This window comes from Mya arenaria, chromosome 9 (assembly GCF_026914265.1).
Source record: "Mya arenaria isolate MELC-2E11 chromosome 9, ASM2691426v1".
NCBI lineage: Eukaryota > Metazoa > Mollusca > Bivalvia > Myida > Myidae > Mya > Mya arenaria.
Genome location: NC_069130.1, coordinates 52,501,396 through 52,573,484, shown reverse-complemented (window position 1 = coordinate 52,573,484; position 72,089 = coordinate 52,501,396). Strand labels below are relative to the sequence as shown.

Genomic DNA, 72,089 nt, shown 5'->3' with positions numbered 1-72,089 from the left:
TACAAAAACAGGTGAGCAACATCCGGACAACAATAAAATGGGGATTATTTGACAGTGATAAATTATAATCAGTATCACTGATGTAAAACTCAACTCATGGCGGAGCATGAACAATGCATATCTATAAGATGCAATATATACCAAGTACCTTAATGTATTGTATTAGTACAATAACACTCTGGCAGGAGCAGAAGGCGACCACACAAACTAAGAACTTGAGTAAACTTCATTAAACCTGATCACACTTATGCTTATGCCAAAATCAGTAAAAGTGTATCAACACAACACTCTACATGGAAAGAACCCCTAGTTGAACCATTTTAATAGCCATATTGAAGACTTTTCAACCCCTATTATTTGATTTTTTTATCATTGTTTTTTTACGCTTTTAGAGCACACTTCAATTATAGCAATTAACACATTGTTATTGAAATACAATTAAAGATGTGTTTGACCAAACTTTTGTTGTCTAGATAACACAATAATTGTATACTTGCAAAAACAAATAAGTGCATAGAAGGTGTTATTTTAATATATTTTAATAATAATTTTTCGTAGTGTAATAAGTTAATATTAATTTAATTCCCTGGGTTATGAGACTCAGAAAACCATACACATATTTTTTCGTAGTGCAATACGTTAAGAATAATAGTCTTGGTTGGGTTATGAAACTCAGAAAACCATACACATAATTTATGGTAGTGTAATAGGTAATGATTAATTTCCTGGGTTTGGTTATGAAACTCCCGTAAAAACCGTACACATTATTTATCTTAGTGTAATAAGTTAAAGTAAAGTCAGATTTTGATGCCTGGTTAACCCGAATTTTTTTTGTATTATTCTGAAGTGTATTACATATTTGAACAAATTAACATATATAATCGACATAGTTAGGACCATACTTTTGTTCTTTAAGTAACAAAATTAAATAATTGCAAAAGAAAATGAACACATAGAAGGATTTACAGAACAAACTCCTTATTTTGCTTGTAGAACACCGATAAAAACTTCCACTTTAACAATTATCAAACTTTCATTGCTTTTGAAAACGGTCAGCAGTCAAAACATTCTGTTTTAGTATTATATTGCTATTTCAGTACAGTTGGATTTTTATGTTGATAATGTAATAAATTATGTTTTATCTAAAAATTAAAATCGGTAGTTCATAACCAATCCCATCTGTTCAGTTATTTTACCGATAGTCCTACATTTGGAAGGTTATGTAAATCAGGGCGCTGTTGGGCGAACGCCAACGCACGTATTTTGTATTTGTCAATGAGTAGAACTAATTTTATTTCAAAACATTTGGGGTTTTTAATTATGGCCATGGTTAAAGTTTTCGCACTTCGACGGCACCGATAAAGCCACCGACGACACTAACATCACAAAGGTTATAACAATAACTGGAATTATCTGAAAACCAGAACACCTAAAAACTGTTTTCTATTTATGACTGTTTCAAGGAGTCAGTTCTCATATGTGTCTGCTACTGAAATATGATGCAGGAAAAGTCATATTCTAAATATTACCACTTATTTAAATATAAGGGCACATATATACTTAGTCTTATACTATATAGATGCCCAAACACACATGTTTCTAATCCATGGTAACACGTGTCGTTTAAGGTGTCATTCTTTTTTTCGATGTACAATACACTTTTATTCATGGATGTGTTATGACAGAGTATTTGCGGTTAATCCCTATACATTTGGTTTACTAGTAGTCAATTATAAATGAATATAACAAGTACTGAACGAAAACATTTTAATATGTCACTGAAAAAACAACTTAAGCAAGCATCGTTACATTGCACAACGCTACAATTACATTTTAACTACGTACTATCATCATTGATGTACATTGTATAAAACGTAAATGGGATAAATCATAATCCTGCCAGTCTTCAGAGATCTATAAGGGACTTTACTGTTTATTTCTTCTATTATATGCAATAATTTTAATGCCTTTTAATGTAATTCTATAGTATTCTTGACAACCTTTTGTACAGGAATGTTATCAATAAGGTTTGTACATTGTGGAGTTTCTCTTCAGTTATCAATAAGGTTTGTACATTGTGGAGTTTCACTTCAGTTAATAATAAGGTTTGTACATTGTGGAGTTTCACTTCAGTTATCAATAAGGTTTGTACATTGTGGAGTTTCACTTCAGTTATCAATAAGGTTTGTACATTGTGGAGTTTCACTTCAGTTATCAATAAGGTTTGTACATTGTGGAGTTTCACTTCAGTTAATAAGCCTTATATTTCAAGAAGGCCACGATGACTACCAATGCAATTATACGCAAATGAAACAAGATTTCGAAATTGCGTTGTAAACGATATTCCATTTTGATCAGTATTGATGTATTTCTTACAACCTTATTATCACCTAAAGTTAATTGTAGGTGTTGACAAATTTTGATACAGTATATAATAATAAGAAATGAACCCATGCTTTTCTGCATATGTTTTAGAATTTAATAGGGGGACTACCCCGGTAGCAAAATAACCTATGTGATATTTCAAGTGGCACTTGATAGACATATAGACATATTTCCTCCTGCATTGAATTACACCTGCGATGTGTATTCATGAAATTAATTGAAATACGTAAACAAGATTTAAACTCATCTGATATAACTCAAATGAAAATAAAATAAATAAGAAATCTTATTCAGATGTCTAATATTGTATTACGTATGCAACATTTTACTTGTATTGAAAATGTTGCCATGCTTTTTGATTTAATGATGAAAATTGGATACGCTTCTACATTAACTATTGTCTTGCTTTGTATAGGTATACCAGCTTTATAAGAGAAACGTACGGATGGGTAACGTATGCATTTACTAATAAATAACATGGATAACAACTATTCAACAACCCGGTATACATGACATACATCAGACAGTTATGTTGGACTAAATTATCCAAATTCGGATTTCACAAGGCGCTTTACCTGTCCTGTGAAATCGAAATCTGCGAAAACATCCACAAGCGTCGAAGTAAAACTTCTTGATCAAAATGTTACACTAATATTATTTTAATTAGTTACAATAATTCGGAAGATTATGACATAGATGTTATAAACCCACTTCGTTTATGAAAACATAGAAACATTGCTAAATAATAATTGAATATAACCTATTGCACTAAGGTGACTACAGACAAATGTATTTTGCGATTTTCATTGATAACTGATGCGTATGCAATCAAATAGCTTTCAAAATTTAATCTACATAATTTTACTAAGAAAATGATTTCTATTCTAAATAAGGTATTTAAGAACGGACAGAGCCAGTTATATTTGAAAAGGTCTCGCAAAACGGATTGGTCACTTTGTCCATTCCAAGCTGTTAAGAATATTTGAAGCAATTAGAGACAGAATGTTCACCGACTTACACAAGGTGGAACGAGACTGGTAACATGACTTACGCCAGACGGATACAGACTGGAACGTTTTCTCTTGCTTCTTTTCGCTCGATGCTTGTATATTGACCGGTAAATCAGGCCATATAGGACGAATACTACGGCAAAAGAAACCAGGTATGTCCCAGCGTACACACGTTGATAGATATTCAGAAACTGAGGGCCAGTCAGAATATAACTTGGAGCGCATAGACCTGTATAGAATAGGTCGTATCCAGCGTGCGCTTCTGTTTTGTTGTTGTATACATGAAGCTTCCCTAATAATTCCTTTGAGCAATTTGCATACACACGGTGCCCACCGGCAATCAAAGTTGCTTTTTGGCCATAGTTTTCACTTTCCGTAAACATCATAGTTTCACTTGGACTGGCAATGGTTTTATTAGTAGGCACTATCAGTTCGTATGAGTAAACACCATATGACAGAGATGTGATAACTTCAAATGTAGATGCAAAGAGCAGTAAGCACAGCACGATAACTTTTGCCCGAAATATATTGAGAACATGTAGAAATGGATGGCAGATACAAAAGTACCTGTCAATTGCAATTGCCACCATTATGTATATTAACTGTCCTTTTTAAAGGACTCTTATGCGGACAGCTCATTATAGAGGAAATAACCTTTTTATTGTATTTTTCGTGTATGCTTTTCGGTAGTTTATAGATATTTACCAGTGAAATAAAACAAATGATATTCATCTGTTTCAAATTGTGGAATAGCAATTTTATATTTTGTATATTTTTCTTCAATTAAGCCCGCCTTCAATTTTAAATCAAACGTCAGCGAGCACAGTGCTTGGACACAAACAAAACGTTGTCATTTCCTAAATACCGATACATTCGCATACAATTGGGTGTTTTTGAAAAAATACGATAAACTGTCATTTATTTAAACTCGTTTTAACAAATATAATAAAAGACAAAACGATACACAAACGATAACGATTGTGAACTTAACGAATGTAATTGTAATTACGAATCTAAACCAGTTTGTCTTTTCCTCATAAAGCAATCATTAAACTGCCAATATTTCATATCAAAATAAGTATTTTCAACTTTAAAGATATTACATTTAAAACCGCTATTTTTTATTTACCTGGGTATATTTTCTGGAATTATACCCTTTTAAAGAGTATATACAGTTTTCAAAACAGTTTACAATAGCGCCATGAAATTCATGACCTTGACTTCGTGGTTTACAGGTTTGAAGCTAGTTAAACGCATCCAGCTGACGATAATGTCAAATCGAAAACAACGAAATGCATGTCTCGGACTGTACTTTATCTGACATAATTCACAGCTATCAGCATTACAGTCTTGCTTAGGTCCCTTTATAACATTAAATACTCTGTCACCAGGTATCTATAATTTACGTAAAAAGTACAAAGGATACCTTAATATATGGCAGTTAATTTTTAAGCAAAAAAGTACACTGATTTTTCTACAAACTTTTTCAAACATGACAAATCCATATATAAATGTGTTCTTAGCATTTAACGCGTTCAATCAAAACCAAACAATCAGTGGTAAACTGAACGTATGAGCTGCCTTAAAACTAACAAAGAGTTTCAGGACAAAAATGTGCGTTATTCCCAACTTGATGATCAATCTTAATGAGTTAAATGCAATGTGTATACCTTTAGTCTGCATCTGAAATCCCTTAAGCTATTCCTATTTGACTTTAAACAAGACCGTTGAGAAGCATTGTCGATATTCTTTCAATTAAATATTAACTTTACTGCGACGCCTGCTATATTTTGCCGTTAGACGACTTAAAAATTATAGGGTTAGCGATACGTATATCCGTCTTTCATACTGCCAAAAACTGTTGTAAAGCTGCCATTATTGAGTCTCCGTTTTCGACGGCAAATGCTTTTTCAAACGTTAGAACGACGTCATTATGTTCACTGTCAGTATATCAAATGTATTTCCAACATAGCTTATTATTCCGCTAATAACAGAGAACTTGTAAGTGTATTAAATACGTTTAGAGTACATTTTTACCCCTTTTCTGCAACTCAAACTACACGAGGATTTGAAATGAAGCGAAATGGCATTTCATTTCGAGAAGAGCTACATTTTAAAACTAAATCGCCCAGTGGTATGAACCGTTGTTGTGGTTGTAACAAACCCATACAATAAATATAATTGCATTTTATTTTACATAGCTTATAAGTACCTGTTGTTCGAACACGTTTTTAAAAGTTAAATTTGCTGCATGAAACCTTAAAAAAACTGGAATTTAACATTTACATGTCACGTGAGGTATACTAACATTATATTTCAAGTTTTCCTTCCTTCCTTTCGCCGCAGTTGGCATAAACATTCTCGGTTTAACACTATATGCCATCACCCTCAATGGCATCTAGTATTTGAACACGATGACAAGATTTGTCCACACTTCACTCTGTGTCGACAAAAATACTGTTGATATCGCAAAGTAAAATGTGCCACTATATCAAGAAATGAATGCAATCAGACACCGAAATTTCATGAGTTTTCATGAAAGAATGATAATGTAACATTATATTTTAATGAACACTGTATGTAATGCGGCGCAATAAAAAAACGAAACTAAATAAAACAAATATAGCTATACAAAGTGACTGAATTGTCGAGCTCCAGTGTTTGATCATATCTAAACCGTATTGTCTAAGAATAATCATGTGATATCATGTGATATTCAAGCTGTTAATACTTCATTTTCCAGAATAATTCTTTACACAAGTTTCTTATATCCTTTTCCTTTTTGGGACATGTCCTTATAGTGTTTACTATGTTTGCCGTCGATTTTTAATGCAGTTTTTGTTCGCTTCGGAATCCGAATTTCAATGTAATCAAGACACGAGCTTTAACACATGTTATTTTTTTTTTTACAAAAGGCAATTTATTTCTCAACGTGAGTATGTTAATAACGTATCGCAGGTGTAGAGGTGCAATATTTTAGGTGCACGGCTATTTCGGGACAGCAAGTACAGTTCGATTTATGAACCAAAACTGTAAATTAACATGCAATCTTTAAAAACAATAATGATTTTGTTTATTGTATCACAGTATGGTATACCTAATTACGTAAAAAGTCCAGTTTCTTTTCAGTAGTTGTCTTAATTCAGTAATTATGGAAGCCGCTTCGTCCTGACTTTGGTAAAGTGATCGATAAAAGATATAAATATATTTATATATACGAGAACGGGTAGGTAATTTGGCAATACAAATGCATATCACGACCATGTTCGGACGAGCCATTTTCGGGCAAAATTTATAACAAGAACACTTATTTACAAGAGATAGACATGACCGTCATTTATACATTTTACAGCATTGTAAAAGGAACCTCTATTGAGGTATCCATTATGGTACAATCAGTTGAAGCGTGTTTTAATTTAGTTTGTCTTCCAAACATCCCTGTTTTTTAGTTTCAATTTATTATTTTGTAACTATTGCGAAACAAGTTATTAAGACATTATAATAATCACTCTCATTGGCACGATGTAACGCGAGAGTGTTGTCTTGTGTTGTGGGGGGAAACTGGAGTACGCGACGGAAACCCACTTGTCTGACTTGATGACTACACCCTCAAATCACATAGTTTTAAATAAATTCATAGATCAATATTAGACTGCTGATATTTTCCCTGTTGTTTCCGCTGAATCAGAAAATAATGCAACTTTTGTAATGAGAATCAGGTTCTTGGCTGGTATTAACAATTTTACATGAGTAGACACCTGTTGTGCTGACCTTTCATACGAGGTAATACCCACCAACATGTATTTTAAATATATGTTGAGCAGCTAGTTTCTATATGTATTGTTTTTACGCTATGTTTATCTCATTCATTGACTCTTATGTCTAAGTTTTGTGCCTCTAAACAATCTTTTTGCTAAAGTTGTGGCTTAAACGCGAGTCTCTTGTAGTTTCCATGGTGTTATTCACATTTTAACAAATCCTCTGAGCATACTATGAAAATGTGAATATGTCAGATATTCCACCTACTTCAATTTAATAATTTTCAAAACGAATTTATCTGGAGTTCATCGTTGGTTCATGTATTCTGGAATTCCGTCAAGTATTCACTTGTTAACATATGGATATTGTTGTAAAAGAACTGCTTGTAGGCTAAGTCATTATTTACAGCAGTTAAAAGGAAGGACGAATCGTTATACGCCGTGGGAACTACCAGATGCGTATGGTATAAAATATATATTTTAAGAATGTAAAGAACTATTTCGAAAAAGTTACGCCCTATAATGTTTGAAACTGACAGGATTTGCCAATACGACTTTCTTTGCATCCGGTTGCCATTTAGTAGCGCAGTTTGGCCCGAAATTCAAATATTTTTTTACGCTGCCATTTATATTTGGTAAAGAATTGTTATGTTTGAAAATATATATTTGTTTTGTGATATATGTTCCTCTACTTTAAATTGAATACAGCAATCGTTATAAGATACAACTTACTTAACACAGCTTTGCTAATACCGCAATAAGAATGCACATATATCAACATATCAAGCGAAAATATATGTGTGTTTGTATTAGGAAGTACATTGTAATTATTTAAAGCAATTAAAATCATCTTATGGACCTAGTTTTCCCACAATGAATTAAACTGTTATTCATAGTTGCTACCTTAATAAAGCAATGATCACGCGAAAACACGTTCAAACACCATATCAGTTCATTGTTAACTGTTTTCTTCGAAAGGGTTTCTTCGAAATATGCTAAGATTGAGGTCGAGAGTACCAATTATTTATTTCGTACAAGCTTATCGTTTCCCAGACAGGGGCTCTTAACCTGGTTGACAGCGGTGATTATTACGGTCATGTCTTTTTACCTTTCTCCAACTTGCGACCACCTACATTTTTTTTATCCATCTGGGAATAAAAGAAGCAATATCAGAATGTCACGAACATTTTTTTGCAGAAACTGGGAATGCAACTATGTGGCTACAAATGGAGAGTATGACTCTAATCTAGGTCGTCTTTAATTGGAATCAGATGACTAAACAAAACGTACTGAATTTACGTGCATATCAAAGTACGACTTTAAACCGGGTCGTTATTCTATGCTACTTGTACTGTCCATATGTTCAAAGTATTTTTAATTGTACAACCTTTCTGTTTCAATAAGGGCCCTATGGTATTTTTATCACATATTCATGAACGGGCTCACTGACCTACCTTCACAAATATAATGTCAATATATTACTATCTATGAAAGAGCATATTCGAGAAATCCATCGTATCCATAAGCTTTTCGCTTCATATAAACATTAAATGTAAACAAAATTTGTTAAATCATGATGCCTTGTGACCTTTTTTATCATTGCTATCAATCAAAAGGTCATTATTACTGAATTGTACCACTTATATTTAAATACACAATCGAAAAGATCATTTTTACTGATTCATTATTGGTGTTTTTGTGTTCCTTATTTTAATTAAAAAAGGACAAGAAATGATCAATATGCTATAATCCAAGGCCTAAAATGCGCGTTTGTTAATATTTGTTCTTTATTGTTGTTAGTTATTCTTCCCTACCTGAGACACCTCTTAAAATGAATCAAATTAATATTTGGTCATCAGGCATCCATAAATGAAATAAGTGTGTTTCGGATACTTCATCATAAATCAGTGTTTCGTAAAGCAATACAATTTCTGGTCAAGTTCAGACCACACGACGTCGTTAACCGATATAATACAAAAAAGATTTACTCTCTAAATGCATTGCGTGTTGAGTGATAAAAGAATGCCTGTTGTCCAGTGTATGTTTAATTAAATAACTATTCTGGTAGACCCCGGTGTAAAGTATTGCTCTTACAGTATTAAATCTCATCGGTCACTCTACGGGACATATCAATTTTGTCAGGAAATGGAAAATTCCGTCTTGTTGTATAAAATTATCGCTATTCTTCTCAACGCGTGTATCACTGTTGCTAACATTGTAATAGAACCTCCGTAATTATATTAATATACATATCAATGCAATATATTGAACCGTCGCCATGCGAGTCTGTAATGAACATGTTAGTTTCCAGTATTCCGTTGTTTTCGGAAGATTATAGAAAATGGTATTGCTTTTATATGTATAGAGATGGATACATACAAAAAATATCACAGGCATGAAATACATTGTTATTTTATGATTTAGTTGTAGTCCCAAATTGGTTAAAAAGGTATGTAAAGATACTTACTGGCGTGGTTTTCATGATATAATATTATATTGCCTTCAACAGTTTGTTGTACAATAATGTGAAATGAAGCCTTATATTATTATATTTTCACGGACAATTTTCAATGACGAACACTTTAACGAAAAACCTACACATTATAAACTGCATCTTAACAAAACCGATTTAAACAATAGAAATCACTACCGCTAAAAGTATAAATACAAATCTAATATTTGTAAATGGGCAGTTGTTTGTCAGTAATTTAATACACGTATGTGAAGACATTGCGTAACCAAACAACAGAATGATAACATTTGTTCATGAAAATCCGGATTGGAACAATGCCAAGTAATCAAAGATCATGACGATCAGATTTTGAGTATCGTTTATAACCTTTATGTTTGAGCATGTTAAACGCATTGCAAAACGTTGTGGCTGCAATGACCCCGCCGTTTACCTATACCAAACAACTTTTTCACCATTAATTAATTTACTACAGAATGCATTGCCATATTTACAAGATCGCCATCAAGTCTCGAAATCCTTATCATTACTCATAGCTCGGTATTTGAAATTTAAAAATACATTAGTCCAACAATTACATTTGACTGCTGACTTAGCAATTGAATAGACCCCTTCTAATTTTTCTTATTTACTGCAGTACACATAGTTCGTACTTATTTGATGGTATTTTTCTAGTACTTGTAACTTCGAGTACAACTATTACATTTAAACCTGGCATCAAATATATAATTATCTCCGCGATAATTATTTATGCATCGTATTTTATTAGATTAATCGGTAGCTCAGCCTTAAAAGGGCACACACCTAGTGTACAATATATGTCAAGGAATTTATAGTCAGTAATGTCATATTAATCGTGGAACTAGCCAGAGCTAATACAACTTTATAAAGACCAATAGAACCAAAGCTCATCTTTCACCACGCAAAGTCGGGTAATACAAAATTCTAAAAAATGATTTGCTAGCTAGCTCAAAAAATACGAATTTTTGTATTGGACAGTTTCAACTTGCTGAGGAAACTGGTTATCATACCATAATACAGAAAGAAGGTAGCAATTTTGAACTATCTTGTGTGTAATAAGTAAATAATATAACATTTACAATTTGATGAGATATTTGACTGTTTGAGGGTATTATCCGCATTTTGTAATATCCCTATTTCGTTGACTATTTATAGCAATGATAACAACAATTAAGATCAAAACCCTTTTTTTTAAATGTAGGAATTGTGATTATATAATATGTGTGTAGGTTAAGGTATTTCTGCATTTTCATTTTTATCTCCGAAGACAAACAATGTATCGCTTCTTTTCTTAACAATAATGTTCTCTTTTATTGATCTATATGATAATAAGGGCTGAATTGGATCATGGCATTAAGCTGGCTATACGTCGGCCATATGCCAATATGCCGACATCGGCCCGATGTTAAGCCGTGTTGCACATCCGATATCGGTCCGATGAAAATGCCGATGTCGGGCTGATATAATGTTCCATATTTGCCCGACATCGGCCCAACATAAAATATCTGCAGGAAATAGGAATCATTAATTCTTATATGTATATTGTTAAGAAAATGTTGATGATGATATTGTATTAACTAAAAAAGGAATTCATTATGACGTTTTTTACAACATACACCTCTATTTTTCCGGCGAACGTTGTTAAAAAATCGGTAGCACCAATACACTGAAAGCAGTCGAAAGTTGTACTACTTCACAGCAACTGTGAAACATTAGTTTTATAAAAAAGAGGTTATGTACGAATTTGAATTAATTTTAAGGTTTTTTACAATAATTGTGGGAAGGGTAAGTAATGGAAAGTTTTCCTTTTATAAGAAAAACAATAATCGTATGTCGCCATAGCAATCCCCGTTTTAGCGATACGTTCGTGTGCCCAAAGGCTAACACTTGTTGTTAACATAATATTATTGTATCTCTAATAATTATCATCATGAAAACACTTGTCCATCATATAGTTTCTCCCATTCTCATGGCATCACTTATTATACGCTCTTGTATCTCTGACATTTTCTAGTGAGCGCAGTGGTTAGCGCACCCGCTTTTTACCTAGGCCAACCGGGTTCGATTCCTGAGCGCATGTGAGCTTTGTTTATGGTTACCAAGCAAGACAAATGGGTTAGCTCCGAGTATTCCGGTTTACTCCACAACACAATGCCACACTCTCGTGTAACTTCGTGCCAACGAGAGAGATTAAAATAATGTTGTAATACCTTATTTCACAATCGCTATAGAATAAAAAAATTTAAATTAAACTATACGCTCTTTTACCTTTTCGGATAAATACTTTGCTGTGAAAGGCTAGGATTGTTTTGTTATGCGAAAAAACTTGCCATTTATTCATTGATGCGTTTTAAATTTCTAAAACAGCTGTTAACAATGTTAACCAAGATAGCACCTTTTAAAAGCCTAAGTCGTGCATGTTCATGCATTCACGTTAAGAATAGTTTACTCCCTAAAAGTGAAATGTGTACATAACGGTACGCGGGCCCTTAAGTTCAAAAACAATTTTCAAAAAAAATAATTAAAACATAAACAGCTTTACTGTTACCACGAAATAACCATCAAAGGAATAACTTTGCAAACACGGCATGCTCCAGCTTTCTTTGAACATTCTGAAAGGAATTGTCTGCAAAAACATGTCAATGTTGGACGACTCTACAAATTTAGATTACGATCTGGGAGATTTGTTTCCTTATCAGAGACTTACCAACACGCTTTTATCTTCAAAGTGTAGCCGACGTGATATTCTGGATGATAAACGCAGATGTATCTGTATCACAATGACTAAAGAAATGCATTTTTTAATACAGGTGTTCATTATAATAAATTCTGTATTGTTTAACATTCGTTATGACAATTTTGGCAATTCTGAACATTTTGTTTTGGAATGCGGCGCAAATGAATCAATGTCTAGAATCGGACAATTAAGCTGAATTGGCGTTGTTTCGCAAAATGATAACCGTATTTTGTTCCATCGTTTAAACGTATGCCTCCAAATAGTGGTTTGTGTACTGTAACTATTTCTATGTTGACGTACACTTTCTGAATTGTTCTGCCACTTATGCTCATTTACTGTCAACAGATGACGTTTAGTGATAATTAGTGACATTTTGACTTATTTTATACCCAATTGGCTCCGTGTTCATCAATATTTGTAAGCATAATTAGGCGTATTGTGTTAATGATTGGTTATAATACTGTTCCTTGTTTAACTATGACATCATACTCTTTTTCTTTGCTAGTAATACACTTCAAAGAATCATTCGAAGGCGACCATACAAGAATATATCCTCGTTTATCGTAAAAAAACCATTAAAATAACTCAATTTTTAATTTTAAAAAAGTACTTCATTTTGTGTAAGCCTAGTAATTTAATAATACAATAAAAGTACAGGGACAAGCCCAGGAGTTGGAAATTCAAAACCAAACCCTGTTTAAGCGCACAAAGCAAGAGCCCAAACGACAAATTAACTTAATAATTAACTAATATTCGATCACGTGTTATTTATTTGAAACAAATTTAATTGTCTTTTAAGGCAAATCAAGATCATTTGTAGTGCTCTCAAACTGACAAAGATATAAAAGATCAATAGTTGACGTGGGGCAAGGTTATGGACTTTTGACTTTCAATCTTACGAGTTAAATTCAATGTTAACTATGTTATTTTTTCTAATTCCCTTTTTTATAACCGTTTGACTTCTATAATGTAAAATAACGTGGTAAATACCTTGTCTACTCGGATCGATGCTGTACATTAAAATAAACTATAACTACACGTAAACTATATTTTGCCGTTGTGTATTTTGAACATAGTTCAAAACAAAACATTGTCATTTATGCTCTTGGGGACATTATTGTTGTTGCTTAAAAAAGTGCGCGAAGGCTGAGACACTTGCAGAGGCCTATTGTTAGAAAGAAAACAAATCATTGGACAGCATAGAAATTACAGGGTGTTCAATATTTCATACTGCTAACAACTGTTGCGACCCTATCTTTATTTTCTTCGTGTATTCGACAGCAAATATCGTGGTCATTTGTAGGACGACGATATTTATGGACACTTATAGGTTATAATTTATCTTAAAGTGCTTATGCACAATGTCTTATTATTAAAAAACTTGAACAATAAGCTAATACGCTTTGAATTCGACTTGGGAAAAAGGTTATAGTATATAAAAGTTATACTGCATTAACTAAATATAGATCCCTATACATTGCATCTCTGACGATGTTAAGAAATAAGTGAAAGCACATTTTGAGAAGCAGTACAATTTATAGTGGAATTGGTCACAGCGTATGAACCGTAGTTGTAGTGATGAAATATAGTTACAATATAACATTTTTTTTTATTTCAGTTTAACATCGCTGAGTAGTAACTGCTTTTTCACTCATGTTTGGGGAAAATTTAGTTGAATAAATGCAACCCTTAAAAACTTCCTAGTACCAATGAGTGTACAGTATACTAAACAGCTTTAATGTTTATAATAGCGAAAAAATGTTCAACTCAGTGTAGTAATATGTACTACTGCTTGGCAATGGATATACGCCTCAAACGGTTTAATTATTACTTGTAACCCTAACAACCATTAAGACTGTTCTATTTTCCGAATACGTAAGCCAAATAGAATCGGCATATAAAAGGTTTTTTAAAATGTGCACGATCTTCCGTGCTCTATTGCGAATCATCTGGAATTCCAAACTTACAATACCAACTTTTATATCTTACCCGACCTAAAACGGCCTTATAAAAAACTTATGTTCTGTCATGTTTATTTAGAGTTCACTATATGTACATTTAAAGAAGTAAATAGGAGGCTCCGCATTACACAGTTGGTTAACACAACAAAACAACTGTGCTATTATTGACTCGGAACACTGCTTTGCCATGACATTTGTGATAAAATACTTTGATTTGAACTGTACATACAACTTTGTAAAATCTGAAAGTTTGAATTGTCCCCATCGATATGTCGATTTAGATGAATGATGGAGTTTTATCGATGTCAAAAGATTATTTTGAGATTGCTGTAAAGCAAATGACATTAAACAGAGACATAACATAAAAGTCATAAATATATCAAATCGCAACAAATCATATTTCATACGACCAAACTTTACATCAGGTAATACACTGACTAAATGGTTTGTTGGGAATGAAATATCGACATGTGGTGCCATTTATCAAATATAACTGGATATAAAGATATGACGATAAGAAATAAACTCATCAACAAATTGTGTTCATTGGAATATTGAATGTTTGTGTATACCAAAGGGATATGCTGCTCAGCACTTGTTTTATTTTGCCGGAATGAAATAAGGTAGACGTATTATAGTGCTCAATATGTCTTAAACAATTTTATGTAGACTAGAAATTACATATCATTATGTAATACTTATATGAACATATATTAATCACTTTTGTTAGAACGCTGTCAATAAAGGGATGGTCTTTTTACTGGGAACAGCAGAGTACTAAGAGTTATCCTATTACTCAAGTTTAACGACTACAATCACGATAGTCGTCGTAACAACCAAATAACGGTATAAAATGAATAATGTGAATTAAGTTGAAGTATGTGTAGTTATTTATGTAGCGCCATTGTGAAGAAACTTTTGTGGACGCTGATTTGAAACACCTTTGAGCTCGTCTTCTGAGGAGAAACCAGTGTATTGAAGAACAATTGAATATACCACGAGAGATACTAGCGTTGGATATCATACCAGCAATTGTTTTCAGTCCTTGTCGTATGTGAGTTAAGTTTGTGGTCAACAACCGGACAAGTGGATTTCCTCCGACTACTCTGTTTTCCCCAACAACGCATGACAACATTATACCAGTTAATATAATGTTGAAATTTTTGTTTCGCAATATTTGTAAAGTAGATCCCTTTGAGCTTAACTGTTTTAGTGAATGGCTGACACAAAACTACATTAAATTTGATTATGCAAAACAGAAACAACAATTGTACCTCTGAGTCTTCCGGGATTTTTCATTTAACATTGTGTGGTTTACACCATTTGCCAGATTGTATTAAAAGTGCAATACTTGATTGATGAAAACCGTATATTCGTGACATACCATGATTTAATTTAATTTAATATGTATTTAATTTGTCTTCAGAGTCTAACAAGTGAGATGTCTGAAAGCATTCACAGCGTTCGCTGATGCAAACAAACGTCTCAAGGATGTTTATATAACAATATCAGACAGACGTTGTTGATCTCAGATCTCAACAATGACAGAACCGGCAATGGTTTCAGTAATGGTAATGCTATTCCTGTTTTCTATTTGCAAAACACTCGAAAATTCACTCGTTGTTTACATCTACTCGCATAAAAAAAGTCGACCGCGGGCATTTTCGTCATGAGCCTTGAAGGACCTTACATTATAACTTGTTTGTTAGGTATGCCCTTTACAGAGGATGTCGTGTACCTAAAATATTTGGTTCGATATGACGTTGCCTGTAAAATTTACATATTCTTTATAAAATGCAATGTCACAATCGCTTCGTTCATAAAGGCTGCAATTGCGATTGACAGATATTTGTGCATATGACATCAGTTTCTACATGTTTTTCGGGCAAAATTTATCGAGTTTTGCTTACTGCTGGGTGCATCTACATTTGAAACTATCACATCATACTTCCATACGGTGTTTACTCCTACACGCCGCGTGCATCTTATAAAATCCTTGCTAGAAGAAGTGCAACTATGATTTTCAAGTGAAAACTATATCCAAAACGACACATTTATTGCTGATAAGAACCGTATGTGGACAAATTGCTCAAAGGAATTATGGACAATGGATGTTGAGGAGGTTCATGTACATATAACAATACAACAGACATGCGCACTGGATGGAACCGTTTTGTTATACAGAGATAAAAGAATTGTTGAGAAAGTATTAGTGTAAGATATTTGTTAAATGAAATGAAGTATTTTTTTTAACAATTATGGAATGAAAAGATAAACTATTGGTGAAAATATAAGTAATGAATTGTGGGATTGATGACATTATTCGGGATATGAACGCAGTTAGGCAGTTTAAAGTACGCGTGGAGTCATTTAAACTGTATAACCAGCCCAACCGCGTTCATATCCCGAAAATAGAAACTAATCCAGAAATCATTCCTTAAATATACCGGTCAATAAACAAACACCCATCAATCAGAAGCAAGAGAAGAACGTTCCAGTCATTATCCGTCTGGCGTAAGTCATGTTACCAGTCTACTTCACATTTGTGTCAGTCGGTTAACATTCTGACTTTTATTATCTTAGCATAGACCACTTATAGAATTGAATACTACTTGATTGTCCTATTTGAATTTATCTGGCTCTGTACGACTGATGCAGGTAAATAATCACAATTATCATGTCAAGGTTTGCAGACGAAATTGAGATTGTTTTCTAATTATACATTAAGTAGCATCAATCAAATAAAAACACATTTAACCGTATTTCATCTAGTGCATACGGTTGTTTATCGACCTATCAAGTATCATTGAACAATGTTAATTTACGTCGTTAATTTGGATTTTTATTTCACTGGTCCAGCGCCTTGTGCAATCCGAGTATGCATGATTCCACTTGAATCGTATTAAACCATCTGTATGCAAAGGCACAATGAATATTCATAATAAAAAGGTCTCACAACGACTGATGTATGCTATGTTTATCCGCTTGTGGATTGGGTGTTTCCTCAGTTATTAATATTTCAAATAATATGTTATTAGTTATTGTCTGCCTCTCATAAATAAAGTGTACACCTATAATTTAAGTGAAGCTATTTCCAGTAGACGCGTATCTTCATTATATTAACATCAAGACGCTAGTCAAAATTCATAATATTGGCGGTATGTTTCATAATAATTTGAAAGAAGGCAGCTAAGTTTATTTTAGTATTTATTTAACATGTTCTTCATTTGACATATATTTAGAGAGTAATTTAAAAAAAACACGGATGGTACAAAATGTGTACATATTGAGTTTTATTTCATAAACGCACATCGTAGTTCGAATTAAATGCGAACAAAAGGTCTGCAATTCAAGCAAATGACACATTCCAAATATGTTGCAAAAATTAGGAATTTCAAGCGATAGAGTTTAACGTCGTGATTTTCTGCATGCATTTTGTATACCATTCTGCAAATCCTTGCATTTACGCATTCATGATTAAGTCATATAGACACGGCCTGGGAAATGTTGTCAAGTGTCAGAGTATACCCATAGTTCGTTGAACATCCTACAAATTATTCAGCACTTGCTTCTGTATAACAATAATGTAATTTAAACAATTGAAAAAAACACACACAATGAAGAATATTTCATATTGTAAAATTTCTATACAATATCGATGCATGTCATATGGATATTGTGTTTATTACTTTTACCAACCTAGACATGATGTATATCCATCTCAAAAGATGCCCTTTATAGATAATTCCTTTTATTATAATGAATAACTACATTGCAATATGCAATATATAATTTGTCAATTGGAGCTAGATTCGCTTCGAGTCTCGTTTGAATAATATAAACTTGAAACGTTTTAAAAAAAGGAAATTGCTATAATGTATTGGCACAATGTGTGACCAGTCGGTAAAAAAAAATGTCAAGATTGTAACAGACCTCGTATGTAAACATGGTATTCGTTATAAACAAGGAACCTAACCTAAACCAGACTTTTGGTTGTTATGTGGCAAATGACAATGTACTCACTATACTGTGTTAAACGAGGAATAATAATCAATCTTGCATTGACAACAATCTGTCTTTTAAGTCCATGCATTTGATTTATTACACAACAACTTATTGAAATTCAATGGGGGTTTTTTGCACAATATTTAATGAAAAAGTTAAGTTCCAATATAAAACAAACTATTCTGCATTGTTTGCATTCACGTTTTAGATGCTCTAATCATAATTTGCATATTGAACTTGGAAGGCAATTAAGCACTGCACTGCATGATCGATTATGCAATTTCTGTCTACTGAACTATAATATATCTATAATTGATTGTGAATATCATGCCTTTTTTCGTTGTAAAAAAATATACAAATATAAGGAATCCATATTTTGTTACATTGGTATGAATCTTATGATGATCTGAATAATTTTTATGCCCTATTATCCACAAAAGACTTAAACACAATAAGAAAATTAGCAGTGTACATATTTCATCTTATGAATTGTATCGAAGAATGACAATGATTATACTTTTTGTACATTTTTCCATCTTATGTATAAATGTACCATGACACAACTTTAAGTATTACGTATGTTGTTTACTATTTTGAAATGTGTTTTGGGCCGGAGGCCTTTATTTACAAAATAAAATTTTGAATTGACTTGACTTACAGATAAAAAGGCTTAAGACAGTGTAGACAATGAAACAATATTTTGACAAGTTTAAAAGAAAATTTTAATTTTATTATAGTGTGTGGCGAACTGCATAGATTGAATATATTGCATGGAAGTACAAGGATTATTCTCAAGGTATTGCAGGATGTTGCATATGGCTGAGTGTAGATTTATGTGGATATAGTAAATTGCGGCAATGCTATTGTGTCCTGATATTTGATCTTGTTCGCAGGAAAAGTGTTGTTACATAATTTCTGGGCGTGGTATTTGAAAGCGCTATATTAAGCCCATACTTCTACGCCGTTTATTTCGTCGAAGAGTTGAGTTTGTTGCCACAGACAGGATTTTAACCTCGGTCAACAACACTTGTTCCTTCGCCTTATATTGACTTTTACAAATATACCAACCGACGCCGTGTTTCTTACGATTTCGACAGCGCGTATGAATACATTTGTCTGCGATGCTGTAACCTTATTTGCATATTTATTGCATTTGCTTTACATTAAAGCTAAGTTTATAGTGTTAACCCGATGCGAAATTTGCATCAGTAAGCATTTTTTTAGTATATACTGTTGTTGAACGGATATTTCTGTGTTACGTTAAATATTCTTATGACTGTATCGATGGTGCTAAGTCTAATTTATGCTACCATACATGTGATGTATTGTAACAGAACATACCACCGCACAATACGTTCTAACAATTGTCAGACTTGAAGAACTACGATATCAAAGGTCGTAAAAGGTTATCACCAGATATCACGGTTAATATAAAGAAACTTCACAGCAAGAGGCCTGGATTAAACGTAACGAACGGTATTCTTTGGGTTGTTCAATACGTTACCTTGCTACGGAATAGAATGATTTGATCTCATTCATGGTTTGTAGAATATAACGACTTGTTGTTATTTGTTGTATCTAATAATCTAACAAGATGTGTTCTTGTGTATTCAAGCACATGGAATTTACAAAACCGACATATATATATTGATTGCCATCCCGGTTGAAACCTGCTAGTAGTCATCCGACATTATGTTAAGTGTTAAATGTCTTATCATTTTAAAGATACGTTTGTTTAATCCACGTCAAATGAACACTGTTATCCGGTATGAAAATGAAAGTAATACTCACTCCAACCACTACCCGAATGATTTTAAATATGCACATCTGGCACAGTCTATGCAAGATTTAATTTACGAGGGTTGTTTGAGCAATTGCAAAATTAAGTTTGATTGTGTGAGAGCTTTTATTTATTGTAGCAGAACAGGGCATTAAACAATACATTCCAACAAGTAGCATGTTAAAAACTGTAATTGTAGTTATCGCAGAAATGTTTAATGATACGAATGCAGATTGTGGCCATTACCCAGAGTGTTGGCAATAACTGTTTGAAAGATTTGATAGGGCAGCATTCTGTTAACGTACCTTGTACTTAATTTGCACATTAATGTTGGAGAACAAAGAACATGTCATTATATTATTGAAAATATCACTGCCATAACACTATAAATGCATGTACGAGGGGGAGTCAATAAGTTTGTGAACGACCCCTTTTTATCGTTTATTGTACATCTTTTTTTTCTTGAATTGTTTTTAACATCATATTTCACATGTTATACACTGTCAACAACCATACCATAAACAACAACGGTGCGCTGACCTTTTAAAATACCCACACTAGGATTATCTTCAAGTAAATGACGTCAATGGATAACGTTGAGAAGCGGGCTGTCATTAAGCATTGCGTTAGAGTCGGAATGACGCCCACCGACACGCTCAAGTTCATGAACCAGGGAAACACCGGACAATCATGTAAGCGAAGTTCAGTTTACAAGTGGCACGGGAGATTTTCAAATGGGAGAGAGGACATCAACGATGACAAACGAGCAGGAAGACCGGTAACCAGTGACTCATTGAAGCTAGCTGTTGCATCCGAGCTTTCTACCGACAGACGAAGAAGCATCGACGAACTTGCAGATATGTTTGATTTATCGCACGGCACAATGCATACAATAATTACAAACGATCTGGGAATGAGAAAAATCTCAGCACGATGGGTGCCGCGGCTTTTGTCGGAAAATGAAAAAAAAAACGTGCGCGTGGAAACGTCACAGTGCTTTCTGGCACGTCACGCCAGAGAAGGCGACTATTTCTTAAATAAAATCGTCACGTGGGATGAAACATGGCTACGCTTCTATGACCCTGAAACAAAAGCTGAGTCAATGGTATGGAAACGACCATCTTCACCGCCACCAAAGAAAGCAAAGGTCATCAAGTCAGCGAAAAAAGTGATGTTCCTCGTCTTCATGGATCACCGGGGCATACTCCTGTCACACGCCATCCCCACTGACAAGACCGTCAACGCGGGTTATTATCAGAAGGTAAACAGTATTAAAAGTCTAAAAATATTGTTTTATTAGTTGGATTTAAATACTATATTTTAAATAAATGCTTATTAACAAAAAAAATAAAGTGTTTCATGTTTGTTTCTTTTATGATTAATTCCCTAATTTTATTTTAATTTGTTCACAGGTTCTGCGCCGTGATCTCGTTCACGCCATCAAGAAGAAGCGCTCGGATGTTGAGATCGAGAATCTCATCTTTCACCAAGATAACGCCCCGGCCCACCGTGCACAGGAAACACTGATGACGATTGACTTTTTAGGATTTGAGCGTCTCAATCATTGGCCGTTCTCACCTGACCTCGCCCCTTTGGACGATTTTTCCAAGACTGAAGGCCGATCTTCGCGGGAGACGTTTCGAATGTCTGGCAGGGCTCTGCAGCGCAGTCCAGTCATCGTTCGCGTCCCTGTCCGAGACATGGTTTACAGAGGTGTTCCGGAAATGGGTCGTCCGCCATCAGAAATGTGTCCAAGAGAGTGGAGAGTATTTTGAGAAACAGTAACGCCCATAACGTCAACGTCATGACATTGTTCCGAAGTGCGCCGCGGTATTGCAGATGGGTATTTTGTATTTTTTATTCATATTAGTAAATGTTATTGTATTCATATTTATTTTTTTGTACATGTTTTGAAAACATATTTGTTATTGTGTGTATTAAATTTCATTACACGCAAACGCGCATTTGCTTTTTTTAAAACGCTCGTTCACGAACTTATTGACTCGCCCTCGTTATTGTGTTATAAATTCGACTGTTACGCACACACAGTGAGTCAAACCGCGAAAACCCTAAAATACTCTGATTGTAAATTCCATTAACTCTCGTATACTCGCTGTGCAAATATTACATTTCACCTACATTTTTCGTACTTGAAGGCACAACCGTGTTTACTCAAACTTTCATCATGGAATAATTTTAGTTATTTTATAATATAACCTTGAAGTCCCAGTGCTACTTAGTATTCAATAATTGGAAAAAAATAAAAGTTAGTATATAACTATGATAAAGCCTCAAACAATGTATGATAATACCGGGTGTCCACACGGTGCCTAATGAAAACGATATATATGGGAAGTACCAACGAAATTCTTAACAAGACCACTGACTCACTATACGTCAATGAAGTAGATCAGTGGGCGGAGCATAGCTTTTTGCAAACAGTACCTGGAAAATGGAAGGATTAGACTGGAGAAAAATACTCGGTAATTACTGAACATTTTCAAATGATATTTCACATACAGCTTTATTGTTGTTTGTTTGGTTGACTCTCATTATGAAGTGATGTACCAATGTGCTCATAAGAGGTCAATACTTACCTATAATTATAAAAGGTCTGATGCACTAGTGGTGGAGGTGTAAACATACTATTTTTTTTACTTTATAGGCGCACCCTACTAAAACCATAATAATTTTGTTATGCTTGTACGTTTCTGTAATTCCGATATCATATAATAATAAGTAAGTGTTTTAGATGTAAAAAGGGAACACATTTTGTTCTGAAAACATGAGCTAGTACTGTGTCACTATTACTTGTCTTACTTCCTATAGCAATTAAAATTAACTTTATTTTATAAATATAACATTCAGAAATTCTCGTTGTATGCACTAAAATTAGATTATACTTTTGATTTTGTTGCATTTTGTCATTGTGATTTTTATCGTTCTTGGGGTTTAAAAATGTCACAATGTTTATCAGAATAAGCCACGGACCAAACATACATTATTTAAAAAACAAGACATCACAATACTCAGTTCGATCCAATAAATTTCAAACGCGCGTATTGTATTTAAATATCACTCTATACTCAACATCCTGACATATGCTTGATTCATACACTTGTCAGCAATCTTTTATCATTGGTTTGCAGATATTTACGCAAACATGTGCTCTTTCAAAGACAAAAAATAAAATTAAAAAGTTGTACAAAGTACTTCAAACGGTATATCTGTGAGAGAACAGCTTTAATTTATCAAACGAGTTCAATGAAAACAACGAAACAATGTTTATGGAGAATAGCTTCGTTTTGATTATTTTTGAATAATTATTTTGATACATTTGATAATAAACAATCCATTTTTTAGACTCTTTTTTGAGATAAATCAATAACGGTCGAAATCTAGATTAATTATTCTCGTGGCCTAGATTTTACATTGTTTGTCACTAGGTAGGAAATAAAATAGTTTCACGTCAAAACATTTTTATTTACAATAAAACAAATCATCATCAATTCCAAAGGTTTCACTTTAACACGACAAATATACATGCATCAACCTATTCTAGGCCCCTTTTTATTTCTTATCTATATGTATTATTTATCTCCTAAAGCAACGCAGATATTAATCTGTTGATTGGTAATGATCCCTAAGAGGCAGCTATTTTCCAAAGGGACGCTTTGATTAAGATATATTTGTGAGAATCTAACTGCCTTGTGGAATGTAATCCTGGGAAAAAATGAGTCGTTACATTATCCAGATAGCCGAAACAATTTCAGCATTCACCAATCTTCATGCAGGATTTTCGGATCTTATAGTTGACAACCACACTCTTCTGAGAAATTTTCTTTTCAAAGCTACTCGCCGAAATCAAATGTTTTCAAACCAATGTTGCAAGAAAATAACACATATAATGACATATGTTACACCAAAATGATTTTTTTTCTAAAACTGCCAGTTTAAGCACAACTGAATATAACATATGAACATTGAAGGTCTTACATTAGTTTTTGAAATGATAACTGGAATGATCTATATTGCACGGTATGGCCTGTACTGAAAATGTCTGCCATCCTGATAATAGGCTTTAATATTGTAAGTGTAATGAAATTATATTGTGCAACAACGTTAATTGATATATAAATGCCTTTCTTTTATCGTTTATCATCATTATAAGATGAACAACACTAACATAAAACTATTGTATCAATTAAAATTGTATGGTAAATAATTAACTGGTAAAATGAGACAGCCGATTAAATTTAGCTTTGCCACTTTATTCACAATGATTTTTATAATCATTTATATAATGAAAATCCTTTAAAATAACCTTAATCCAGTTTAGCGATTCAAATTGGTCATGCCTTATAAGCGTGTATACCATACGTCTATCAAAAAGAGTTTATAAATCAGCAATTTTCTTGCTTTTCCAGGGAAAGCCTTGCCAACTAGTGGCGGAGGACCATTTTTGTTTTTAAAATGTGCATATGTAACTGATAGGATTATAATATTGTGAAGTATTGTCACTGCAATTGAGAAAATGAGTTTTATGTACTCGGGACCGATAATCACTCATTGATTTCGTTATAATTTACAACAAAAGGTTATAATTAAAATAATTTTATTTTGGAAATCTTGGGACACTAAACACGTATTTCACTGACCATACTAATCTCATGATTTATTGATTAACCAATTCTGATGCATAGGTGGTAAGTTTGTATGTTTGTGTCTCTCGTTCACCTTGGCCGTTGATGTGTGTCTCTGAACAGGGTTTATGTTCATACTTATATATGTTTCTAACAAGAGTATTTTTAAAACAGACTTCACTTTAAATCGGGTTCGAAGCCAACATTTACATAATGAACAAGATTTATTACGACATTATTAGCCCATTTTGGAAGGTGCAAGCGGAAACCATGATCAATTTTTGGGCCAAGGTCCAAGTGGAAGTCAAATATAGTAAGTATGTGTCCATAGGAGAATGTGTCAAATGCAGTAATCATTCGCCAGGCTGATAATACAAGCAAAATGTATCCCTGAAGTGATGTGTCAAAACAGTATAAAACAACTAATAGTTTTGCTAATTTAAGAAACAAAGGTATGTGAATATAATAAAATGTTTATGACGTCTGATATTTCTACTCAATCTAACAAACATTCTCATGGGTTATTTTATTGTTGTTTTTATTATTGTTCATGTTCCATCGCTAAGATAAGATCTACACTTCGAGGCATTAATGTGATATATACAGGGTAATGCTTTTAACATATTGACCAACAAAAAGGCAAATATTCATTCAGGAACATGTATATCTGTAGTAAATAAATCATAGGACAACGTTAATGTTTGACAGAAGGCGCGCTATCACAGTAACGTTTGAATACCCCCCAAAGGCCTCGTTTTTTCAGAAAGCAATTCGTATATTGGCATATATGGACAGATATCCTTTAGTGTATTATATATTTTCATAAAAACCTTCCCTAATGCAAGTAGGTCATTTGAACGCTAACATGTTTAAAGAGCAAAGTATGAACACAAATATCATAAGTATTAAAACTATGTTGAAGATTTAAATTCAATTTGTTGGGCATAATTGAATATGTCTTTGTCAGGACATTTTGCATAGTATTATACTTTCATTTTTGCCAGGAATAAGGACTAGTAAATTATGGTCAAGTATGTATATAAACGTGTTTATCATGTCTACCGCATCGGACTCCAGGTATTCAATATTCACTTTCAGATATGATTATTATAATGATCCTATTAAGGTCAATGCAATTACGTCAACTTTAAGGTTTACCTGTTGGTCATGACCAATACTTATGTGAAAAACTACAGAAACAGGTTCAGTAGCAAAAGGTTTAAACATAAACCCGGTTGAATGGCACTGGGTTAACGCCAAAGACATTTATCACAAAAACAAAAAATCACAAACAAGAAACATGGAAGAACAGCACAAAACTCAACAAACAGCACAGTGCATACATACTATATATCAAAAACTAGGTAAGTTTATCAAGGATGGTAAGGTACCGCCCTGGAAAGGTCAGTAAAATGCAAATTTACTTGATAATTATTACAATTACTGTTAATACGACCTTGAAATTATTTACTTTAAAATTAAATTATTATTAAGTTATTGATCGAAAACCGTTGAACAGGCGGACAGTTGTCTGACATATATATGCCTGATCATTGACAATATTTGTTGTAATTATTAAACTAGTATTGATAATAATAATAATAATAATAATTATAATAATAATAATAATAATAATAATAATAATAATAACAATAATAATAATTACAATACTAATAAATAATTATGTTAATAGTACAGTAATATTTATTCATTTCTGAAACTTTATTTGACTTAACAAAAAACAAATGTAAGGCTTTTTGTGTTTTAAAGACCGCAAAAATGCAGCAAAAGAACGCATATATTTAATTTGGTAAATATTTTGGAAATACATGTTTGAAACAATATGCAGACGTTATAACATACTATGAATAACTCATTGTTTATTTTGGTGTAGAAAGGAATTCGAAAATGTGCCCTATCGACTCGTAGCGTTTAGCAACCCTAATATCGTAATAAATCCTGTAAAGCTTTTCATGTATCTTGTTATGAGCTAAGCGTATCCGATATAATTTGGAATTTAGAAAATATTGTTTCTCCGACATATGTTACAAATCTTATTAATCCTTTTATGCATTCCATTATTAGCTAAATGTATCCGATAATGTTTTGAATTAAGTAAATGATTATCTTCTGACATATGTTTCAACCGCATTAGTACCGCCCCTGTGTTTGTTTCGACAGCAGGTGCATGCTAAGGGAAACACCAACATTAATTGATAACACAGTGTTAGCATAAGTGTAATAATTACATAATTAAATATTTAAAATTTAAACTAAATAATTAGCTTTTAGCATAAATAGTAATATGTTTGCGTTATATTGTGGCGTTGTGTGTCTCGTAACTTGTTTGATGTTTGACTATTAAAATCTTCACTGTTGTTTCGATTGGTGTATATATAGCTTTGCTTGGATATGTTTACATTTCACCCACGATGCTTTGTTTTAACTAGGTTTAACGTTTGTCAGTTGGCCTGTCCCTAAACCTATATTGAACTTATAAACTTGTGGTCATTTGTTATTGATAATAATCTTTATTGTGCTTTTTTACATATTGCATGTCTATTGAAGTGTGCTTTGTTTCCCGACCATCTAGCTTTAATTATGCCCTTCGTTTAATCTCCCTTTAATCTTTTCATGTCTACAGGCGTGCATTAGTCAAACCTGGGAGTTCACAGGCTATAAATTTTAATTATCTATTTCATTGCTTATTAATGTTGTTTTCTGAATTAATCCTTGTGTTCTGCTCAGACAATGAGATACGTATAATAAATACGACCTAACGGGCTTCATACACTTTTAACTATTATCAAAACAGCATTATGAAAGCATTAACGTTTTAAGGTTATTTCTTTTATCTGTCCTTTTGTTTGACCTTGGAAAAACACATTATATTGCTTATTCACATATTTGTATGTTTGTCTTAGAACTTTGTCTGAGCTTTATTTTTGATCACGTTTTTCAATTCATTTTCTTATAAACGTATCATGCCTAAAGGATTTTAACAGCCCAGTAATATATTTGTTATGATCATCGGAAGTAACGTGCTGTTGGTAAAAATGCCCAATATATATCAGAATGGAGAATGCGCTTTTAAAATTTAATGCGTTGAATTTAGTTGAGTCTAAGATTGTGATTTGACGTACGTGATATTGTTTTATTTGACCGTCTTAAAAACACGGCAGAACCTACATGAACAGTTTAATATTTTTCTTTTAACTTGTTTTTTTTTTCTTGTTTTCAAACTCGGTGTTATCACTGCCATAAAAGTGTAAACGTAAGTCGACCAAGGTATTGCTTTTCACTTTAATGACCTGAATTTGTTATGCTATCCCGTTTCCGACATAAACCTTGCATTTCGTGTCGTCTATAAAATGAACAATAATTTTCTCTATTTTTTGATAAAAATGTTTATATCAACACATACAACTTTATTAATCGGATGAATCGAATTTGGAAATATATATTTTAAATGCATACAAATCTCATTATTTTTAGAATAAGCAAGTTAGATTCAGTCTTTGTATAAAATCTTTAACTTAAACAACCAAACACGACTTTTTGTTTTGTTGTGATATCTTCGAGAGTTTGGTTGTTTGAAATTTTAGTATAGACTATATATATGCAAATATGAAACAGTAGACTTCTTTTGAAATAAAATCAATTTATTTAGTCACTATGCTCAATCCAACTTCTCCCTTCCTTGTTTTTATTAACATGCTTACCCTTGTTTCCATGTAATAAACCCATTATGAATATATTTACCTTACGCACGTGTAAGATAACCTAGACATTTCCATTGGCTAAACTAATCGCACGTGACCTAGATATTCCAACGCATTGTTTGTAAACAAAATAGCATCTACTAGGTTACCGGTAGGCGCATCTATCAACATTGATGGTTGCGGTAAAGGCATACTAACCATGTAGAAAACCACTGGAATTGACGAAATGTATACTGTGTTATTAAAAGGCTGCAATATTGAGGTTTATCTTCCCGTATCCAGGCTAAATTTGGTAAAATGCACGAACGCTGGAAACACTGCTCGGTTTCAGAGCGTCACTGACGACGATCTTCAGGACTTTGTTGTCAAACAGAAAAACAAAAGTACTGTTAATAATACCTTTTATGACTTGAAATTACTTTCCTCCTACCTTCACACAGTAAATGAAATGCGTGAAATCAGAGAAATCCCCCCAAATGAGCTTTGCAATCTCTTGTACAAATTCTTTGTCAGTGTCAAAAAACCTGATGGCTTAAACTATAAGCCCACGACTGCGGATTCCTTGGTAGCTTTGAACGATATTTACTTGATCAAAACTACGGGTATTCTTTGATTCATGGGCCTGAGTTTGCTAAACCCAACGAGGTGTTTCAGGCCAAACAGAAACAACTAAAAGGTGAATATCTAAGAGGGCTGACCCCATTACTGATGAGGAAATAAGTCAGCTTTGGGAAACAAAGCAACTGTGAAAAGCATAACCTGAAAGCATCATCAACTCGCTCTGTAAACTTTGGGTTACGGGGAAGTGATAAGCACAGGAGCATGTGCTTGGGGGACCTTAAGCTGTGTGTATATCATGCAAGGCAGGAATATTTAGAGTTTGAAGGAAGACAAAAAACCAGACAAGGGGCGAATCCCAGGGATGTACGATCAGTCAAGCCCAACATGTGGGCATGTAGCACAGAGCCATAAAATGTCCTGTCGCTATTAACAAGGAATAGGTTAGTAGGAGACAAGGTGACTATAGCAAGCCATCTGACCCATTTTATACCCAAACACAGTTCAATCAAATATAAAAGTGACCAATGGTTTAAACGACAGCCGATTGGATATAACAAACTTACTTTAATAATGAAGCGAATGGCCAAAGCTGCAGGACTTCCGGAAGACAAACGGCTAACGAGTCATAGTACCAGAGAGCATCTTGTTCAGAAACTTTCTGAGAACAATGTTCCGCCAAACCAGATAATGCAGATCCTGGTTACAGAAATATCCAGTCAGTCAACAATTACAGCCACATAAATGACAAACAACACAAGAACATTTCAAACATCTCGACAAACGCAGATAATATGCAATAAATGCCATTTCCTTGCCAGTTTAATCAGCTGTCGTTTACCAAAAGCACAAATACGAATTCCGCAGCACAAGCTTATCAGTACACATTCCATGGCGGCGTGAACAACATGTTCGCTAGAAATATTCTTCAGTTGGTGGAACTTTCAACATCAACATCCAGGCAGTACCGAGTAACGCTTCGCTGTCATCATCTGCATGTTGCGATACTCCATTTACACCACAAAAATGCCGCAGAATCTTCGTAGAAATCGACAGCGAATAACTTTTAAATCCGTGCACACAGTTAAACTTGACAGATCTATATAGGTCACATAAACCGCGTCAATGCATGGACTCTCAGTGTGACGTCATGAAATTGTGTACAAATACTGATATTTTAATTACTACACATTTTTATCTTTGTAAATTGTTAAGGGCTTAATCAAATTAAAACTTGATAACTGCTTGCTACTTTTATCATTTTCATTAGTTCTTTGGCTGTCAAAAAATGGGTTCAGAAAGTGGAACTAAATTGGTAATGAAATACCGTTTTAAGCATGTGATAAAAAAGAGGCTCGCTTACTAACAAATTTCATGAACTTGTTTAATAAAATCTTGTATTGAATGACAACTCGTGTCAGATCCCATATAAAGATTGTATATATGAAAATATGAAACAGTTAATTACTGTTGAAATAAAATCAATTTATTTAGTCACTATGCTCAAACTTCTCCCTTACTTGTTTTCATTAACTAGTTTTTATTGAAATATGTAAATGACCAATTATAAGAAATCATCGGTGTGTCTTACCTTTAACCGTTAATTGCACCGTGATAACAGTCTTTACTTTCTCTAGAATATGTGGTCAAATTAACTGTGAGATAATAACAATATTATTATAGTAGAACTTTGAGTATTTTGCGTATGTTTCAAATTGTAAACATAATTGAAATAAAGTGCAAACAATCGGTCATTAAACTTTTGGAAGCATGTTTGATATTAGGGAGGGAAATAATTTGCTCAAACCTTATCTTAATTATGGGCGATATTTTCATTCGAATGATAACAACTACACCAGCCATGTATATTGTAGCTCATCGGCAACACATATAAATGTAGCTAATGCAACGGTATAATTAACTATATCTAGAAATTCATAAATATATGTCAAATATTTGCAAAGTATTATCACACAGGGTATAAGCTGACGTAAAATATGTCCTAAGAAAAGATGTCGATATTATTTTATTTTATTTCTTTATGAAAAACGGAATTGAACATTATGTTATAACTAGTAGAGTTTTACAACCCTTATATAATAAGTAAATCGTAAACTGTTTTTCAGTTATGACGTAAATTTAGCCGATAACATTTGGAATAAACATATGGTCTGAATCTGACATATGTATATTTTTAAATGTAATAATAACGCCCCTGTGTTTATTTCATCATCAAACGCCTATTAATGTATAGGCCAAATTAATTAAATGTTTGTTTTTATCTGCATGTGTCATACTGTGTCGTTGTCTGTCTTTCGACTCGTTTACTTTGTGACCGCCAGACCTCGTATATGTTTTAAAATGTTACCTTTGATTTGTTTGCATCTCAGCTTCGAGTCTTGTGGTCCTTTTGTTTTGAAGATTGTCTTTACTAAGTGACCTTGACATAAGGATTTCAAGTAGTACATGTTTCATGGTTTGTTTTATTTATCTATTTTACGTGTGCTTTAGTGTTGATTACGACCTTCATTAAATATTCTAATACATACGAGCGTTCACTATCTCGGCAGGGATTTCACATGCCATGCATTTCATTGCTTGTTTATTGGATCGTTAATGGAATCTGTTTGTTGTAAGCAGACCATGAAGTTGTTACTAGAAGCAAAATCAAGATCAAATGCTGTTTGTTATGTGCAAAATTGATTACATAGGACCGAAATACCTTTGCAAACTGTTTAGTGTAATTAAAAGGTTGAACAAAAATTACGACGGAAGATTTTATCCAATGTTGGCTCATAAGAGATTCTTTCTGATACTAATGTCGACAATATAAATACGTTTTAAAGAAGAAGCACAGAATCTATGTGTCACAATTTTTATCCTGTGACTTGCATACAAAGCAATTTAATTCAAAAGCGCCGTGTCAAATTTATTTATGAGAATAGTTGACAACGTGTTGTTTATCTAAAATGAGTTGGTTATATGTCCGCGAAAAAAGACTTCTTGAGGAAAATCACAAACCGTACTGAAAAACCGTATCAATTGTTTTTTTAACAATCGACTTTAACAGTCACTCACCGAGTACGTTCTATCACTCTGCATGATAATTACACTGACAAAGGAAATGTGCTAGAAATATACATGTACACCTGCATCGTAATTGAACAAAAACTTTACCAGAGCAGTTCTGTGCATCCAACACTTTATTCTTATATTAACATGAATGAAATATATTGTAAAATTCGCGATGTTTGTAAAAACACTCGTGTCCTTGAACTTGAACCAATATCCTGAACTGCGGAATGATTGATACATAAATAAAATAATGGTTTTAGACTGTTCCACGTTTATAGACTTTCGACCTGTTAAAATCAAATTACTTTAAATTTACAGGTAAGAATTGAAACAATAATCCACCAACAACTAACGATAACAGTCAAAACCGAAATAATTAAATCACTCTGCATGATAACGATTTCTGTTGTATGTTACCTATGTTTGTGTATTGATTATGTTGCAATGGGCGTCTCGTTTAATTATTGAAGGCTTTCTTCTTCAAGTACGCAAGAAACCTCAAAGACTTAATTGTTTGCATCTTCCCTGTAGTTTCACACGTAATTCAATTCAAAGCCGAACAAAGACACATATAAACTTAATCGTACATGTATTGCTTGTTTTAAAGATATTTCAACATAACTGTTCTACGTTTTTGTTAGTTATAGGATCTACAACTGAACGATTTGTTTTATTGTCTTGAAATCACGTTCGTGCTAAGTACAATGTATGCAGACAGTGCAATATTGGGCCTTAAAATATAAACATCATGCGTTTTTGATTAACTATCGTCATGGTTAACTGCCTATTCACTTTTTAATGCCATTTCATGGCCAATTATCTCTGAACAACCGCAGTCGGGTATGATTTTAGCGTATTTATTCGGTTCTTGTTAATAGTGTTGTTTTCTATATTTCTAAGATGCCTTGTATTACCACATGCATACATGTTAGATGGTGATTATAAGCAGATCATGCATATGTGGTTCCCAGCCTAGCAACCTTTACACATAAGCTCCACTGATAAAAATCTTTTCACGTCTATGAACATGATTTATATGTGCACATTTAATAATGTGTAATCTTAACAGTCTTAAAAATATTTGCCTTGTCAGAAAATAATTTTTAATGAATATATCCTTAAACATATGTGTGATACTATCCTCAATATTTTAATTGTAATTATTTAATTTTGAAATTAAAGCAAAACGTCAACGCTAAATTTATGTAGGAATGGCATAGAGTTTCAGAAAATAATATTGTAATATCCTTATTATATAAACATATACAAACGAAAGTACAAACAATTATTCGAAGTAATTAGGAGTCCAAAGAAGTGTCGTTTAATTGTTCAAATTAGAACTTCTACCTATCGGTTAAGAATAGAAACCGGAGGATATGGCCGAAACCGTATTCGGTGACATGAAAGTTGATACCATATGTTCAACTCAAATGTCTTTGAAACGAGTTCAATGCATAATTATGTCTAACTTACACAAAGACAGGTGTATTTTATTTGGAGAATAGTTTATAGTATTGCCACTAAAAGATGCATTTAAATTTAGAAATAACTTATCAAACAACACTCTGTATGGGTTAACTCTTAGTATATTCAATATGCGATGAAATGTTAGTATTTGTTACTATATTAGCTTGCTTTCCTATATTTGAACTCATGCATTGCTTAATATTGAATTATGATTTTGTTTATAATATTTTATTATTTAACAGCTCATACTCTTGTTTTGCTTTTTGTTAAGAAATTAATTTTTTCTGTTTGTATTTTGTCCGAAGGTTAGATTTTAATGGCAAACTCTTTTTGGGGTGATTTAAAAATGGATTATTATGCCGGTACGATAGTTAAGTAATGTTCTAATTATTTTGTGGCCGGAAATAACTCAATGATTTCTCAATTGATAATATCCGGGTTTCTTTTGAAGCAATATGAATTTGTTTGTGAAGTTTTTAGGAGGTTATTTTTCTTTCTTATTTCCATATTAACTTAAATAAAGTACAGCTTTTGCCTAATTCATGTGGGTTTGAGGCTTTTTTCAAGAATGTAATTGTTGGTTTAGTGAGCAAGACAATATACTCCGAACATTAATGTCTTAATTTTCATATGTACGTATATGTTTGTATGTGAATTCAGTAAAGTATATTTACGAATAGCTCTTAAAAGTCAATATGTCAGACAATTCATAAGGCATCATTGTATAAAGATATTGACAATGGTATAATTAAGTCAGAAAAGTCAACATGGTATTACCTCCTAGCTATCTTTTCCTGTCCGCAAAAACCATGATTGTTTTTGGCCTCAGTTCCAAACAAAAAGTCAATATAGTCATTATTCGTCTGTATACTGATGCAGAAACTTGGATATATTTTGTTTTGTATGAATACACAAATTGTATTTTACAACTAATTTAATTTGCTAATAAATGGAACCATATATGCGTGACGGTGATAACTACGCGATCTACTTGCAGCGGACATAATTAAACGTACCACTTTTTGAGTATGTAAACCGTCCAAATACTTGCGAGGTTGGCCGAGGAGCTCCGAATGGTTCGAGTCCGAAAATAAGAATTGACAAAAATAGACGAAATATCAAAGCGGGACCATATTTTTACTTCGGATTATCGATTATTTCGGGCAAGTGATTTCGGATTTAAGATTAAAACTTTAGTTTAACAAAGGAGTAAAATCGGGACCGAACAATATTTTGGAAATAGCGATATTTTCGGATAAACGGTGTTCTGAATAGAATTTTTCCACTGTAATTAAATCTACATGGAATATCTAACAACATATTTAGAATAATTGAAATGCAATACTCGCATAATGATAAGAAACGTTCAAACAATTGAGCATTTTTTATAGAAATTTTCTCTCATCATTAAAATACAACGGGATCTAAATCAAACGGCCGGTTCTTAGCTAACAAATTCCTGCATTTGCTTTTATTTCATTTAAGGCACGTTAGTTGCAGGTTTGATGTTTTCAAATATGATGCAAAACACCAGAAAAACTAAATCGAGTAATAACTTGAGTAAAAACATGAATTTCATTTCATATATACATGACTATAATTGTTAAGAAGAAACACTACAGAATAAATTGATCCAGCAGCTATATTCGTGCCGATGTAATCTTAGTCGGCATTAGATACCATATACATTGCACCTCGGTGTAATGATATCTTCCAAAATGTGTTTCCAAACAAACCCGCACATTATGGTTTTGTGAGAGCAACACTGCAGCGAAGGTTTAAGACATTCAATGATTATGTTTTGAATTAAGTTTAACAGGTCAAGTGAACTCTTTTTCAAACAAAATTATTTTTCGACATTATCCGTTATTAGATTGAAGGTCAAGCGGCATAACGCTACTCCTTACTTCTTAATTCGTAGATATAAGTAACGGTCAAAACAGAGGATGTGATTTTAATTAGTAAGCATTGAACCTCAATCTGATATGCAATGAAACAGATATAATAACCACGTCGACCCGGGAACGCTTCTTGGCCTAGGCATGTGAGATTGGTTATTGGTCAGCAAGCCTTAAAAAGTGGGTGTTCACCGGGTACTCCAATAACGCAAAACATTCTCGCGCAAACAGTGTGCCAACGAGAGTGACCTAGTAAAAGTTATCATATCTTTCTTGACAATCGTTGAAAAATACACAATTTTTATACTGACAACCAGAGTAAAGTCGAGACAAAGTTACTATGATTTCTAATGCTGTACAAACATACAGTTGCATATTTGATTCGCTCAGTATTTAAGGGAATTTTTAAAATTAAATCCGTATACGCATTTCTGCATATTCGATCAAAGAAAGGTGAACGCCATTATTATGCTTTGATTCCAACTGACCAACATAACTTAATTTGGAAGTATATATATAAATCATTCGCTGGACTTGAGAGAAATAATATGGCATTATAGTTAAATGTAGAAATGTTCGCCCGGATGATGATGCTTTTAAAATGTATCCCTGAAGCCCCGTGTAATACTTCATTTATTGTGTATCTACTATTCATTTCAAATTTAATAGACAGAATAAAATTGTGTGGAAAAAAATAAATATTTATTACGTCTCGTACAATTCGTATTTCGACGGATATGGTCATACAGCCTCTGATATGTTACATGTGTTCATGACAACCTTCCCTAAGGTGCCATGCATGTTGGACATATTGATTTCTTACACATTTACAGAACAAGTATGAAAACGGAAATTATAAATAACCACACAATGTAGTGGATGTTGATTTCCGATGAACTTTAAATGCGATTGTTTAAAATAATTGATTATTCATTCGATTGGACAAGTTACATAACATGAGGTATGTGTTTGCCAATATTCTGCACTGGATTACTCATAATTATGTGAATAATGTATGTTAATTACATCGATCATGTTTACCGTTTTGTGATATTAGGTCATAAGCATTCACTGTCAAGTCTGACTGCTTTGAAGATCCAATTGAAATTGCATTATAAGGCAACCATTATTTAAAGGCAATGAAGGCTAATTAATCAATCACATTCCGCTTACTTTCCTCCGAATTTTATTATGGCAGAGGTTGGCAACCTAATCTAAAGGATCGGCCTGAATTATAAATACAAAATCCTCCTCGAGCTTGCTTATACGGTCGCCAGTTTTCGATCGAAACTGTTTGGTAAACGGACAGACTGACCGGTAAATGAATGACTCCCATCGGAGGTATACTCATGCCTTGCATTTAGTACAAAACAATTGATATAATAGCATCTTTAAGACAGCACAGGAACAAACAAGAACAGTAATGGAATTAATGAAGATGCAAAACGTGAACAGTGACTTAACAGGCTATGTATTTGGTTTATGTAGTTCATTGTTAGATGATGTTGTTTTCTAAACCATGCTGTATGAGACAAGGCAGATTGCACATCTATACAATAACAAGAACGTATTATGTGAAATGACTGTGAGCTTCAAGGTTTTCAGATTGATTCAGGTCTATCAAGTCTTCAATGTATTCAATTCTTATGTTATTTATTTCTTTATCATAACATGCATCATGTGCGTTAAAGAACCCTTGACCTCGATGGTTTTGACCGCAAACTTACATACATACATTTGCCCGCTCTCTTATGGACTCGTTAAATGTTTATTTTAGTAACAACCTTGCGCATTTACGAAAAAACTCCTACTGATTAAAGGTTCCGTTTTACTACATTCAAATTACGAGATATAATTAATAAGGACATGTCTGACTCGTTTATGTTTTGATCGTACTGATTCAGAGCTAAATGAAATACTTTCAACAGATGGACATCATCATGTTAACCCTTAGACACGCTGACGGTACAATTTTAAACATAGTTTTGTAAATGGATTAACGTCATAAAAGTGCATCCGTATGCAACAGGTCTCCCTTTTTTGTTTGCCGGCACATGCAGCTTTCGGTGTGTCCAGTTCCACTTCATGTAGTCGGGCCATGTCATATGAGCATCTGCGCATAGTACAGCTCCCCCTCCACTTAACCACAAATAATATTATTTTGTATGCGTCCAATGTAAAGGAAGTCTTGCTTTCAATGCACTTGCTCTCCTGTAATCACTGCTAGAACTCAAAGTGTCAAGTTGAATGTTTCTGTATAAATTATGCAAACGTATATTCGTTGTAATCGTTCTTGGGCATGACATTCAATGAGATATGAAACATGGATAGAGATACTGAATTGAGTATTCCAAACCTAATTTCCTGATTCAGAGACAGAAATTGCAAATAACATGTTTGTATTATTTATTTGCTCTCGACCATGTTCTACACTTTTTTCTTGTTTGTTGATGTTCGGCACCTTTCATATGCATTATGAGAGCAATCTGTGGTCATTCCTTTTAAACTGAAATATTTCATCCATACACGCTTCTTTAGCACTTTCAGGAAACGTCCATTTCATGAACCTTATTGTACTGTATAATTTCATTTGATGGTGTTAACATTCGGAACTGCATTGAGTCGTATCCAGTTAAAACTAACTCATTCACAATTTGGAAGTTAAGCAAGGAAATGAGTGCATAATATAATGGAGACATTTGTTGTTGTTTTCAGTGTACGACTTGGTTATTGATAATGAAAGCTACCTATTAATCTTTGATATTAACATAAGATATTTGAAGAGCAATATTGAAGTGGATTACGATGTAAAAAAGCGATGATCACCTATCAACGTTGTTGAAAATGACTTGTCTCGTAATCGATGTTATCAGGACCACCACCTCTGTATATACAGACAATCAGAAAAGGGTGTGCAACATCTGGAAAACGATAAAAATAGAGGTGTTTGACAGTGATTTATAGTAAGGATTATAATCAGTTTTACTGATGTTACACTCAACTTATGGCAAAACAGGAACAAGGCATAATAATAAGATATAGTATGTATTAAGAGGTTGCCTTAATTTATTGCATCAGTACAAAAGCACTCTGTCATGACAATGAGGCATACACACAAACTAACGACTTCATTACACTTCATTAAACCTGATCACCAATATGCTATGCCAAAATCAGTAAAAGTGTATCAACACCGCACTATACATGGAAAGTACCTCTCCTGATTCGGATGCAATATGTTACACTTCCTTGAACTAATTCAAATATTTGTGTAACTTTGCTATGGTACTATCATAAATTGTAAATCATGCATAGGTCGTGAAATGTTTATTTCATGCATGTTATCCGTTTAATTTCATTTGATGTGGTGAGTATTCAATTGCCCTGAATTGTGTTTTATAATGAAAACTTCTTCACATTTTAGAAGTTCGGCGAAGATAGTGGAAATGAAATGGGGACAGTAGTTTCTCGTTTACTACTTGGTTATTGATTTTAAATGTAATATACCTATTAATCTTTAATATCAAGAGAAAGACACTTAATAAGCAACCGTGAAGTGCATGTATGTGTTATTGGATGATAAGTTGAGATTTATTTATTTAAAATTGATGTCGTCAGCGCCAATTTCTAGCTGTGTACGTGACTACGTGATACAAGTGCTATCCAAAAATCATATTTGCTGAGCAGATGGTAGAATGCGTATCGATCGTGTTAAAATTCAACCAAGAAATATTTTTAAATAAAGTGTCATGAAAACATGTTGCGCTTGAGAGTAATTGAGCTTTCGCGACAGAAACAGAAACTTCACTGTTACTCGAATGGCAGAGCATCTCTACTAAGTATCGAAACAACAACAACAACAACACAAAGATCAACCGTTAAATAGCCGTTTATTCAATAATATCGAGCATCAAGCACATCATGTATAAGCGAATAATATGAATTAGAATACATCATCTATTGTTTCTAAATTCAAAATTAGTTTGTTATATTATACATAGTACTTATACAAGAAACTTTAAGTAAATTTGAATATGAATCAGTACGTGAGTGAAATTAGGATGGTTTTATTTTAAGTCCGTATTAAACATAGTAGTTATGATACAAATATCCATTTTGCAGGAAACATGTTTTACAAAAATACTCATAAACAACAAATAGCATAATTGTTTCTCATCTTGTAACCCGTTTATAAATGACAAAAAAACGTACATAGAATTCGAAGGAAAAGTATGTTTCTGTATGACGTCTCTTAGCTTATTTTGTTGCAATTATCGAGTTGAATTATAATTAATTGTTTTTATTAATTCAATATAGAATGCAATACGACAGATTGGTTGAATTAATGAAAGATTTGATAGTATTCACTTGTGAACAGCAAAAGTAGATATTCAACATGTGGCCAAGATATTCGTGAAATATAATGGTTGGTCCTAATTCAGTGTAATGCAGTTTTGTCTTGTACAGGAAAACAATACTTATCCTCTTTGTTGTCGATAGAGTGCCAAGGAATTATAAGCTGTAGAAGCATACGTATGTATGTTTGGTTTACTGAGAGGCAAACAAGTACAAATATCATCAAAAACAACAAAACACAAAATAGTGTAAACAAATTCATTTCTCCTTTAAAATGAATGCTCTTTCCGAAACACATTTTCAGCGTTGATATATAACACTTGTTTGCATTAAGCTGTAACCAGTATAATTTTACACTGTAAATTTATCATTTTCATACTAAGCGGGATTATCAATTTTACAGTCCTAGTTTGCAACCGCTTGCTCTTCTTTTTAGATTATGTATGTCGTCTATTATGAAACCAAAGCTATATACAAGGATATTCCTCATATGCGAATGTCTCCTGCTTCAGACTAGACATGTTATTCACCGACGTGTCACTTGTGCCAAAATATCATAGCCCTTTCCTTACGGAAAGCCATGATTGAATTAATACAAAACTTCAAACAGACATTAATACGTGCAATCTTCCATTTATCCTTCGCCATTTGCCTTTGGTTAACAATATATGAATATTTTATAATAAATAAGTTTTTATACTATGTAAATTCATTATTTCTGGCATAAAGTTTAATGAGTAAGAAAAACAAGGTAGCAAAGTATTACACAGTCATTGAGAATGTGTTGAATGTTTTCAACAATCAATATGTGTTATCGCTTGTTATTTGTGCATTCTACCATAGTCGATAGCAAATTGCAGAAAACGTGTTTATTGTTTAAAAAAATAATTAACGAACAAGGGGTATACTTTGGCACTTGAGAACCTTTCCAAGGTCGTCTCTAAAAGATTTGTTCATGAATGCGTAAATGAAAGGATTTGCAGTATGATATACAAAATACATGTAGAAAATCACGGCGTTAAATTCCATTGCTTGTAATCCCATAAGCCACGCAGGCAGAAATGCAACCAAAAAAACAACGGTAACAACAAACAACATGACAGCCGTCCGAATATTGGCTAATAACGTTTTCTCCTTTATTGATATTGCCCGCGGTCCCTTTCTCGGCTTTGGTCTCATTGGCTGCAGCTCAACATTCGTTTCGGCGTCAACGTCGTCATTTTCACCATTTTCATGATTTGGATCACTCCGTCGGCCACTGTGAGGGTTAACGTGTGTCGCCGCTGTAAATTTGGTTTCAACATTCGAGAACTCAATCTGAAGATAAATTAGAAAAAAATAAATGATAGTATTACTAGATTACATAAAATGATGCTAATTTAACGAAGCTATTTCCCATGCAGACATTTAGCGCAATACTAAATGGATTACAGTGAAAAATTAACATATTAGGCAGTTCTGTTCTGTTCATAACCAATCCCATCTGTTCAGTTATATATCGTTTGTCCTATATTTTGCAATACATTTGGAAGATTGTCTTAATCAAAAGCGCTGCGGGAGAACGCCAACGCACGTCATTTGTGATTGAATAGATAAAAGATTATTTCGATACATACGTTTTTTTCATTAGACCATGTTTAAACGTTGTTTGCATTCTTTGCAAGTTTCACTTCAGTTTTTAAGTGTTAGATTTCAAGAACGTTACGATACCTACCAATGCAATCGCACGCAAATTTAACAAAATTCAAAAATGTCATGTACGTATTTTTTTGTATTTCTAACATCATTATTGACGCCTAAAGATAAGTGTATGTGTACACATTTTTTCGATACAGTTTATTATTATGAAAAAAATGAATTCATTCTGCTCTGCATATGAATTTAAAAGATGGATTAGCCCAATTAGCAAAATAGCCTATGTGATCTTTTAAGTGTCACTTGATGTACAACTATACATTTATCATCCTGCATTAAATTAGACCTTCGATATGCGTTTAAGTACATAAACACAATTTAAACTCATCATTTTAGATATTATAAACACGTCGTTTATGAAATAATAGTAACATTGCTAAATGATAATTGAATACAACCTATTTCATTACGTTGACTACAGACAAATGTGTTCTGGAATTTGAATAGATAACTGATTCGTATGCAATCAAATAGCTTCCACAATTTAAACTACATAATTTTACTAAGAAAATGATTGTTATTCTAAATCAGGTATTTAAGAACGGATAGAGCCATTTATATTTGAATAGGTCTCGCAAGACGGATTGATCATTTTGTCCATTCCAAGCTGATTATTTGAAGCAATTAGAGACAGAATGATCACCGACTTACACAAGGTGGAACGAGACTGGTAACATGACTTACGCCAGACGGATAAAGACTTGAACGTTTTCTCTTGCTTCTTTTCGCTCGGTGCTTGTATATTGACCGGTAAATTAGGCCATATAGGACGAACACGACGACAAAAGATAGCAGGTAAGTCCCGGCGTACACACGTTGATAAATATTTAGAAAATGAGGGCCAGTCAGATAATAATTTGGAGCGCATAGACCTGTATATAAAAGGTCATATCCAGCGTGCGCTTCTGTTTTGTTGTTGTTGTTGTTGTAAACATGAAGCTTTCCTAATAATTCCTTTGAGCAATTTGCACTCACACGGTGGCCGACGGCAATAAATGTTACATTTTGGCCATAGTTTTCACTTTCGTTATACATCATTGTTTCACTTAGACTGGCAAGGGTTTTATTAGTAGGCACTATCAGTTCGTAGGAGTAAACACCGTATGACAGAGATGTGATAACTCCAAATGTAGATGCAACCAGCAGTAAGCACAATACGATAACTTTTGCCCGAAATATATTGAGCACATGTAGAAATGGATGGCAGATACAAAAGTACCTGTCAATTGCAATTGCCACCATTATGAACGCGGCGAATGGTACATTGCATGTGATAAAGAACATGTAAATCTTACAGGGCACGTCATATCGAACCATGTAATTCATGTACACTACAGCCTCTGTGAACGGCATAACAAACAAACAGGTGAAAAGGTCAGTTCCTGCAAGGCTCATGATGAATATGCCTGCGGTCGACTTTTCCTTCTTATGTGAATAGATGTAAAGAACGAGTGAATTTCCGATTGTTCCGCAAATAGAAAACAGTGAAAGCATCATCATAACGGTAACTACTGCCGGATCTTCCATTTTTGAGATTCTAAGATAATGGCCGTCTGTCTGATATTGTTATATCTACTTTCTTGCGTCAGTTGTCTGCATAAGCGAAAACTGTGAATGTTTTCAGATACCTCGCTTGTCAGACTCTGAAAACAAATAAATACGTCGGTTATGCATTGAATAACAGTATCTTTTACAAACTCTCAGCCATCAAGTATTTAACATTAAATTCCTTTCTTGCAAATTGTGTAAATCACGCAAGGCTGTAGACCAGTATCCCGGAAGATTTAACAAGAGCAATTCCCTGCAATACAAACACGCTGATTTTTGCAACCAGGCGAATTCAGTAATACAATAACAACATATTTTCATTTTCTGTTAAGCTTTTGTCAGTAATTAAATTCCCAGCTCACCTCTCTCACACCCTCGTCGCAACGCATGCAATTATAAACTATGTTTTATTATGGTGTTTCTATTGTTTAATGTAATTCAATCGAACTATGTCTCCGACACTTGACAGAACAATTGATGCTTTGGTCCCGTCCAGGGGTACTTCCTCTTGATGTATCTAATGGGTGGCCAGTACTGGTCTTTACTCAAGACACGGATTCGAGGCTGATTCATATCAGCGCCCAGGCATATTCAGAATAGAGCTTACATAAAGTAGAATTGCATTGAATGCACATTATTCACTATATGGCGTTATTTTGCTGGTATATGTATAAGTCTAACCAATGGTTTCAATCTGTTACTGTACACATTCTGTGAAGTTTATTATAGAACGATGTTTTAATGACATTCTTTGACATTTGCATTTTTTTCTCAAAGTATTAAATATGGATTAAGATGCATGATTTTTTCGACCTACATTTGTTCTATTGTAAGACCATTCAAATCTTATTATTTCAACAATTGACAGAGTTAATCAAACACTATATGCAATTAAATTGTTAAGAGGATTTAAGAAAAAAATATTATCTAAGGCAAGCAAGTAGCCATACAAATAATAATTACTGTACGTACCTCGAGGAAAATTATCCGCACGTTATCTAGTGCACAGTACACTTGGCTACTGTTCTGATATGAAAATAAAGAAAATATTATATGTGTAAAACATGTGGATATAAAATTGCTGATATTATGTAAAATCAAGACTGTGGATTGTCGGCCATCAGATAGGAGTGTGTTCTACATCTATAAGCTAATTAATAAAGCAATTATCAAATCATATGTTTTGGCTAAATGGTTGTAGAAATATCAGCAAAAGGCTGTTTGAGATTATTTGCAACAAAGCATGCACGTAATTAGAAGCTAATAAATAAACACATCATCCATGGCCTAAATATCTGATGGCACATAATGCAATTATTTATCGCTGATTAAATGATAAAAAAGAATGTTATTCTCCATGATAAAACAGTTAACAAATATGTACCTAGTTTGTTCGTTTTTGTGATGTTATAAAATGTTAAATAATGGTTGAAATGCTCAGATGCCTTGATATGTAGAGAATAAGTCAGTGTTCCTGTATACAGTCTACATGATCAAATTCATTTGTGTACGTGACAAACTAGGTCAAACTGTAAATTTCTTAATGCCAGTTTGTTGAGTAATATTGAACATAATGCGGCGCTCGTTACAATCCTTTGTAATATATTTCATGATATTCAAATTATGAATGATAACTAATACGTACAGAAAATGTAAAAAAATATATGAACATCAATAGTCATATTTAAATACACGAGCACTAATGAACTCATGAAAAGGACCCTAAATGTTTTTTTTTTATTTTTTTTTATTGGTTTTGTTACTGAAATCAATTAATTAAAATATAACATAAACTGTACTTTTACCATTAATTAGGCCATGGTATTTTATAATAAGTTATAATAATGCAATTCTGTTGTTGTTTCCGATCTGTCAGAATTATTCAATTAACATATTGCTTATTTTATACGCGAGTTATGGTACCGTTTTTTAGCGTTATGTTTCATTTCCATAATAATATTGAAACATTAAATAGTGAAACACATGATATTTTAGCGATTAGTTTTGTAATGTTGCGGCAATAGAGTAGTTCTAACAATGATAACAATAGATTGGTATGTCTGTGCTATATTTAGTCTGTCTAATAGAAAGAAAGTAACAAAAACATGTATCGTTTGAAATGCAAAGTATATAATCAGATTCCGTGGAATGTCATAAAGCATGCCAGTGCTCTTGATTATTATTTTTCAATTGCAACCCTGCAAATATAATATTTTCATCGTGAAGATTTAATCCTTAACAACGTTAGATAGCGTTTTTTTTTAAATATATTTCAATTTATTTAGTAACTGTTTTAAATATATTTTGTTTATTTATACATTTTTTGAACTTGTTTGCTATTAGTATTTTTATATTGTTTTCATACTTCTAAACGTGTTCATCTTGTTCAAATAAATAAAATAAAATATTAGCACATAATTTACAAATATAATTCTTACGAAAAACGTATAAATTCGACAACGCACATGTTATAAATATATAATTTTGCGTACGTCATGCCTTTTCTAATTCATAAATACATATGCAATTTGTGTTACCGTCAGAAATTAATCCAAGACAAAATCCATTAGCTCTCTAAAATTGACGGCTTAAAGCCCCAGTTATTACAGCAAAGTGTTGAAGCATTCAACGTCACTGTCGTGCATTTATCCGACAACCACTAGAATAGTGAAGGCTGCTTGTTCACAGGCACTGCTAGGAACCGATTTTCAATATCTACCAAACGCAACGCTATCGCGCTAGGTAAAAGAATCTTGACCAATACAGAAAACACTGCGCTGTGACTGCCAGTAATCTTCATAAAGGTTGGTCTGTAAATAAATATAAGTAATCATATTATCGGAATGGAATGATCATTTCTTTCTATCATTTAAAACAGGATTTGTATTGCTAAGATATTGTATTCAATTGTGAAAAACAAGCCAATACAAACAGAATCTAAAAAGTATTTTGGCTGCTACCCATGTAACTTACATTGCGTAATGGTTATTTATTAGCTACCGGAAGAAATGATCCTAAACAAATTAATATCGTAAATCAAAGGCTATATTCTCTCAGAAAGAATATTTTAATACTATGCCGACACCAAATTGGTTTAATCTAAAAGAAATAATTTTAGGAATAATGACATTATAGACATTTGCCAATTGAAAAAGTTTGATGTGCGATGTGTATGTTTTGAGTCTGTTAGGGTTCGTCATGTGCTTGACCGATTGTACTAAATGCAAGACTATTATATAAAACAAGTACAGACAACTGAACAAGGCAACCAAGTCTCCTAAGGCCAATAAATTTATTCTCCTAAAGTGTTTTTTTAACGTGATCTATGGTGTTCGATTTGGCAGATGTTTTTTGGATCGTGTAAGTCCCAGATGACTTTGGAAATAAATACAATAGATGAAAGTAACGTCTTAATTTGGATGTTTCTCTAACGGTAATACAGCAATAAAATTGAGCACGTCTATTTATGAACAAGACCGGCAAGAATCCTGTTTGCTTTCGCCAAGATATAAAAAACAAATACATTGATGGGAAGTGATACCGTCACACAAGCACATGGGAACATGGATGCACTATCGAATGCTCTGTATTTCTCTGCTTGATATGTTGTGCATGTCCTGTTTTCTGAACCACACTATTAAAATGTTTTAACGTCAGAACTCGGGTGTCATTTGGGAACTATTTCTTATGTTTTAAGTGTCTCTTTATAAAAAGATTAAAACATTGTATTCAATATGGCAAACTGTATGGTAACTATTAAAGAAAAGCTGGAAGACAATCATATCAACAACACCTTGTTTCGGTTATTTGGAAACTCGCACTGATGGATTAAGAAGGATTTTTGCAAACGAAATTTGTTTTAAATATGTTTTTATTCAGCTACCTTACATAACATAACAATCAACCCTTGTTTCAACCAAACACCAAAATTGGAATGTTAGAGCTTTGGCGAATGTGTACATTTACATGTAGCAACAAGTGTATATGTATATTGCATTTCGATTTAAAAGTCGTGTTTTTTCAACTTGTTCTTTTGGGCGCAATTATACATCCTGAGAAATCTACTCTAGTGCTTTTAAAATGTCTTTTGACACACGAACAGTGTGCAAGTACCTTAAATATGTAGTGCATTATCCCTCTCTTTTTCTCTCTCTTTTACTCTTAATAGTGTTAATTTCGGCTCCATTTAAGGCTTCCACAATACTGAGTGAGCGGTTATACTAAACATAGTCAATAAGGCATTTCAAGTTTTTAGGTAAGAATAAATCGTCTCCTTTGCTACATGCTTCGAAGTACTGAGGAGTTTAGCTACATTATGAATACATAAAGCACAGACGAGTTGACTTTGCATCCAAAGCTAGCTATCGACATTTTTAGCATTTTGGTACCTGCATGAAGAACTTTGTTTTGCGTTCGTAAAAATACAAAAAAAAAACACACAATGATATGCGCTTTATTTCTCGTCAAAACAGGTAAGTATCTTTATTTTAATTTGGTATAATATTGTTCTTATTAAGAATCTACGTCTCCAAAAAGATGAATACTGTTTTAAAGCAAACGTCCTGTTGTCATTGTTAGGTTTATATTTCGAATATTTTATTTTTTCATGGATTTGAATTGGGTATTATTTATAATGCATATTTATTAACTCTCCCATGAGGAGCTTTATTCACTACCAGTAACGGTATGTATATATGTATAACGTGAACACATGTTTAATCCTAGTTAACTGTTAACAATCATGATGCTAACCTGTAGAGCCGCCAGTGCAATGCAGACGCACAGCTCTACGGGGTGGAATGTGGCAAACCTCATTGTCACACTGACTATATCAAATAAAGCATCGGTGACGTTACCAACATTTTGCATGAAATTAAAACCATTGCAAATCGTAATCAAATATTTGTAAATTGTGTTTGGCTCTCAAAACACGTTAATGAGAATGTAAGACCACAAATAGTGTCTGTGCTAACCGATGGAACTTAAAAAATTAATAAAATTTGACATTTTGAAATGTCTGAGTTTGAGTTCCTCAAACCGACATCAGTACTGTGGCGTTTCCTTAAATAATTATCATTAAGACAAACGCCATGCTACATACTTGAAGTGAGATGTCTGGAATTGGAAGAAAGATGGATAATAGATATATACCTTAGAATTGTTCTGATGGTGGTAATGAAGTTCTTTTATATTTCGTCCATTTCTCTAAGTGCAAATTGTTCGGAAAACTCTTCTTACAGTAGACAATATAATATAGTGACTTTGTCATGGTTGGTCATTTAGTACGTACATAATGAAATAAAGATGAGTATTTAGGTGACTAGGTGTGCTTAATGACCATAAACGGAATATTATAGTTATATCATCCGAAATCATAAATGTACTGATCCTAATTTCGAACACCACATATCGACAAAAATAACTTTAAGTATGCTGTGGCAATATATTAGTTCAATTACACCGCAAGGGTGGTCAGAGAGTACATTTCGGCAATTCAATTTCTCGTGGTAAAGAAGATTTGGCAAATCACGCATAAACTTCTCTTCTAACTCGTCACTTTTATTATTGCACACCCTATATTGCATGCGCTTTATTGGAAAACCTTTACTCTAATATTAGAGAACTCATTCATTATTATTGCTTATTCAAGTATAGTTGCAAGACAAACGATAATGAAATCACACATTATGTCATTAACTTTAAATCAGATCTAATTTGATGATTCATATTTTAATGATTAACATGATACTTAGAACAAAATCGGACTTAAAACACACATGAAATTTTTCGTTCTTTTCAATTGCGTTACGTCATCCGCGGTCTGCAGTAATTTTATCAAATACTTTTATTCCATGTCTTCTCAGACACATACTTCTCAGGAGTCTACACCGAACTTTCATCATATGGTATTCTAGTAATAAATGCGTTTCGCTGCAAGGTTTGAATATTAATTTGAAAAAAACAACAACAAAAAAACATGAAGTCTAAATTTAATACAGGATTTTTCAATTAAGAATACTTCAAATATGATATAAAAATCTGACAACGTGCAATACAACAAAACATACTGATAAGTCTGATCAAATTAACAGTTTCAAAAATGCATAATAAAACAAAATTGGAGGAATGTAAACTTAGCAACGTTTCTTTAAACTGTCGCGATTGTTAATACATATGTTAACGGTTAAATTGCAGAAACTTTCCGAAGACGACTTTAAAGATGTAAATAACGTAGTTTAGACAAGACATAATTATAATTATAATTGAACTCTTTGCATATAAGAAAGTTCATTACAACTGAGTAATAGATTTTGCGAAAGGAGTAATAAGTTTAATCATTTTATGATCTTCCAGACAGGACAAAATTGGTAGGAATTTAGAAGCAACACAGTAAACAGACATTTAGGATGGCAAACACAGACTCACAGTCATATACAGCGCCAGAACGCTCCTATGTCAACTTCCGCAAGGCAGTATCGTCCATTTGAAGCTTAAAGCAGGGTCCGGCCGCGCTGCTGCCTGTAACAATTTGTTTCAACAGATATTTTACACTAGTACAATACCGTCAGAGTGGCGTAGATCTATAAACTGTTTTTGTTTTTTTAAAAAATACTGAAATGCGGACAGTTAATTATACAGAAAATAGCCTTTTTATTGTATGTTTTCCGATAGCCTATGGATATTTACCAGTGAAATAAAAAATGATATCCATCGTTTGACACGGTGAAATAACATTTTAATATTTTTCACTTTTTTTTATTTTTGCTCGCTTTTAATTCCAAATCAGGCGTCAGCGCGCACAGTGCTCGGACACTAAACGAAAGTTGGCATTTCCAAAACGACGTTACTTTCGCATACATTTGGCGCGTTTTTTTTTTAAAAGACTACGATAAACTACCGTTTCATTTTAAATCTTTTAACACACATATATATAAAGACAAAAAAAAATGCTTGTATCTGAGTGTGTAAGATCGCAATATATTTTACTGCAGGAATACCAAAAGTAATTTTGTATTTTTATTGAATATGCTAGTGGCTTTTAGTACCCACTCGGTGAAATATATTACAATATAACACTGAAACAATCAATTATCCTCTAAAGACTGCATGAGTTAATTGTACACATAGTTTCTGAATAAGTTTTATCCGGCAACACTGTAAGTAATGACATTTTTGTCCCCTAGCAAACTTATCCTGTTTCTCGCCGATGGAAACAAACCATAACGATTGTGAACTTAAGTACAACAATTTGGCAGCTCTCGGCGATAAGCGTATTATGAAACTGAGAGGATGGTACAGACATACCAGACGTCATTATTTGCAAAAACAATTACGAATCTAGACTAGTATGTCGTTTGCTCATGAAGTAATCATTAAACTGCCAATATTTCACATCAAAGTAAGTTGGGGGGGGGGGGGGTCAGAAGAAGTAACATATAAAACCGCGAATTTATTTTAATTTACCATTTACCTTAGCTGTTCTTCTGGATGTGTACCTTTTCAAAAAGTAAATACATTTTGACAGTTTTTAAATCAGTTTACAATAGCGCCCTGAGATTCGTTACCTTGACTGGTAAGATGTGATCGTTGGTTTAGAGGTTTCAAGTTAGTAAAACGAATCCAAAAGACGATACTGTCAGATCGGAAACAACCACAGCAATAGGTTCCTCGGACTGTTCTTTCTCTGACATAATTGAAAGTTTTCAGCATATCACCCTTTCTTAGGTCCTATAATGGCATTTAAATACTCTGTCACTAAGTATCTATAATTTACGTTACAGTACGAAGGAGACCTTAAAAGATGGCAGTTTATTTTTAAGCAAACAAGTACACTGATTTTTCTACTAACTTTTCAAACGTGACATATCCATGTATGAATATATTCTTAGCCTTAAATGCTTTTAATCAAAACCAAACAATGAGTGGTAAATTGAACGTATGAGCTGCCCTAAAACTAACAATGGTTTTGAGGACAAAATTGTACGTTATTTCCAAGTTGATGATCAAGCTTAATGAGTTAAATGCAATGTATACCTTAAGTTTATATCGAAAATCCCTTTAGCTATTCCAATTTGACCTTAAAGAACAACGTTAAGAAGCATTGTCTACTTGGATTGTCGTTATTATTTCAATTAAACTTTAACTTTACTGCGACGCTTGCTATATGTTGCCGTTATGTATTCTTAGAGAGGAAAACGATTCGTTAGAATTACAGGGTTAGCGATATATCCGTCTCTCATACTGCCAGCAACTGTTGTAAAGCTGTCATTATTGTGTCTCTGGTTTCGACAGCAAATGCCTTTGCCATCGTTAGAACGACGTCATTATGTCCACTGTCAGTATATCAGTGTATTATCAATATAGTTTATTATTCCGCTTAGAAATAGCACTTTTTGTAGTGAATACGGTTAGACCGCATTAAGTTCATTTATTTCTTTATATTGCATCTCAAACAACACGGTGATTTGAAATAAAGCGAACTCACATTTTGAGAAGACCTACATCTGAAAACTAAATCACCTAGTACTAGTACACCTAGTGATATGAACCCTAATGGTAGCTGAAACGAACCCATGCGATACATATAAATGTATTTTTTTAACATAGCATAATAGTGCCTTTTTATCAAACACGTTTGTAAATTGTTAATTTGCTGAATGAAACCTTTTAACATGGAAATGTAACATTTAAATGTCACGTGAGTTTTATTAACATTACATGTATACACAAATGATAAAAATTCATAGATAAATATTAGACTGCTGATATTATCCCTGTTGTTTCCGCTGAATCAGAAAAAAATGCAACTTTTATAATGAGAATCAGGTTCTTGGCTGGTATTAACAATTTTACATGATTAGACACCTGTTGTCCTGACCTTTCATACGCGGTAATACCCACCAACATGTTTTATAAATATATGTTGAGCAGCTAGTGCCTATATGTATTGTTTTCACGCTATGTTTATCTCATTAATTGACTCTTATGTCTAAGTTTTGTGCCTCTAAACAATCTTTTTGCTAAAGTTGTGGCTTAAACGCGAGTCTCTAGTAGTTTCAACAACATTTAAACAATTCATCTGAGCATACTGTGAAAATGTCAACATGTCATATATTCTACCTACTTCAATTTGATATTTTTAAAAATGAATTTTTCTGGAGTTCTTCGTTGATTCATGTATTTTGGAATTCCGTCAAGTATTCACTTGTTAACATATGGATATTGTTATCGTTATATGCCGTAGGAACTACAAGATAAAATTCAATTTCGTATCGTATAAAATATATTTTTAAGGACGTAAATAACTATTTCGAAAATGTTACATCCTATAATGGTTGAAATTGACAGGATTTGTCATTACGATTATTTCTGCATCTGCTTAACAATAAGTAGCGCGGTTTAGCCCGAAATTTAAATATCTTTTATGCTGCCATTTATAGTTGGTGAAGAATCGTTATGTTTGAAAATATATATTTGTTTTGTAATATATGTTCCTCTAATTTCATTGAATACAGCCATCGATGTAAAATACAACTTACTTAACATAGCTTTGCTAAATACCGCAATTAGAATGCACATATATCAACATATCAAGCGAAAAGATATTTGTGAGTGTATTAGAAAGAACATTGTAATTATTAAAAGCAATTAAGATCATACTATGTACCTAGTTTTCCCACAATGAATTAAACTGTTATTCATACTGACTACCTTAGTAAAGCAATAATCACGCGAAAACACGTTCCAACACTTTGTCAGCTCATTATAAACAGTTTTCCTTGTAAGGGTAACTTCGAAATATGCTACGATAGAGGTCGGGAGTACCCACTATTTATTTCGTACAATCTTATCGTTTTCCAGACAGGCGCTCTTAACCTGGTTGACAGTGGTAATTATTATGGTCATGTATTTTCACATTCATTCAACTTGCGACCAACTACATTTTTTTGTCCATCTTGGAATAAGAGGAGCAATATCAGAATGTCACGAACATTTTTTTTGCAGAAACCGGGAATGCAACTACGTGGTTACAAATGGAGAGTATGACTCTAATCTAGGTCATCTTACATTGGAAACAGATGATTAAACAAAACGTACTGAATGCACATGCATACCAATGTACGACTTAAAACCGGGTCGTTATTCTATGCTACTTGTACTGTCCATATGTTCAAAGTATTTTAATTGTACAACCTTTCTGTTTCAATAAGGACCCTATGGTATTCTTATCACATATGCATGAACGTGCTTACTGACATACCTTCACAAGAATAATGTCAACATAATACTTTCTATGAAAGAGCATATTTGGGAAATCCATCGTATTCATACCCTTTTCGCTTCATGTAAACATTTAATGTAAAAAAATAAATGTTAAATCAAGATGCCTTGTGACCTTATTTAGCATTGATATCATTCAAAGGGTCATTGTTACTGAATAATACCACTTATATTTGAATACATAATCAAAAAGCTCATTTTTACTGATTCATTATTGGTGTTTTTTTGTTCCTTATTTTAATTTAAAAAGGACGCGAAATGATCAATATGTTATTGTCCAAGTCCTTAAATGCGCGTTTGTTAATATTTGTTCTTTATTGTTGTTAGTTAGTCTTCCCAACCTTAGACACCTCTTGAAATGAAACAAATCAATATTTGGTCATCAGACATCCATAAAAGAAATAAGTGTGTTTCGGATACTTTATCATAAATCAGTGTTTCGTAAAGCATTACAATTTCTGGTCAAGTTCAGACCTCACAACGTCATTAACCGATATAATACAAAAAACATTAACTCCCTAAATGCATTGCGTGTTAAGTGATAAAAGAATGCCTGTTTACCAGTGTTGGTTTAATTTATTTACTATTCTGGTAGACCTCCGGTGTAAATTATTGCTCTTATATTGAATTCAATCGGTCACTCTACGGGACATATCAATTTTGTCAGGAAATGGAAAATTCCGTCTTGTTGTATACAGTTATCGCTATTCTTCTGAACGCGTGTATCTAATCTAATGTTGCTAACATTGTAATAGAACTCCCGTAATGAAATTTAAACACATATCAATGCAATACATTGAACCGTCGCTATGCGAGTCTGTAATGAACTTGTTAGTTTCCAGTGTCCCGTTGTTTTCGGAAGATTGTTGAAAGTCGTTTTGCTTCTATATGTATTGAGATGGATACATAAAGATATATCACAGGCATGAAATAAATTGTTACTTTGTGATTTAGTTGTTGTCCCAAAACTGTTAAAAAGATACGTAAAGATACTTACTGGCGTGGTTTTCGGGATATAATATTATATGCTTCCAACACTCCGTAGTAGAACATTATGAAATGAAGCCTTATATTATTAAATTTTCACGGACAGTGTACAATGACGAACACCTTAAAGAAAAACCTACACATAATAAACTGCATCTTAACAAAACTGATTTATACAATAAAAATCACTACAGCAAAAAGTATAAATACTAATCTAATATTTGTAAATGGGCAATTGTTTGTCAGTAATTTTATACACGTATGTGAAGAAATTGCGTAACCAAACAAAAGAATGATAACATTTGTTCATGAAAATCCGGAATGGAACAATTCCAAGTAATCCAAGATCATGACGATCAGATTTTGAGTATCGTTTATAACCTTTATGTTTGAGCATGTTAAACACATTGCAAAATGTTGTGGCGGCAATGACCCCGCCGTTTACCTATACGAAACAATTTTTATCACATGCAACACCTTGTTTCCGGTTTAATATAACCATCACGTATTTTTTTTATATTACACATGTGCAATATAACATTGCTCTTCATCTATTGGTCAGAAAATATATCGCTCCGCATTTATATAAAAAGTTAATTGGCAAAAAGGAACTGCTAATTGGTAATATTCCTGTATGCCAAACCTTCAATTCTTATTTTATTTCTATAATAAATATTTGTTTTGTTAGAGTAGTTGAATTTCTTTCTAAATATTAAGAGGATAACAAAGTATGTCGTCTTGATATCTTGAAAAAGCAAATTTAAAAGCGTCAAAAATTTAGTTTATTTTAACCGAAAATGAACATAAACATTATGACGTCACATCTACTAGATGACGTCATGATGTTATGTTCACTTCCGGTATAACAGAAATAAATATTTCGTTAAAATTAAAGTGTTTACAGTGTGATTTTTACTGGATATCATCTGAGAATGCATTCTTAAATAAACGGAATTAAAAAAATCGGGTATATATATGCTGTTTTAAATAAATCCTGGTACTACATTCCTGTAATGCATGTAGCGCGGGAAATGACAACACTTGGTGATATTCGGCTCATCAGCCTCGCAGGTGAAATAGGTAGGTTTTTTTTGCCATTTTATACCATGAAAAAGGATGTGATAAAAAGAATCTGACACTCGTTGTCATTTAATACCAATTTTTATTAAACTCGTCCAGGAAAACTGTTAGTAAGCTCGCTAACAACAGTTTTCCTGAACTCGTTTAACAAAAATTGGTATTAAATGACAACTCATGTCAGATCCTCTATATTCACAATTCATTAACATTACTGATAGCTCGGTATTTGAAATCTAACAATATATTAGGCTAACAATTATATCTGAATGCTGACTAAGCAATTGAATATACGATAACACTCTTCTATTTTTTTTTATTTACTGCAGTACACACAGTTCGTACTTATTTGATGGTATTTTTTGGTATTTTTCTTGTACTTGTAATTTCGAGTACAACTATTACATTTAAACCTGGCATGAAGCTTTAAGTTTGAAATGTGCCCATCAATATGTCGATTGAGAAGTTTTGATGGAGTTTTATCGATGTCAATAGTTTTTTTTGAGATTGCTGTAAAGCAAAGACCTTAAACAGATACATAACATAAAAGTCATAAATATATCAAATCGCAACAAATCATTTTTCATACGATCTACCTTCGCATCAAGTAATATACTGATTAAATGGTTTGTTGGATATGAAATATCGACATGTAGTGCCATTTATCAAATAATACTGGATATAAAAATATGACTATAAAAAAGAAATGATGGTCGAAAATTAAATTAACTCATCAACAAATTGTGTTTATAGAAATATTGAATGTTTGTGTATTCCAAAAGGATATGATACCCATCACTTGTTTTATCCTGCCGTAATGAAATGAGGTAGACGTATTACATTGCTCAATAGGTCTTAAACAATATTATGTAGACTAAAAAACATATATATATATATATATGCATACCAATTAACAGAACAGAATACAACATAATATTTTTTAGACGTAAATATAAACAGCTCATTATCACATTACACACATATAAAATACAATTATCACACACACGCACGCACGCACGCACTCACGCACGCACGCACGCACGCAGACACAATCAATGCATACATAATAACAATATAATGCGTTTTAAATGATGTTTGTAGTATATACAGCTTTTTAGATAATACTACAAAAAAGAAAAGTAAACGTCATCCATGTTTCCCCTATATTAGTATAGATGATGGTTGATACACAAGCAAAGTGCAATATATAATGCTACTCAGCAGGTATGTCAAAAGGTATTTATGGACAAAAAAATATATACGGTAAATATTGCAAAGTATAATATACTATAATGTTAAGCTAATTATATAATCATCTACTCCGAAAATCATTAACTTAAGCTTAAACAAGAAATGTGGAGTTACATTAAATTATAAACACTGTATGTGATGCGGCGCAAACAACAACAATATCATTGACGTTAAACAAGCTACATGGAAATGTCTTACTTGCAGTGCCCCAATGATCTATAACATAGATGAACGTCCTGTCAAGGAAAAACATTATACCTGATATCCATATTCGTGTGACATTAATAGCCTCCTGGTTTAATTCGCTCTATACATCATTGTTTAGAGATGTTGCATGAATATAATTTATATTGCACACTATTTCAGACGATACAAAAAGTTATCATTTTGTCCCCAGATAAAACCAGCAACACATGAGTAAAGTATTCATATGCTGTTTTGCTGCATATCATTGCAATTATTTTAACGTAGATGGGCAATCTTCAGACAGGTTTCAACAAGTTTGTGACAGGTTACGAATGTACGGAGGCTAGAAACACTAGCCACTTTAAAGACACAATAAAATAAACGTAAAATAAAATGATATTACCTAGTACTCTCATTTTAAATACACTACATTAAGATAAACATCAAACACAGAATGTAACAAAACAATTTGACTCTTTGAACCGTAATAAGAGGACACACGAAGAATGGATTCCGAATGAATGATTTTGACCCTGGGTTTGCTACAAAAAGATCTTTGACCCACTTTGTTGTTGTTTAGAAGTGTCTAGCAAGAGCAAGATTGTGATTGTCTTCCCTTTTTGGTGCTTGTCCTTTTAATTATAGTTGCATTTCAACTAGATATAGTTTAATTCGGATTCAAGTTTGTAATCTTAAACACATTTATAGAAAGTCGGTTAAGTAAAACTATGAATGTGTAGCCATGTCAATTGTCTCAATTCAATTTAAGTACGGTAAGGCCTCCATCGGGGGTACTTGTAAGAGGAAGAAAGAAGCATATGATGCCATGGAAATTACAATGTTTGCCAATACTTAAGTACTTTCCTAATGCTAACAATTGTTGTAAATTGTTCCTTGCTTTCGACGTCAAATTTCCTTGTCATCATTAAGACATCCTTTGCAGAATCATGGAATAATTATGCACTGTAATAATAATCATGTAAGAGCTAAACAACACTCTGTATGGGGTTCAGCTTGTAACCTTATTATGAAATACATTCTACCCCGCGTAAACACTATCTTTATTTGTACTCTTCTGTTCAATTATAGCAAAATTAGTTATCTTTGCAAGAAACGAATGAATCGTCAAAAACCTTACTCCAGACAGCATTATTTAAGTGTCGATGTCTTCCCTGTTATTTCATTCGTATTAACACATAATTGTTAAATCACTCAAGTTGAGTTCTTCTTAAATGATCGGCTGGTCCTAATTTGAGGAACAGTTTCCAAACATAATACTTTTAAAGCATGGGCACTATGTTGGCCTTTCAATGGAGGGAAATCAGTATATTAGTATTTTCTTGTCAGCATTTGTTTTTATAGTTCAATGTTCAACCGGTTTTAATTATACGGCATAACTGTTATAGTGTACTAAGTATTTAACTTAAATGCACTTCTATTTCAATACAATTATTGGTTGACATATATATATGTTCATGTATATACGGCAAAACTGAATAATGTGCGTGATATGTAGATGGCAAACATTGGACAACTAGTTTATAAGATATAAGCCATCAATGATTGCCGAAAATATTGAGATAGGTTCGGGTGACGACAAAGCACTTTCACAGGCCCTTGCTGCAGAAAATGCAGTCCAAAATTAAGCGACGAAAATATTTACTTACTGGTGTATTTTCGAAAGTCTGCAAGCTCAATAAAATAACAGATTTTAGCGATAAGCATCTTAACTTTTAGTTCCCGTTGGAATATGTAGCTTTAGGTGTTTGCTTTATTACAGATGATATATTGACACACCGATCCACATTTTAGAATAAATGTACAGTGACTTTATCAGAATGTAGGTCAGTTTGTTACATAAGCAAATTGTACAGTTTAAATTAATGTTATTTATTTGAATATATATTTAAAATTCTTAAAGATAGAACTTCGCAAACACATTTCCGTAAATAATTGACATAATTTATTTCGTTAAAACTCTAATCATTGCAAAACATGATACAATACGAGGTAACCCTCGAACCATATCATCATAAAATTGATATACTTCAACAGTAAGAATCTCATATTTATAATCGTATGCATTGCTGTTTGAAATACTAATATGTTATGGAAAACTATATTTTTTCAGGTCACTTTTACAAAAGTATTGACCTTGTGCATTTTACAGCAAGACCGGCCAACTCTGTATTGAGGCAACCATTATGGAACAATCAGTGAAATCTGGTTTTAACGTCATTTGTCTAATTCACATTACATTTTTAATTAAAACAAACGCGTCAAAAAAACGAGAGGTAAATAACCAGAGGAGAAAAACAGAATGGAATATGAAGTGTAATCAATGCAATGTTCTCATTTGGAATTTCTGAAAGCAATTTATGCCGACAAATGGATTCTTTTTGATAAATGTTTTCGTTACTGAAACAAACAACGCAATACCATTTCGTAATAGAATGCGATCCCAAAAGAACGAAAACTACTCGTAAATTCGCTCAGATATCTAAATGCATTGACACTTTAACCAGTCTTACGAAGGACGTGTTTAATGAAACGAGGGTAATAGGTTGAATGAATGGCACAAATAAACCACCGTTATTCTATGACATCGAGGATAAATATTTAAAGCGTATCAGGGCATGAACTTAATATAACGATATAAAATAGGTTTCTACGTTATGTGTGTTATTGTGATGGTAGTTACCCATATAGTGCTTGTTTGGTATTGACCCGGCCTTTTTTATTTTCGTGAAAATGACGTCAGTGTGCACGTTCTCGTCTTCGTTGGGCAATTATGCCATAATCACCCTGAATTGCCGTGATAATTTCAAGGGCGGAGACGATACTCATTATTGCGGGAACGAATTTCTATAATAAAATGTTACTATTTAAAGAAACTTATTGGGATCTCTAATCATTGAAGTACTTGGGGTTTACCTTTTCGTTTTTTATTAATATTTGTTTTATTGATAAGTTTCCTCAAGTTAATGCATACTTTGATAAGATTTATCTTTTGCGTTTTATCTTTATTAAGAATTGTTGGGATAAGAGTGAGGTTTGTGCACATAAACTGGTTAAAATCCCCAGTAAATTTACATTTAACTGACCGTTCTAAGGCGGTACCTAACAATTCTTGATAAACATACTTATTATAAATATATTATTTATGCACTGTGTTGTTTGTAGAGTTGTGTGCTGTTCTATGTTTCTTGTTTGTGAATATGAGTTCTATGTCTTTGGCGTTGCCCATTGCCACTAAACCGGGTTTATGTTTAAACCTTTTGCTACTGAGCATGTTTCTATAGCTTTTTGCATATATATTGTGTATTATGGTCATGATATACATAATATAGCTCTTTAACTGTTATGATTATTCCAAGGCCTGGGTATTGCCAGTTGATATGATACAGAGATATGTTGCGATACTTGCTTTTTCAATATTCTATTTAATTGTTATTGAAATTATTGTGTTACATATTCTTAATCGCAAATGGGTATAAAAATATGAAAGAACTACTTCATTTTTGCCGTTGTCTTTTGGAAAAATGATATTAAATGAATATAAGTAAGTTAACTAAATGATTCAAAATAGCTTTAATAGTTAAAATATTTTTAGGTATAACATGGCTAGTGAAACCCAAAATGCTCATGAGTGAGAAAAATAAAGCTAAACGTTGTACAAAGAATGTGTTCATACACCCTTGTAATTAACTTTTTTGCCCAACAAAATGTAACATCATTGACGGTTCATTTCAATGATTCTTTTAATTCATGCAATAACCACGGGCTAGAAGTCAGAGCGGAGCGCTGCCATCAAGTTATAGGGTTTATATTCGAAAGGGACTACTTCCATTCACTTCTGGTATGATATCCCTGGTTTGTTTGTTTCAGCTAATGGGATGCAAAAAAGCTCATATATGGCGCGTGTATGCCGGAAAAAAGGATATGTTCTTGGCGGGGTCAGACAACCGTATATCAATGAACATAACCGCGTAAAATACCCGAGGTGCATGTACAATTTTAGATCATTACTTTTAATTAATATATATTTTTGCATATGCATCGAGTATAGTTCAGCTTTTGTTTGCAAAGTATGATTTATAACTGCACATTAAAGTATGAAGCAAACGTGTTTTTTGTTTAAAAGTATTAATGTTACTTTGGAGGTCACAATATATCGCTAAAACAAAATATTTATGCAAAAAGATGAAGTGAAGACTGGACGCTATGTTATGTTTTTGCAGCGGATAACAGGAATTTGGGTTATCTCTTGTCAATGTGAGTTTAACTTAGATGCATGCATTTTATTTCGAATTCAATCATTTATATTTGAACGACTTTAAGTTGAACCGATCTTCGCCTGACAACCGGACATCTGATTGACACAATGTTAATATTAGCGTTTTGATAACTAACTATTCACACGCTTTAAGAGTAACAATATAACCCAATATATTAAAGTTTGGTATCTTCATGTTTGATATATTATTTAAAAGTTTAAAAATCGATTGTCGCACAGAGCATATGCATCATTTCAATTTGAGTACATGGTTGAAGTACAGCACAACCATGGACTTGAAATTGTTGATGGATTCATCACGCCTAGTTGCCCCTGTAGCTATGAGCATGCTACGTTAAGCCCACATTGTATGCTGGTGTTTAGTGTTCAGATATAGGCGGCAGTATTTGCCTAAATTTGTATCGATTTGAGGCAAAGTATATACGAAGCAAGTTGTTTTTTTTGCGAATTGAGATTTAAAATCGACGGGGTCTGTTAGCGATGATTAATCTAATCCGACAAAGAGGCTAACATTAAAAGAACTGTCAATCAAAACTAAATGTGAGAAGGGACTAAACATATATCTTATGTTGATACAGACGACGATGCACGATATTTTGTGGATACCGCATCACGTACTTGCTAGGTCATGTTATGCAACCAGTTTTTTTTTATGATAAACACACAAAAGGTTGAATACAATTTTCGAATCAACTTCATATTTTGCGGGCTAAAATTTTCAGTACTCGCCAAAAAGATGCAGATACTTTTGTTTTAAATTCGAGCCCTTTTTCATAAACTTAACAATCACGGCAACAAAAATAACACCAATGTTCGATGTCTTATAATTCGTTCATTCGTTCGTTTTTTGAAGATCTATATTCGTCCACCAGTATAAGCATGCCTTGCCCGAGCTCTGACCTGAATGTCTCTGGTATATATTTACAATTTTCAAAGTATCACTTATGTTGCGAGGATATCAATTTCCATCGCGTCAACGCTAATAACATCAGAAGTAATTGAGTTCATTTAAGAAATTGCCCATTTAAATTTCCCAGATAAATTACCGTTTACTGTATAAAGGACGACAACGTAACTAAAAATAAATCCATTACAGCATGCGTCACGAAAACAGTGCATATGTCACTAATATACTGACGCATAAACAACGCTTTGTGAGTATATTATCAACATCGAATTCAGGTGAGAGACTCTTAATATTGAAAACCACGACAAGTTCTGGAAACGTTAGGTCCTGCATAATCTGAATAGGGTGGTTTTGCGATAACATCATAGTAATTGTAAAAACGTATATATGAATTGTTGTTGACATACTAAAATACTAATTTAACTGGATGATACACTCGTTTCAATTATATTTACTATCATTTTTAATCTGTAAACTGACTAAGACAAACGATGTCATATTTATAGTGTAGTGATTCAATTTGAAGCTGTACAACTCGTATTCTATCGTTAACACTAGCGTGAGTGTTATCCAAAATGTAGAAATAGTGTGTTTGGTTATAATAATTGAAAATGAACACATGCTTCACATCAAAAGTTCTCCGATTTGTTTCATACGTCACCTCTGCCTTAAGGGATGAACCAAACGACTTTCTCTAAGTTAGTTTCAGTCTGATTACACAATATGACAAGCATCACAAAACAAGCTTCCAATTACAGCTATTTTCATGCTTCAAAAAGCAAATTGATTTGATTCGGAAGTGCAGAAAAATTGATTTTGACATCTGGGAAATCATAGTGTAGCATACTTCTGAAGCAATATGCAAGGTCGCTCAAAAGTCGTCCTACTGTTTGATTGCTAAACAATAAGGAATAAACTTTAATTAGATATTTAATTTGTTTTTCAGTATGTCTGCTTTAGGACATTTCGCATTATGTAACTATGTAGAACAACGTTTACCGTAGGGCATACAATGACGTTGTAAGACTGAAATCAAAGTGCAAAATTAATTAAACACTGACATATTTGAATATGAACCTATGTATCGATATAAATAGAGAATATTTGTTCAGTTTAGTGTTGATCGTTTTCATTTTACGAATGCTGTAGAAAAGTAAATTTCAACGAGTGGCGAACAATTAGGAGAATTTCAATGATCACAAGTTTCTTTTATGGTTATAATATTATATATATGTATTTAAATAATTTATCTAAATATCTTTACTTCTGGAATACACCTCAACGCACAGTTTGGATCGCCGAGGCGTAAACTGTCGTTATTACACCCCCTTATGGATAAATAATTTACATGTTCTTTTAAAAATTATTATTTACTCTCGTTTCGTTTCCGTTTGAACGTTTCATTAAATATCATCAATAAATCTTCATGAGTGTTTTTTTTTATGTTCCAAATAATAATAGTTGATGCCCGATTTCAGTTTAATTATCAGCAGACAACACTTTGAACCGTACTTTTTTAGTTCATTACACGTATGCCAGTTATAATTACGTTACATTCAAGCAGCTTCCTAGGGTATATTACCTCTTTCATATAGCTGAATCCAATCAGTCAATCCACGGGACAAATAAGGTATAACAGGAAATTGGATTTTCCAGCATGTTGTATATTCATCAATCCAGTACATTTTTGAAAGGCGAACAATGTAATTGAAACTCCATTATGCTGTCTCAGTCATTGCTGTAGGAGTACCTTCTCATTCCAAACATTCGTACTTTTTTGTCAGCACGCACACATGCGTTAGAACATATTGTTAATAGGCAAGATTTAGCCCTATATGAAAACTTCTTTGTGGTTCTTGCAATCAATATTATCAAATCAAAGATAATATCATCAACACATTGAAAGGTTTGCACTTGTATAGGACAATGATGCAGATGTGTACGCATGTGTTTGCAATATCAATCAGATGAATGTGTAATGTAAATTTGCCTCGAAAGGGTTTCGTAATATATTATAAACACGAGCCCCAACAAGTTCACATACCCTACTTCTTACTACCTCTTTCTCTCCTGCCTTCTTCTTTCTCTGCCACAACCGGTCAAAACTCCGCATAAAGTATCTTTATACTTACTCTTTTTCTCCCTTTTATCCATTCTGCCGATTTTTTAATTTCATTTCTGAATAAAACATACTTTACTATCTACGCTATTTTTATACATAACGATACATTTGTGACTTCTGACAGCCTTACCACATGTATTTTTCTATATTGCTATAAGTTGTCTATATCAGATTGATGTATCAATGATAAAAATAAGGTGAGAAGTTTTAATATTCGCTCTAAGCTATCTCTTCAATCCTTTACCCTGTATACTTGTAACATGCTGATATATGAACAAAATATGAATACAAACTGTTAAAACCAACGTAAATTTGTGTTTTTTTCCTGAATGGCTCTTGGGTAGAGTTTAGGTTAAAATCCTTTATTACACTCATGGCATTAATTTGGCAAATGATCATATTAATAATCGTTTGTGAATAGAAAGAAGTGCTACAGTAAGACAAAAACGTAATAATTAAACATAGTAAATCTTAATAACGCCAACTATTTACTTTTTTATAAGGAAATAACAAAATAATGAATTTAAAGCAATGCTTTAAACCGAAATACCTTTCTATGTTTTGAGTTTAATACATTAGCGTTTTGTGTTTACTTTCTTACCAACATATGGTGGTGGTATTTTGGATAATTATCTCAATACATACTGAATTAGTCTAGTCGAAACCTATGTTTTGATTTCTGTATCATAACTGTGTAACAATAAAGCAATTGGAAGTAAATGCACATATTCATTATACGTCAGTTGAATTAAAACAGTGCAGCTGTGTTAACTGATATCGTTGTTCAACATTTTTATCAATTATAATGCGATATTTGAATGCGATCGGGCTCAAGGGCTGCATGCAAGTTGTTTGTCCGTAGCCGCCGTCGAAAGGACAAACTTAAATGTGCAGCTTTCGAATGTATTGTTCTGTTTGATACAGTTAATGTTTGACAATATTGCAAAAATAATGACGTTATTTCAACCATTGCTGTTGTTTTTCCTACGTAATTTGTTACCAAATCATGCAACGCTTAGAGCAGGTGACCACGTCATTGATGATGTGTACAAAATGTTGACATAAATGTACTCTTCCATTTGAATGCAATAATGGAAAACAAAAGGTTATATAAAGAATGGATGTCGATTTGTGGGCTTTAATTGACGGTATTTGATTTAGTAGTATATTATTTGTGTGCTACTGGGAAAAATACTACATCAAAGGCTTGGATATTTCTAAAGCATTAGGGAACAATTGTTAACGAGTATTTCTATCCGATATGATATCATCAGTAATACAAACAATGTTTTTACTGCAAAGGGATAAAACAGCCTCCTTTAATCCAATCTTAAGTGTTATTTCACATTTCAAGAAGGCGGGATAAAAATCAATTAATTATACCGTCTACCGCCGTCAGATAAACATTTATATAACACAGTGCATATATGTCCTTCTGGTAATATATATATATATAGATGAGATAATATCTGGTTAACTTCTGTTAGTATTCGGCAGACTATTTCGTAATAAAATATTCACGTTTGGAGTCGAACCAATTTGTTTACTGATAAATACCTATAAACACTTATGACACAACTTACGGCGCAGGAGTAATGCAATACACAAAAGTGTAATTACTATGTAAATACAGTTACCGCATCACAGAACACAAGTATTCATATGCGCTTTTAAAACCCCTAAACAAGCATCATAAACGACGTTTCAAAAGAAAGCCTGTCCTTGTCGACAAACGCATCTGCACGATCGATGAAACGAATCGTAACGAAGACAAGGCTGAATCCAGACAATCGAATTCCTGAAGACAGCGCTAGAAAATACATTGTCAAAAATTGAACGACAAAACTGTTCCTGCAAACCAAATTATGCAAATACCCGGACACAAGCACATTGCGTATATAAATAATACAGCCACATGAATGATTATCGAAACAAGGACATATAAAAACTATTGTTCTCTAGAGAAAGTACCATGCCTAATTCCATGCAAAATGCTTAGTCTATGCAGTTTGCCACATGAATGCAAATCGACACAGGGACATATCCAAAATGGTGTACTCTAGATAAAATATCATGCCTATGCAGTTCGCCAGCAATATTAAAGTTTAAAAAGGAACTGATTCTACATCAAATGTCACTTTCTCTTGGGGACTTTACAACATGTTTAGTGCTTAATATTAAGGAGGTAATATCCATGTGCAAACTGAGAAAAATGACATCAATCCAATCCATGCTGTAATATTCAAGCTTCAAAGGGACTATGCATTATTTAAATCGATTGTGACGCTGACTAACGCTCTTCAAATTTCAACCACAAAGTACATGTAAACACTCATGTGATTTACTAACGATGCCACGCTGGTATGGCATTGCTCCTATTGTTTAATTGGTTGACTTAAATTAATTGGCATATGTTTTGTTGTGTTTTTGTTTAATTTATGAAGCTCTTCTTTTAAAAATGATAGAAGAAATCTCGACAGGTCATTATTTTATGTTAAAATGTCGTGTAGAATTTTTAACGGTTGGATAAAACAACTACAGCGGTTTTTTAGTAGTGATACCCGTAGTTGTCAACTGCAACTTTTATATATGTGGCCTGCGAAACGTACAATTAAATATAAAAGTGTTTTTTTTGTTCTTAAGTACTTTTTCTCGTTGTCTGAGCTCTGACCGGAATGTCTCTGTAGTATTTATTTAACGTAGTCAGGCTATCATTAATGTGTCGACAATGTCTGTCTCCATTGCGTAAAAGCAACCAATGTGCGTTAATTCAAAGATTTGTCCTTTACATACCACCCATAATTTGTACGTGCATTTTATACATAACCATTAGCGACAAGGATGAAACGAAGCATACATCACAGCATGCGTCACGAATATCTGATATGCATCACTAATAAGCTGACGCATCAACAACCCTTTGTGAAAATGCCAAACAAACAAAAGGTAAATATTCTGCATGATTTATGTTGATTGGCATTTTCATACCGGTTCAAGATCAATTGAAAACAACAACTCATCAACACGCCAGTTCTGTATAATCTGAAACTGCCAGTTTTGCGAATATTTGTTGGTCGTTAGAATTATGCTCTGTCCTTAAATAATTACACATGGAAAGATGCGTAGAACAGAACGGGAATTAGGTATGTATCGATACACATATATTAGCATGGAATATATTTATAATATTTCACGTGTAAATTAGGTTAAGAAACCTGTCATATCTACATTGTAGCAGCCCGATGTTTAATACTGGCTACTCGCAATATAACAAAAACCGCCAGAGAGAGTATTTTCCTATGCAGATGAAAACTGACAACTGAGTATTGTTTTCAGTCAGAGTAGCAAATGCTATAGCTAACATCTCAGAATCAACCTGCTTCAAGAGTATCTCCTTGAATTAATACTGAGTACTTTCACCTGAAATCCTGTTTTTGCGTAAAAACTGGATTTGCGGGAAAATCCGGTAATAATAGAACCTTTCTTGTTTGGCCTTACTTTAAAAAGTGTATCATGTTTTGAAATAAAACGCCAACAAGGCGTGTCAATTGCATTGCTTAATATGATAAAAATAAAAACGGAAGTTTTTGTCAGCATTTTTCTAGTTGCCACAGGAACTAATCATAATGCCTATCGAAAGTAAGGAACAATTAACTTTAAACAGACACGAGAACAATTTAAACTAACTACTTCAGCATTTTTTGGTAATAATGCTGCCGAAAGTAGATTAGCATTGCCAACACCGCCTTACTTTAACTGCAGCAAATTATTCATTTTACATGTTTCTCCACTCGCCGATGTGAAAAAATGCAGAGGTTTCGTTACTTAATTACATAGTCGAGATCGACAAGAGCAAACACAGCGAAAGTGAGGAAGCTTTTCCGAACGCCGGTCTCTCTTTAACAGTGTGTCAAATACAGGTACCCCGGAGAGCTCTAAGTTTATAGGAAACGGTTTGTAACAACAACGCTGCTTTATTTGCGAGAACAGTTGACCGTCACTTTACAGACAAGGAACGAAGCGCCTGGTCATCTTTTGTTTTGTGCCAAGTCCATCCGGAACGTTTATTCTGCTCTGAGATTCCGCCCGGGAATGTTGTTGCAAGAATTCCTGAGGTGAGACGTTCCTGTCACAGGGATACAAACATAAACGTTACAAAATTGCATCTTCCATGAGCTTAATTTAGTTGTGACCGCTGCCATGATGCGTGAGATAGGGAATGAGAACTTTCCATAGGATGGGATTGGAAAAGGTTATCCATATTCTTGACTTGGGATGGGTCGCTCGAGATAATATTTGTTGATTAGCATGCCCATGAACCTTTAGTTTCAATTAGTTGTAATAATATTTATACTTTCAGTTTGTCCCATTATTTTGTTTCACATATAAAAAATAAACCATTATGCAATGATTTCACTTTAATATTTTACAATTTGGCGATCAGCCATTACACAATAAGTGAACTTATTGTTTCCATACTCGATCAGATTGATTGTCTGAACATAGTTTTTGTACTTCCGAGATTAAAATTAGAAACGTGCTTGATATTGTTAATTCCTCTTCTTCAGTTATTGCGATTGCATTCGACTACCAACAGCTGAACGGGATAAAATGTCATAAAGAATGAATTAAATTTTAATAAAATCAATGTCTGAGTTGTATGGTTGAATGAAACCCTTAACTGAGTTTAAATCAATTTGCAACAGATCTTTTTAGGGGAGGATTGACTATGAGAATGGAATAAAATAATCAAAACATAAAAGTCTAACATTTGATAGTTTTGCAGTAAAAACAGGTTTAATTTATCTTAAAATGGTATAAACCGTATTATAAGACGTTATTACTTTACTGCTTTATTTCAATGTCGATCATTTGTAGTGGTGCACATTCTTGTTGGCAATTTATGACACTGCATTATATACTGAAATTATTCACCGACATGCAACTTAAACTTCAATGAAGTAATTTAAAAAACTACATATTTCTAGGCGAATGATGTAAAAATAAAGCATTGTCATATTAAATAAGGTAAAGCACTCTTAACTACTTAAGATAAGCATTCGTGTACTACAAGAGAATATGAGAAGACTCCGTCACGACAAACCAGCATTACTTATTGTATAACTTCATCATGCTAATCGTCACGGATATATGTTAATATGTTTAGCTTTGAACCCAGCACACGAAATTCAATTAATTATACCGTCTGGTGCCGAAAGAAAGTTAACTTACTTGACAAACAATTAATTTCTTGAGGGGAATATATATCAGGAATTAATTGGAAAAATTCCGTTTTCGTACTTTATAATGGAGTAGACTTTCATTTGTTTGGGGAACGTTAGTATATTGCAAAGTTCATGTATATATAGTGTGTTAAATGAGGACGCCAACGTCTTTGTTCTTGCTTTCTTGTGTTTTTTAAAAAGTTTTCTTTTCACTACTGTAAATCATCATATTCAAAGCATCTATTTTCACTACAATATAAGTACATTTTTCATTTCAATGTGATCATTATCACAAATAAAAGAAAATATGTTGGCATTCGTCTAAATTTCTGCATTCGTTTGGCGTACATACCAAAATTTTCTAAGAACGTGATACCAAAGTATACCTAAATTTGCAACATACATTTTGCTAATACGTAAATAACTCAATTATTGATATTAAGGTTAACATGCACACGTTAATAGCAATACTGTGTAAAGTGTAAAGTACTGTAAAACCACATTCGCTTGCACGAAGCGATATAATAAACAAACATGCAATACATACACGATCACCCAGTATTTAATTCAAATTTAACTATTTATTGCATTATTATTATTATTATTATTATTATTATTATTATTATTATTATTATTATTATTATTATTATACCACATTTATATAGCACTCTTTTTATATGGCATATACGTTCAAAAGTGCTTTACATTTCTATACATTTTATAAATACAGGCATACAGCTTAAAAACAGCATCAATCGTATTATACAAGTTGAGCATAAAACAATCATTTAAAAAAATAAAATAATAATAATAATAATAAAAAAAGATATTCATATAAGACATAAAATCAAACATATTATCACAAACCAAGTAAAATATCCTTATATAAAAACAACAACAATGACAAGCTTTGGCATAGATGTGTCAGATATACGAAGTCATCAGTTACCATATATTTTCAAAACGAAATGAGTTTTCAGAGATCTTTTAAAAGAGTCTAAAGTGTTTGAGTTCCGTATTCCCAGTGGAAGCGCATTCCACAACTTTGGTGCAGCATTTGCATAGCAACGATCACCATATGTAACAGTATGGAATCTCGGTATCACAAGAGTGAGAGTGTCACTTTGGGATCTCAAAACACGCTGTGGTCTATGTATCTTTAACATGTTTTTAATGTAGCAAGGCGATTGATCATTTAAGGCTTTATAGGTATGTGTCAGTATTTTAAAATCAATCCGGTTTTGCACAGGAAGCCAGTGAAGTTCCTTTAAAACTGGTGTGATGTGGTTGAATCGAGGAGTCTTTTAATGATACGAGCTGCCGTGTTTTGGACAATTTGAAGTTTGTTCAAGGTTGTGTTAGAGAGGCCATGGAGCAGGGAGTTGCAGTAGTCAAGTCTGGATGTTACAAGAGAGTTCACAAGGGTCTTAGTTGCATCACTGGTTAGATATTGTCTTATATGGCCTACTTGTCGTAATTGAGCATAGCAAGATCTACGAACAGCATTCACGTGTTGCTCCATGTCCATTTTGGAATCCAGGAAAGCCCCTAGGTTTCTTACGCAAGATGTTGGTTTTATCTCGGAATCGCCCATCTTTATAGTCAAGTGCATGAAGGTTTCCAGTCCATATACACATATGCATACACGCACTATAGAGTGTTGACAAATAAGGCAAATATGACATGTTTTACAACAAATACGTAATTTGCATTTTAGCAATAACAATGTTTACTTTGATACTGCTAGTAGCTATTCACATACGTTTGTCTAATTTTAACAGCATATATAACAAGTATATGTACAATTTCTTAACAGTTGTCTCATTCTCAGATGCAATAAGCAAAAGTAAACAAGGACTTGCACAATATTTATTGATGAATAATCTTCTCGCAAATCCTTATACAATGTATGATATATTTGACAACATAATGGAATAAATCCTTTACAAGGATATTACAATATAAACAAAATACCTAATCTCTAGCAATACCAGAATGTCGGCCTGTTTAAATGGCATTGTAATGCGAAGGGAATCTAAAATTAGCAATACATCCTCGAAACCTATACATAGTAATACAATGCCAATAATTATGTACTCTTAAAAATGATTAAATATAGTTCTGAAACACTGTTGTTGTATTTCAGGACAGTGGTCTAGAGTTTAAACAAACAGTGGATAATGTACACTGTATCAGAATAGGTTCAAAAAACAACTGAACATTTTTAGGGGTGGTTGAATATAATTGCAATAAATAAGGTAGCCGTTAAAGCAGAAATCGGAATTGAGGGATGTAGGAAGATTAGATGATATGAACATATGAAGAAGCTACATTTCTTTCAGCATATACATTTGTTGCATTATTCGGAATTGTTGACGATGCCAATTAACTGTAGACATATCGAAATGTATGATCGTTCTCTTGGTTAACTAGTTTGTCTGCAAATTTTTTTTTTGTAATTATTGATATACTGAATATATCTGCATCCGAATTATACTTTCCAAAGCGACCGAGAACATGATAAAGTAATATACTGAATCTCATAGCATCGCATTACAGGGTTAACACTGATGTTCATCACAGAAGATCAAATCATCGACCAATTCGAATCGAATCTTTAGTTTATCGATTTGAAAGAAGAAACAAAATTTCGATTATTTTTAGCCT

At 33.1% G+C, this 72,089-nt stretch overlaps 1 protein-coding gene and 1 long non-coding RNA gene across 2 annotated transcripts; both read right to left on the bottom strand.

Annotated features, from left to right (window-relative positions):
* Positions 1-40,366: 40,366 nt before the first annotated feature.
* LOC128245462 (cholecystokinin receptor-like) lies at positions 40,367-42,920 on the bottom strand. Its single transcript, XM_052963636.1, has 2 exons — positions 42,226-42,920; positions 40,367-41,163 (listed from the first exon to the last, which is right to left on the bottom strand). The coding sequence occupies exons 1-2, from the start codon at positions 42,892-42,894 to the stop codon at positions 40,735-40,737; spliced, it is 1,098 nt and encodes a 365-aa protein (XP_052819596.1). The 5' UTR covers positions 42,895-42,920; the 3' UTR covers positions 40,367-40,734.
* A 127-nt stretch (positions 42,921-43,047) lies between these two features.
* On the bottom strand, positions 43,048-45,724 carry LOC128245463 (uncharacterized). Its single transcript, XR_008263152.1, has 3 exons — positions 45,627-45,724; positions 44,062-44,115; positions 43,048-43,184 (listed from the first exon to the last, which is right to left on the bottom strand). It is a non-coding gene; the product is annotated as an uncharacterized LOC128245463 (long non-coding RNA).
* Between the last annotated feature and the right edge of the window lie 26,365 nt (positions 45,725-72,089).

Coding starts and splice junctions, on each gene's coding strand:
- LOC128245462 (XM_052963636.1), bottom strand. CDS start 42,894: ATGCCGTTCACAGAGGCTGTAGTGTACATGAATTACATGGTTCGATAT. Junction 41,164..42,225: donor CAAGTCTTTATCCGTCTGGC/GTAAGTCATGTT, acceptor ATTTATCTTCAG/ATTGAGTTCTCGAATGTTGA.